This window comes from Anopheles stephensi, chromosome 2 (genome assembly GCF_013141755.1).
Source record: "Anopheles stephensi strain Indian chromosome 2, UCI_ANSTEP_V1.0, whole genome shotgun sequence".
Taxonomy (NCBI): domain Eukaryota; kingdom Metazoa; phylum Arthropoda; class Insecta; order Diptera; family Culicidae; genus Anopheles; species Anopheles stephensi.
The window spans coordinates 49,826,054-49,897,914 of record NC_050202.1 but is presented as its reverse complement, the minus strand read 5'-3'; the positions used below and the strand labels follow the sequence as shown (position 1 = coordinate 49,897,914).

The following is a 71,861-nucleotide window of genomic DNA, read 5'->3' as shown; positions in this document are numbered from 1 at the left end:
TAACACGCTACAATTAAAACATTGGTAAGGCCGATAAGACACAATATATTCTACTACGAAATTACAAAGTGTAAAACGCGGACCGCTTGTCCCGAGAACCGTTAGAGAACAGAACCCTTGTTGCACGCCAGGCTCCCGTTCATTGCCCCTGGCAACGTTACCCAGGCCTACCGCTCTCACAAACACATCAACACGCTGGCAGGATTGTCAGCGGTGAGTGACTGCAGTAATCCAGGGAACGGCAGGCCGGGTCACAACAATACATATCTTATACCTAGAGCTCTTCTAAGCTGAAGTTGTCATCTTTGTAGTTTATATTTTAGTTTTTTTATCCATGTAGGACGGCCGGGTATATCCTAGCTTATGTCCTACAAGCTATATCCTGGAAGACTTTGAATGTTCTGTAAAACTCCAGTATCAGCCACTACTATAAGAAATTGTAGCGAGTAAGTCTCTCCCTCTTCTTGGTCTAACAACCTCTTAGGTTATGCCTGTCCTTTACAGCTTTTAGACTTATAGATCCCATGTAGTTGGATAGTCCTCCATTACAGGAGTACGTTTCGATTGGGGTTTTAACCCCGATCCTGCCGTATGGAGTCTAATCAAGCAGGAAGTCTAATCAGGTTATAATAGGACCAGTTGGTTAATAACCCTCATATACATATTTCAACATTACAGTAATTGCCAATAATGGCAATGACTTGTGAGCCAAGATAAGTTATGTTTCAGATGACTTCAACCTTCCATGGATAACCCTTTGCCTCGTTAATTACTATCGAGAAGTTTTCGAACAATTCCTTCTATTTCTAAACATCTGGTCATATTCAAGGATTTTTTATGTTTGTAGAAGCTTTGGATCTGAGGTGATCCAGTGGTAGAGGTGCTAGCGGCATCAGTCACCACACGGCAAAACTTGGATTCAGTCTCTTTCGAATCGACTATGCAACTATGTGACGACAATTTGTCTAATAAGCCATTGATTGGCCTTTATCTACTAGCAGGTCTTTAATCCAAGAAGATAAAGATAGGCTTTCGATTTCCAGGGCCATTTTCATCTCTTTACGACCAAGGATAGTCAGTGATGGATATGCCAAATGGTCCCAAAAATTTACAAAGTATCATTACCGTCTTCAAGACTCTCAATGGACCTAAAACCCTGTCTCTTGTAATAAGATCCTGGACATTCCATTAAACCTTACAAGATTTTCCGAAATTCCAAGACATTTGACTGCGTCTCTTAAATTGTTTTTTAATATATTTCACTGAGCTAATGTATTGAACTAAGAACCTTCTCTTTAATTCCTCTTTTTTAAGTATGCTAGAACAAAATGTCTATCAAAAATTTAAAAATACCTTGTCTTGCGATCCATGACTGTTTCGACGGCTGCATCTTCGCCAAACGATTGCGCGATGCCAGCTACACCAACGCCATGACACAACTCGTCCTGATGCGTACGATTAACATCAATTCAAGATTGTTGCTACACGGATTTTCCGGCAACAAACATCCTACTACTTTCGAACCATTTGTTACCACTCTCGTTCTGATTCGATTAATCATGGTCGCTTAGATCGACAACCACCAGTATGCCGGCCCCGTACGAGACAACTAAATTCCATAATCGTATCCAACCATTCAAATCCATTCCTGGTTGCGCTACAAACAGCACAGGTCTTGTAGGAAGAACTGGCTAACTGGTTGGAGGGAGGTGGGGGGAGAGCGCAAGAAATTGGACCAGCTAAGCACAGCGTTCATACATATGTTTCGCACCACTGCATCGAAAAATCGCTTGCAAGCCCTGATTTATGGCCCTTCGTGTGCGCCTCCACTGTATGAGCAAAACCAAAAAAAAATCCGCATTCAAATTCCAACATAACGTACCTTTCGTTAACGGACGGTACGAACCGGACCAAATCCACTTCCCATCGCGATTTCACGATCGCAATCGGACAAACATCGAAGCCTAAACGCAATAACGCTCGTATGGGCAGGACACCTTCGCCAGACCCGGTGCAGAATCGGCATCGAGACGCAGCGTACCACCATAAGCCACCGGAGCTGGTCTAAACCTATGGACCAGCAAAACCATCGATCAACTTCATGGACGGGTCGGGTACAGGGATGCCGAGAAGGTAGCAAACGAGCGGGCGAATATCCTCGACACTGTACTGTCCAAGCGCTTAAGGCTACATGCGATAAAAAGGTTATTTATTTTCCAATAAGTGTGATTTGGATTGCATTTATTTTCAAATCATTATATCTTTACTCCCTCCTTTCTTTTCAGCGGGCACGTGCCGGTGTGGAAATATGCTGGTGCCTGTAAGGAGTGATGTCTTATGGAGAGATTAAGGAGAAAATGTACTAAATATAGTTACTGATCAATTATCTGTTTCAAAGGACTTTAACTCTACTAAAGACTTGTGATAACTCTTGATGATCGAGTCAAATGTATAGCTAAGTCTTAAACTTCAATGTTTGGAACATATTCAAACCAATAACAGTACAATGTTTCTACCAACGATGAATCTGAAATGAAATAAAAAACAAACGCAAGAAATATGCTCACATATTTGAGTCAATAATAACCGGCCATATATTTTGATATGCATCTCCATCAATAAATTTTATTCCACAATCTGCCTGAACCCCTCTACAACAGCTACGGCTGATCTATGGTGTGGTGAAGTGTGTTGCAATTCGCTGCCAATGACATAGTGCACATAGCTCCAACGGTAACTTCCCAGGCAATCGCTGCTGCTGCCTGTATCGATCAAAACCTTGCAGAAGGATTACGGCAATTGCTCGGCAACAGTACGCCCCGGCATTTCTATGCACGTGCGGCACAAACGAACGAACGAAACGAGTCCTCCCGTAATACACCACGCACTAGACGACGCGTGCAAAGGCATTGTTAGACACATCGCACTGTCGGGATTTGCCCGTGCAACGTGCGCTCACATGCAACACCTGCAGTGTGCTGGAAGCCCCCCCCACCAGCAAGTTCCAGCCAAGCCAGTGGACCGATCGGTGCACTGCATTGATCAAGTGTCAAAAACGAAACAATCCACGATCTTCCCGCACGCGCTCCCGTTTGCGTCGCGTTTCCGTTTCCCCTCCACGTTGACGGACATGAGCGTGGAATGCACGACCGATCCAAATAGGTTTTGGCCGAAGCGTGTAAAATGCTGCAGCCGCTGGGCATGCTGCCGGTGCAGCGCTGGTGGCAGTGATATATGGAAGCGCATTACGCGACGCAGGTATGCGCAAATTGAAATTACCAATTAAGACGGAGATATGCAACGGCGAGCGCTGTAGTCACTGCCGTCCGAGGCACCGAGGCAACCGAACCTCCCTGCAAGCAGAAAGTGAAGACAGACGGCGTAGGCAATATGGCGATGGCGTATCATCACTCTTCCAATGGATGGCGTGTCAGATCGCGCCTTACCCGGCCCTGTCCGGCAATGGTGAAGATCGCAATCGCAATCGGCCCCCCAAAAAGGGAGCGCATCGAGGGTTTTAGGTTATGGTCCGGATGACGGTTGCCGGTGGGGATTCGGAGCCAGCCTTTTTGTGCAATTTCACTCCGGTTTTCTTTTTGGCTCGGTATCGCTATCCCTATCGCGTTCGGAGCCCTTTTCTTTCGCCAAGATACGGATCGATTGTTTATGCCCAATGTTGGAGCAATTGGCAATATCGCGTTCGTTTTCGCAGAGTAGTGAAGAACGTGGGAAGAGTTTATCACAAACGCGAAGTTGACTGGATTTTTGTGAAGAAGGAAAAAAATCGTACACTCAATCAAATACGATCTTTTTGGTTTATTTATTTATTTGTCTGTATAACTTAGAGAATATTTTTGCACAACGAGGTTATCATTCCATCAATCAAGAAATGGAACCTTTTTCACATTCTGATGCAAACCAAAATATTCTTGAAAATACAAGGTACAAGGCACAAGGCAATATTCAGTACAACTGTTTGTATCTATTCAACTCGTGTTACCAAAGTAATGTTACGATGGTTAGCACTAACTATTGCATTATTAAAACGTTCTCAAGAAAAAGATCTCCTATTGAATTTGATTCCTAGGTTAGGCTAGGCGTTAAGTTACGTGTTGCCAAAGATTTACATATCTCATGTAGTATTATCGATTCTAGAATTTGAGGTTATATTGTGGACCCCATCACAACAATATTTAAGTTATAGAATATAATCAGTTCAACGTAAGGTTACGTGTATTTTGTTTTAACGTCCTCCAAGGTCCAGTGTTTCTGTGCATCTTTCTCATCTAAGTTGGTGCCTGACACTTGGTCTCGAGTCTCTCAAACATAGAAGAATTTCGGTACAGTTCATATTTTTTACTTCAACTCATGAATGATAATATTGAAGTTTCGTCGATTCTGGGAAATATTACCTTTCAGACTACTTCTAGAATATCCAAACCTAGGATATGTTTAAATTCTTCTTCTGCTACTTTAACGCTGCAGCTCTTAAAGGTCTCTGCCTGGCCATGTCTGGCTATCTGTAACTTGATTTTACCAGTAACTCGATAGTCATGTCCTGTGTACGGTGAAGCTGTGTGAGTGAGATTTTATCCGAAGGCTGTACCGAACCGTTCCCCCGTATTGAGGATTGTCTTTCCAGCTACTTAGGATAGACTTTCCAGCTACATTGCATCAATAAAGCTAGGAAGGCAAAAATTGCAGGCATTACCTAAGAAGTCGCTCTCGACAGTACCGGGGTTCAAATCTCATCCGAACCTGCCCCCCGTAGTGAGTGCTGGCTCCCCAACTACAAGCTATTAATAAGTTTAATAGACTAGAAATGGCAGAAATGACCTTAAAGGTTTTTTTTTTCGTTTATTTATAGAGGCTTTGGGTCTTTGAGATTTCATTCGCCTCTTTCCTGGCTATTGTTACATATGTGTGGTAAAAACTATGGCTTAACTTTTGCTTAACTATTATTCTTTTTGTAATATGGAAACTATTGTGCTATAAATTTATAGTTCTCGGTACAGGTTGCTGATGTGTAAAAATCGGATGAGGCGGTTCTGCTGTTGCTTGTCGGGAGATAGTATGATGGCTAGGTCGGTATTTAGTTGGCAGATGGTTTGGTGTGTAGTGTATCCATGGCAATCGGTAAGGATATGGCGGACGGTAATGTCGACCCCACAGAAGCTGCAAAGTGGAGGACTGGATCTGTCGAGAAGGTAGGAGTGGGTCAGGCGGGTTTGTCCAATGCGAAGCCGGGAAAGGACTCGTTGGATGTGGCTGGAATCGGGATCGTCCCAGGGTGTGGTGTTGTGCTTGATACAGCGGAGTTTTGTGGAGAGGTCTAGGTTGTGCCAGGTGGTGTTCCAGTGTTGAGCGACTATTGCGTTAGTGAAGCGGATGGCGTCACGGCGCAAAAGATTGCTGTGCGGTTCGGCCGGACGGAGCCGACCTTCGTTGGCAAGACGGTCGGCTTTCTCGTTTCCGTCGATTCCGGAATGACCCGGAATCCAACAGAGGACTATTTCAGGAGACCTTAAAGGTGATAAGACCAAGTCTGTGGCGGATCAACCTAGGAGCGGAAGGAGCGGTCGCTCGGGGTCTCGTCGGCGAGGGAAATCCTGTTGTTTATCTCTAATATCACAATTAGAGGGGTCACAACTGCCATTCCGCTCAGGACCTCCAACTATCTTGATCCACCGCTGGGCCTAGTAGAAGAAAAAGAATAAAATCTATTGATATTCGATTCATATCTGGACCCGACTCAAAATCATGTGAACAGTTTACAGGTAGATATGGGATAGCTGTTTGGGATCAAAGGTCAGTCCCGATAGCAACATTGATGGTGAGTTACGCGCAAGATTGCTGTCTTCAACCTGAGGAAACTGCTATACCCAATATATAACTTGGTGCAGCGAGTTTAACTCGTCAGATTCGGGTGGGCTGGTCATGTCATGAAAATGACACCGGACATCCTAGCTTGTAGAGTCCTATTAGATTGTCCACATATGCAAAGAAGACGTGACAAACGATGATCGATGGCAAAACGATGGTAGAAGTGTTGGCGTTAGTTAATTAGATGGTTTTCCATATTGTCGAAAGGTTATATCTATTATTAGTATCGAAAATAGCAGTTTCAAAAAACAGATAACAACGTAGAGTCTTAAATCGCTTTTTAAGCTTCTTGAAGCTGCAAACAAAAACAAAGCACCATTACCATACAACTCCATCACTCTGCTAAAGCACCATTAAACGATCAAATATCGATAAACAAATCGGATACCACCACCGCTCGGCCAGCTTGATTGATAAATAAATCAATGCTTAGCGCATGCTCACGCAGATCAGTATCAGCTTAACGTCCGCCACCAGCTTACCAGCCGGGCCCCGGTGCCGGGTCCATATGGGCCGCAAGCAAATGAAAACAACCCGCCACCGGTAATAGCCGATTTTTATCACCTTCAAACGGTAATTCTGGTATTTTGCTACCATGAAACGCTACGATCGAAATATATTTTCTCGTCCCCACAGCTCCGGCGGACCGGCACAGCGTGACGTCCCCGTTCCGGTGGACCCATCCTTCGGTGCCCATCTAACGCGACCTGCGACTCTATAAAAGCCTCATAAAAATGCGATTTCGTACCGTGGTGCTTAAAACAAATCAAACCCATATGTCGTCCAGGGTTTTGCGTTCCAGCTGCTGCTGTTGCTGGCCAGGCAAAAGGAAAGCAGCATTAAATGTCTGGCTCACCGGGCCCGAAACCGCCGAGGACGTCCCACAGTGCTCCCTCTAATCAGTATCCTCCGTTGGCTGATGACCGTTTGGCACACGACGACGCTCCAAACACCCTCGCGCGTCCGCTTTGATTTAGCTGTTTTACGAGCCAAATATTTTACGACAAATAGTTGTCCCGATCCGTCGCACGACAGGTGGCAAACACGGTCGGTCGGCATACTGTTGAGTACACGCTGAAGCATCTTCGACATTTGAGGTTCGGTCACGCTGTTAAATTAATTTATATGTTATGGAACAATATTCGCCCCTCATTGTCTTTCCGTCGGTATGCAATTTCTTTTGTTTCCCTCTCTCTCTCTCGATCATTCGACAATCGATCGATCTTGTCGATCGACATAACTTTGAATATAGACAGACAAAAGAGAAAAAAATGAAAAACCCCAGTAGCCCCGCTGAGATCGAATTCGTCTCGGATCAAACCGTGCACGGGGAGCAATGGGCGACCTGAACCCCAATTCCGCCCCGGAGGCTCGCTACTCCCAAGGCGTCGAGGCGATGATAGACTCCGGGGGGGAGCCATTGAAATATATGAAAACGGGTTTAAAAAAGTCTTCCACATGGGCCCGTTTTAGCGGGCAAGGTGTTGGTAGAATTATTAAATTTTGATTTGTCGATTCGGATGGCCCGTCGACTTTTTACGATCACCACTGGACCGGATTCGTCGTAAATGTCTGCCCGGGCCTGGATGCTGCCAGCAAAATTTACATTCCACCGGGCCAGTTTCCTATTGAATTATTTTGACTGCTGCACAATGGGCGAAAGCAAACAGAAATTAAAAATTATTGGATTACCGGGTGTTCCCCGCTGCTAGTGTTCGCCATTGTTCCGCGGACCGCATGTACGTTGTGTCACGCGACATCCTACCGGGGCGAAGGGTTTTTTTTTTGTTATTGCTTAGTATTCTGATGTTTGGTGTGGTGGTTTTTTTGCTTTGTTGCTTTGTGTTAAATGCTGTAAATCTTGGAAGTACACCTACAGATTTCTTACATGTCAGTTATTTATTGTTATATAAATTGCGGAATGCTGCTTTTAGTGCAAGATAACCGATTTAATCGTCGTAAAGGGTCGCAACATTATTTAATACATCACTAATCTCAGGTCCAACGCTTGGTGGCGATTGCATAAAAGTTGCCCAACAGATATCAAAGTCATTCAATGTCCAATAAAACTAATTTGCGGTTAATTCGTAAAATCGAGATCCAACTTTGTTTCATCAACACTGTTATTAAACTCATCGCATAATTTTATTGCCTAGCAGGACGCATCGCATTAATATCAGCACTCAGCACTTACCCCAAGACGATACGAATTCCATATGCCACCAAAAACAGTTACGTGATATATGAAATCGAACTGACAATGAAATCAATTTGCAACATTAGCAACCAGGTCCAGGTCCAAAGGTGTGATTGCTCGACACATTCGCATCCCAGAGAGGCCCTTAGCCCTTGCACACACAAAAAAAAAACCGTCGACAGTATCATCAATTAACACCAATCCTTCACACCAAAGGAAGGTGTTATTTATTGCCAACAAAGCTGCACAAACGATCGATTATCGGCCTAAACTGCAGCACAACCAGCGGTTGGAGAACTCGTCCACACGTCTGCTGCTGCCACTGGTGCCGATCGGTGGCCGACTGCATTTACTTCGGATCGGACGACAGCTCGAAACCGTAAACTACTGTAATAACTTAATAAAGCCATTAAATCGATTGCAATTATCGGCTGACAGTTGCTCATCAAACTTTTACAGCTCACTCTTTTTTTTTTTCTCTCTAACACATCACCAAACCAAGGGGAGTATGTGGAGTGGATGCTGTTGAATGAAAACTCTTCAAACCGCACGATGAAAATGCAGCATCGAGAACCCCACCACAGTAGGGAGTTTGGAAAATTAATAGCTCCATCATAAATAACTCAATAGGCAGCTCGACCGAGCATGGCCGATCGACACATTGGCAAAGCCAACCCGAAGATAGGAAACGAAGGTTCAATGGTGTCTGCAGACGCATCTTGCATCCGGGTCGCAGGAACGCAAACCGCCACATGATCATGATCGGTAATGCAATTGCAATGTGGGAAAATGCAATTAGTTTTATATTTGCTGCGGACCTACTGCTGCTGCTGCTCCCGGCGCAACAACGATGCTTTGGGTTGAAACTGTCGGCGGTGGTCGAAGGCAACCTGTTTGCTACTTCATTCATAAATAATTGAAAAGGAACACTGACAGTTTTGTTGCGCCAGCAAATGGTTACAATATCAATGCGATGGGAAAACGTAGCTGCCAGTTGGAGGATCGTTTCCAGGGCAGTAGTGTTGGGGTTTTTAATTAATTTTCCGTTTTGTACCACGCTCTGCAGTAGAGGGAAAGACCTTGCTGATGGTGTTTATGGCATTCAATCAGCATTCATTTAACGAGTTAATGTACGAAATTGAAAAATGGTTCAAACAAACACGGCTGAATTCGATGTCCATCGCAGGGTTTTCATGAATTCTGGATTCGGCTCGGGATTGGATGACTTATTCAATTACTTTCAATTTCCTGAACACAATACTAAACAGAGGATCTGCAATATGATAGTCTCCGTAGTGTCTATTTTTTATGTGTTCTTCAGTATCATATTCAGTATAACCAACAACAAACATCAATTGCTTTACTTCAAAGCTTTCTTCCGAACAAACATAACCTCTACTCAAGGGGCTAAACGATAGTCAACTCAAACTATATTATCAGGAGTATATAAAGAATTATTTTGTGTTGTGTATTGAACTTCAATCTACTATAATTAACTTCAAACTACTATCTGCAATGTACACTGTTGATTTCTTAAGTATAACGGACCTGGAAAACATTTAAATTTTGATATACAACTGGTCAGTGGGTCCTTCAGACAACCAGTTGCTTACAAATTTATACTAACTTATACCAGGCCGTTATTTATAAACATAAAAAATACCTATAACATGATCTCTCTATCAGTTGTTTGTAGTAATCAGTAAACGAAAACTTCTTCTACTTGGTCTGATCGAGATGAAGCACGTCTACAAGACACGGCCAGGTCGCCTATCCGTTTCCAGGAAACTCTTTCCAAGGCTGCACTCCTCCAATGATTGCTGCATCTGTTCTCCGACAGGCTAGACTTCACCTGACACAGTCCTAGATACACCTGATACGGGTTGCTGACGAGGATCTTCCTGGTGGAACATCAATCCAGCATCCTCATCACAAGTCCCAGCCATCAAATGGTTCCAGCACTGACCGCCGTTAGGATATATCAGCGCCTCTAAAACGCTCAGTTAGCTCATGGCTTATCTTCTTCATCTTCTTCCTTGGCACTGCAACCTCGAGAGGTCTCGGCCTGCCATTTCTGACTTTCTGTGACTCGATTTTACCCGTAGTAAAGTAGTCAGCCCTACGTACCGGGAGGCGGTCTGGATAGGATTTGAACCCCAGCCCTGCCTTGTGAAGACCGGCGCCGCTGTCGCCTCGGCCACCGGACCGCCCCCACATCTAGATAATGGCTTATCTAGATAATGAAATAAACGGCAACTTATTATCCAAGATAACCTAGGACCTTGGTTACGGAGCTTCCTGGTTCACATCTTAGCCCAAAAGAGTATTGTTATACGTCATACGATTATCAATTCTATGGTGACCTAGAAGGAATCAAAGGACTTATGGTTCGATATAATTCTGTTCAAGTATGGGTAAAAAGGTTCCAGTGGAGCTTGAGCAGATTCCAGTTCTTTCTCGTCATATCCCACTTCATCCTAAACAGAATCCAGACCTCAGCTCGAACTTTACTGGTTCTGCCTGCAAACCCTGTAAAACACTTTTTCCGCGTACATATTTGCATAAACATATTGGAAACCCAATGTACCCATTCGACAAAGGAACACTCATACACACAACAATCACACGATGAAATTTCTTAATCAAACCCGTCCGCAAAGCCGCTCCACAACGGAGGTGACTCAATATGTTCATCAACTTGTCACAGGTCTATGCTCGCAAATGAAGCGTGCGTAATCACGTAGCACCTTGCTACCTTGCTGCCCATATTGGAAGATCTGCCTCGAGACCGCACCATCTTCATGCAGCCATTTCGGGCTCTCACCCGATCACATCACAGGCCCGGACCAGAACCGTGAGAAAGCATAAAATTGCACCAAATAATGTTACAACCGGATCACCCGCTGGGTAGGCGATCCACACATTCCTCGGCCGGTTGGCACAACCTAATGCACTATGCCATCCAACCACCGGCATGTATTACACAGTTCAATGGAGCCCTCATCATCCGCCTTTGCAAGCCGCGTCTCATTTGACCAAATTCGGAGCCTTACCGCCTAGCCAACAGCGACCGCATAATCAACGCGATTTGACGCGAGAAGCCCGGCCAAGCTCGCTCATTACGGGCGTGTTGCAACGACCTTTGGGGCAGTCCGACACACCGGCCAGCCCTGCATACGGTTGGAACCGTTTAATATTCCTCATTACGCCATAAACAGAATATTTTTGTTAAAATATGCGCTCGCGGTTGAAATGGTTTTCTGGTATCGAAGCAGTTTTTTTTTCTCTTGTCTCATATAATTAGCACACACACACGCACAGAGACAAGGAGACAAAAACTTGTCAACGACATAAATGCGGCTAATTAAACACTCCAACGAAACCGGGCGTTGAACTAATTATTTACTATCCGGAACGAATCCGTGTATATAAATCGCTAATGTCTGCACCCAAGGCAAAACCCTGGTGAGTGGCTAGTGACGCCTTCGTCAGTCAACGAACGCGTTTTGGGAGATTCAGCTGCAAATTCATATAAAACCTTCTTCTTCTTTCACCCTTGATTCTATCCACCCTTGAAGTTGGTGCAAAGTGCATCGCCACGAAGACTCAGGATGGCCATAATTAAGAAGTCGTTAATACATACTTTAAAACTTCCACATCCCACACACTGTACACCGACTCGTTCGGGAGAAAGATTTGCTGGTTCGCCAAAGCAAACAACAACGCTTTTCGCGTGATCTACCGGAACCCACACCAACAGTCTGCCCACACCACCACAACCGCACATTAAAAAGAATTAATTTAGAGCATTTTTCTCTCTTCACGCCAAAAACGCGGGGCACACCAACCAACAGGCCAGGGTCATGGACCAACATGTCTGGTGCAGCGAAATTGGCGTTGTCGAGTGTTAATTGCTAACGCCTGTCTCGCGATCGAACGGGTCGATCGAACTACGGGCCTCGGTTGGGGCCTCGGGGGCCAGTCTCCAGTTGCAGCCGCCAAGCAGCGATATCGCGGGACGTCCTTCGGAAGGACATAAATTTTGTGGACGCAAAATTTCACGCTTTGCTATCCGCTGGCTCGGTGGGTGTGGGACTATGGTACAGTCTGCACATTAATTTGGGGCGTGCAGCTGAAAGGTGTCGTGCCGGCCAAACCGACCACTGGCTGGTTTGGTCCCGCCCAACGACGCATCGTTAGGAGCATTATACTTTCGTGAGCTTGAGTTTGAATGCTCGTGTTGGAATTCATGTAGGAGCAGTGTTGGTGAATATTTTTAAACTTTTTAATATGCTATTAATAAATCAATTATCAAACAATGAAACAAAAATTCATCTTTTGGACAGCCTCAAAGTTGAAGTGCAAAAAACAATGCTCCTCAATATCTCTTCTTCAACATTGATTCTCATCCCTCGCGTAAGAAGATGCATGCAAGCGGCGTAGAATACAAAAACCGAAATAAATTGTATCACATATGTATAGATTGCGATCATTTGTTTCTGTGTTTCTGCGTCTGCATCAATCTCATCCTCTGCCAACGAACAAGAAATGCAAGTAAACGATAGAAGAATGAACATTGATATCTTCCAGGAAGATTGGCTCTCCACGGTTTAAAGTTCTTTTTCTTTCAGCTCAGACCAAATCATCTGCATCAGATCTGCCGGGTGAAGTTGAGCATTTCGGTCGTAATGCTACAAACGATCTGGTACACGAATTGAGGATCGATCACTAGGGGCTGTTGGGTAAGGCTGGCCTGCGTTCAAGCTAGTGGTCGAACTCTCCAACTGCACATGCACATGTCGATCTTGTGCGATGATTTTAACCTGCTGTGAGGTGTTGCGATTGCTAGAACCAAACATCATTTTGCGATCGTGCGTAAATCACTGCGCTTCTTCCTTGATCTTGATGGGACGGGGACTATCTGCACGCTTTGTTATGGTTTTTGCTTAAAATGGTTTGCACTGCTACGAACATGATTGCATGTCATGTTCGAATCGAATTGAGACATGATTTATCTGTTTTTTAGTTTCGAAGTTCCCGGTACGCCAAATACAAACATTGCGAAAGTTTTGAATTGAGTGGCCATTTTTGGAATTAAAATCTTACTCACTAGAGTCAATAATTTAATACGACGAGGTACTACAAAGTCTCTGCTCCCATCTTCCCGTTGGGACAATCTTTATCACCTTCTCAACACAACTCCACGCACCTCGTTCGCCTGGTGCCTTCCCGTTTGCTCACGTGTTATTTATTTAATTTTACGAGCTCGTTAAGATTCCATTAGCACACCCAGAGGTTGGTACACATTTCTAATCATACCTGACACTAATTTTGCTTATCGATATTCATCGATTAATTGCAGGCAGCAGGACGCCAGACGATACCAATCGAACAGCATGCGCCAGCGCTCAATCTGGCTCAATCTGGTAAAGAGCGCACCACCGACCGGTGTTGATAACCTGCGCGTGAACCTGCCGTCGGGCTGCCACTGTAACCACCACATCCACATCGTCATCAGCGTCGTCATCACCACAGACGGGCACTCCCGGGATCAACGATCGATTGCTCAGCACTGCTCATGTCAAACGGTGTTATCGGTACGATCTCACCGCACCGTCAGACACGCTGTTAAAAACACTTTGTACTGCCCAGATTGGTCGCAGAAGATGATTAGCCGTCCAGGTGATTCTACGCACCGGGCAAAACCAGCGCCAACAGGTTGCAAACTCATTCTGAACAACCTGCACCACCAGCGCAAGATGGTCCGATAAGATGTGGAACTGAGCGCAACGATGCGAAGATCAATATTTATATGTTAATTAATGTTAGATAACCAACGACACATACGGAGTGAAGGGAAGATGAGGTGCCGTTGGTGCGCGTGGAAAAACTCCTTGCACCTTGGGACGTTCCTCTGAACAGGCGGTTCTCTTCTGCAACACCACTGGAGCTTTTACCGCATTAAAGCTACCCTGCTATATAAAATAAAACCGGACTACCACCGTCAGCCGGGTGTAGTTGGGCAAAGGTTTATCACCATCACCGGACAGTGATAATAATTTATTTTCAGTGAAAAACTGCTCCCGATTCTGCTACCTACCAAGCGGTGAAACAAGTTCCACTTCCTCCTGCCAGTTATCGGGCCAATAAGCGGCCGAGCCCGTGTGCGTACGGGGCACATTATAATCTGCTTATCGATGTGCTTTAATCTGAGACACCCGAGACACGTCTGCAATCGAGACGATCCCTCACCGCACAGAGCTCGGATGGAATGTAAATGCGATCGTTACAATGCGAACCAAAGTACCGCAGAGGATACCTCAGTGCACTCAGGACTACTCTTTAAGGATGTGTTCTGCGCAAGAAATGGATGACCACATAAGGACGCATTTAGTTAAAAAAGCTTCCTCAGGCTATCGACAAGAACGCTTGGGAGCGAGTCGATAACTTCAAACCGCGGCGCTAATAATAGGGCATTTGGGTGCAACCTAGCACGCCTGCTTCCAGTGGATAGAGAAAGCAGTTACCACCGAGGGCAACTGTCCGCTGTCAGATTCGGATGAAAAGTGTAGCAAATTTTTCATCTTAATGGGTGCTGTAATTAAATCATGCCACTCTGGTACCATCTTCAATTCGTACTGCTTCGGTCGTAGCTGTGCGAAGCTCGAGATGCAGAGGCTCGGTTCGATTTAACGACAATCAGCCTGCAACTGTCGTTTCGAGACCACTCGAGCGGTGGGAATGGTTCGGCAGCGTAAGGTGATAAAATATGCACCATTTAGCACTGTAAGCGCACGCGTCACAGGACACCGCATTTACGGCACACAATTCTTCCGAGCTTGCCGCGAAATGTATCACGCAGTCAATCGGTGGCACTGTCATTAAAATAAATCAGTTGCAGAAATGATCTTTAAAGCCAGAAGGGCCTGGTGATCTGTAAATCATTCCGCGAGGTTCGCGGTCGGAATGTTGGTAGCTTTCGCGTACTTGCTGGATCGGTCTAATGAAGTACCTAATGGTAGATAAACAGGAAGCTTTTAATTTATTGCAACACCGAGCCGAACCGAACCCATCCCAGGGCACCAGTTAAACGAACGGCGGTAAATTATAACCGGCACCGGTATGGCAAACAGGTGCTTCCAGCTAGCTAATTTATGCAACACAATTACAGTTCTTCATACATTCCACTATAGCTTGCCTGGTGTACCAGAATCGGAACTTTCGTTACTTCTCATCTAAATATTTGCCACTTGATGTTGCCATTGCTTTAATAACAGGTGGGTAGATACATTTTTGTCCTTATTCATAGATGGGGCTTTTAATTAAAATCTTATGATTTTTTTAGCTTCAACTATCGAAAGAAACGTGTATCAATTTGAAAAATGAGTGCTAGTCCTTGATCATCGGAGAGTAAAAATATGTTAAGCTTTATAAATCTTTCAAAATGACTTGATACTCCTTTATACTTTAAATACTTTTTACTGTAACTTATTCTCAAAAAATCGATTCCTTCTCTTATCTTAGTTATCCTACTCGAATGCCAATCGAATCTCTATCGAATCCCTATCGAATCCCTATCGAATCGCTATTGGATCCCAATCGCTGTCAAATTTCAATAGAACCCCGATCAAAATTCAATCAAAATCTGTTCGACTCGAAATCCAATTCCAATCAATTCCTGATCAAATTCCTGTCGCATCTCAAACGAATCTTAATCGTATCCCATAAAAATCAACGCCAAATTCGATTTGAATTCCAATACAATTTTGATCGATCCCAATTGAATTACAATCGAATTCCAATCAAATTTCAATCGACTCCTTATCAGATCCGAGTCAAATCCCTATCAAATCCCAATCGATTCCCGATCAAAACCCGATCGAATTTTAATCGAGTCTCTATCCAATTCCAATCGAATACTTTTCGAAGTCCTATCGAATCCCAAAAGACTCCCAATCGAATTCTGATCGAATCTCAATCGATGAATTATTGAATTATTATCGAATCTCTGTCGAATTCTTCTCAGATCCCTATCCCAATCCCAATCCCAATCGAATTCCTGTAGAATCATAATAGAATCCCAATCTAAGCCTGATCGAATCCTAATCGAATCCCTATTAAATTTCAATCGAAATCCAATCAACACTAATCAAATCCCAGACGAATCCCGCTCCAACCGAATCCAAATCCCAACCGTGTCTGAATCAGTTCGGATCTGACAATTAGGATCTAATCCGATTCGAACTTTACCAACGGTAAAATCCTCGAATCTAGCGATACGGAATCATGGAATAAAACCAGGAATCATGATTAAAATAAAAAAATATCATGGAAAAAAACACCTTCAATTCTTCCGTGTTCCGAAAATTCCTACACTAGGGAAGCCAGTGGTAGTATTATACATTATCCAGAATACTTGGTTTTTTATAGTCCCAGTTTATAGTCCCAGTACTCACATACGCCTCTGAGACATGGACTCTGTCCAAAACTGACGAAGCCCTCTTAGCCGCGTTCGAGAGGAAGATGCTCAGAAGGATTTTTGGCCCCGTATGTGTGGAAGGACAATGGAGGAGCCGCTACAACGACGAGCTCTACGAGCTGTACGATGATCTCACTATCGTACAGCGCATTAGACTCGCCAGGCTCCGGTGGGCTGGTCACGTCATGAGAATGACACCCGTCGACCCAGCCCGTAAAGTCCTTTTAGGCCGTCCACAAGGACAGAGGAGGCGTGGTAGGCCCAAATTGAGATGGAGTGATGGCATTGATGCCGTCCGCCAGAACGGCCGGGATAACGGATTGGCAGACGACGGCGCTAAACCGTGAGCGGTATCGAGGATTGTTGCAGCAGGCCAAGACCGCAAAGCGGTTGTAGCGCCTGATAAGTAGTAAGTAAGTAAGTAAGAATACTTGGTACAACATCCTATTTTTTCTTTGTAGGGTAATGTAGGAAAGAAAGTAAGCAAGCTTCAGAAACAACGTTCATTTCTCACGCCGTTCTTGACTTAAATAGTTTGATGGAAATGGCTTGGCGAGTGACTCTTATTAAACGAAGCGAGTGACTGAGTTATTAGTAATTGAAGCAAGTTCTGCTTGCACTTGTTCTTGGTCCTCAACAATCCATGTCAGCATCTCAGGACGTTTTAGGCCTTTATTGTCGATACCTGTAACCTTAGTTGATATCAACCTTTCTGTTGGAACTTTTCCCAACATTTTAAACCTTGAACTCGTAGATCAGCACCTTTATTCACATTTTATAATTGTCGATTGGTTTCAACTGTTATTTTGATTTTTTTTAAAAATCTTCTCGCACTCAACGATTACTTGCCTCAACATCGCCCATATTATGCACAATTCAGACCAACCCAAGAACCTAGTTTTTTCACTATAAGCTCCACCTTGGTCCACCTTATAAACGTTCTGGGTATATTGTCGTTACTTAGTTGCGGACCTAACAATTACCCTGCTTTGTGTTCGTTTTGTGCTGGTCCCGTCTTTCTGCGTGATCATCAAAACAATTCGCTCGTGTTAATCACAACAAACAACCACCAATTTAATTCGCGAACCAAAACACGGGCCAGCTAAGGGTGTCAGCATATGGCACCGTTCATTCAGTATCTGTACATTGGTGTGAAACGATTTAACGACTAATGGTGTCATAGCGTGTTTAACTGTCTGGTACCAGAGTAAATTTCACTTTTCCGAGTGCTAGTTAGTAATATTACTTCGCGTAATGCTGATCATGCGCCAACATAAAAGAAGCGGATGTTTAATTCTAGTTTAACCCTGATTTGTGAGACACGCACAAATGACACGTCAATCATTTCTCACACAAACGTGATAGTGCCGAAGGTACCGTATGATTAACGGCTGAACCGCCCTTGCCGTCACCCGGTTCGCACCAGGTTCAAAGTGCAAGTCAAATCAATGTCCCAGTGCAACACCGACAACGCCCGCAACCGGGCAAAAGAAACCGCGATGCCTGATCGCGTCTTCCATTTCGGTGTCCGCAAGAATGCAAACAATGCACTTTCGATGCACCCTTTTGCCACTGTGATCGCCACCGCGATTTCTCGTCTCGGCGATCCACCCAGTATGGACGGCCCGTTTGATCCGAGTGGCAAGTGGTGGACGAAGATTTGCAAGCGAAACGAAACGGAGTCGGTGGAATATCTGCAACGGCATTCTACGCACCCCATGTCCGGCGGCATTTCTTTCGCGATCGTATCGCTGCTGCGAAACGGTATGCGTGTTAAGGTGTTAAGTTTTGCTGGTTGCAACGTCATCCTTTACACCAGGCACCCCGTCCGATGACAACCGGATAATGTTCAAACCAGGCTTCAATCAACGCAGCTGATGGATGTCGGATGGAACATGAAGCCGGTAAAGATAAACACTGATACCGGGATTCGCCTCCACTCGGCGCGTGAAAGTGTCATTCGACACCGCGTTGTGGTGGCCAGTGAGCAAAGGCAGGTACAGGTACCGAAAACGGATACTTATTTTTCTGTCACGTCATTCTGGAGAGAATATGAATTTGAATAATTTAAACACGTTTGCTTCTTCCTTTCAGCGAACCGGAGGAACCGGGGAGGTTCAGTTACCGTCTTCTGATTTCAAATAACACCCTTTTACAATGTAATTTCGAGCTGGATTCATCACACATAAAACTGTTTGTATGTTCTTTTCGTCTCATTTCACTGCACCAGCAAGGACAATGTTCGTTCAACAAAGACTACGCCATTGCCAACATCAGTGAGTGGGCGATCCTGCCGAAAAATGAGGATGCATTAGCGTTCGCTGTGTGGAAGGTGGGTCCAATTCCGGTTAGCATCAATGCGGCTCCCAAATCGTTCCAGCTATACAGGTAAATTCTGCATCATTTTAATTACTACCGAGAGCTATGAGAGATTATACGACACTTGGATCTCTGAGTTACATGAGAAGAGCGCGTCCTATTCATATAAATATGGACGATGTAATACTAACGGCCTCTTTTTCTAATTAGTCCTCTTTCAAATATTCTCCAACAAACCCAAAGAATTCCCAATACATTTTTAAAGGCTTTGTTTTGAGTATACGATCTCTTTCTGTTTGGATTAACGATCTGCGTTCGATTGGTCTTGCCGGCCATCTGTTAGTTTACTAGATTTAATGATAGCACGTAGTTGGATAGTCAGTCTTCGCTACGAGAGAACGGACTGGATGGGTTCGATCACCAGTCCTGGATACCGGTGCCGCCATTACTCTCTTTATATTACTCCAAACATCTATGATTTCTTGGATAAAAGAAAATGTCCCGGGATATCCTCTTTGATATCCCCTCCACATTTAGGAATATGAGAGTTTTGCTTGTTAACATTACCGAATTGCCATGGTCAAGAATTGGTCAAGGAATTTCTTCTATGAACTTCAGATCCTGAGAACAAATAACCTCTCTACGAGAATATCAAGGATATGGCTAAGTCCTGGCATTGTCGTAATCAGTCAGGCTTATTCCTTTCACTACGATGCATCCACCACCGCAGCTAGGACTCATAAACGCATCTGGTTCTTAAGCCAGATCGCACCAGTACTAAAGTCAACCTCAACAAAAAACAAAGTCTTACTTCTTATCGTCCAAAACTAGGTCATTATCGCATTTTTCCGTCCAGGACTTATATTTGAATTTTGACAAAGCACATCCAGTTTTATTTGCTATGTCAAACTGAGCTTATCAAGCCTGGTGTGCCAGTTTAAGTTATCGTTGCTCTTCAGAATTTTGTGTCCTCGTCTAATGTGTATCATAAGTTTAATTTCTACATGGATTTACGACCCTATTCTAGTTCGGTTCACAGGCATTAATTAATTCCTTCGCTTATCGTTCTTGGTCAGATGAAGTAGGACTAAATGATACCATAGCACGATTTTTGGACCTAATTCCTTGAAGAGATTCCAAGAAACTCTTAGTGTCTAAATTTTCTTTACTAACAAAATGTGATCTCCCGGGGAAACTGATAGCAAATAACTATAAAATGATGTTAAAAACCTGTCAAAAATATTGAATGGTCCATTTTGATGCTATTTCGGTCATGTTATCCCGAAAAGTTAGCCTCAAATATTCATGTATACTGCATCGAACTTAATTAAGCAAATTGTCGTGAAACCATCATTTTTTCGTCTTCTTCTTTCCCTCACCACCTGATCAGCAACGGAATTTACGACGATGAAGCTTCGTGCGATAATTCGAAGGTAAACCATGCGATGCTCCTGCTCGGCTACACCAAGGACTACTGGATACTGAAGAACTGGTGGGGCAGCTGGGGTGAGGCCGGCTATATGCGGTTGGCCCGTGGAAAGAATCTGTGCGGCATCAGCAACTATGCCGGCTACGTTACGGTATGATGTCTGTTGCTGTACCGAGCTTTAGGTTAATAAAATCCCACATCAAAACGTATTTGCGTATTTCATAACTCCAAACGATCGAGCGGGACAGCGTTAATTGGAAAAAGATTCTCGCTAAATGAATTTCACCCAATATATTACCCTATTTCTCCAACCGATTAAGGGAAGGACCCATCCGAATCGATGCTTTTCCAATTTGTAATACAGTTTATGTAGCTTCATTTTTTAAAAGCGCTAACTGGATAAGCCGAGTTTAACGAGAGAGAGTGAGAAGCTAATGTATTCCTCCGACAGGATAGACGCGGTGTACAGGTTCAAAATTGGATTCCCCAAAAAAAAACACCCAAAAAACACCCAAAAACAGCCCGGAACAACACTTGTACCTTCTTTCGATCGAGACGTAAACAATCATGCATAAATTTAACTAATCTGATTTTGCTGTCGAGAGTGGGTAAAACAGACACCCCAAAAACTGCACCAGGAAACACGGTGCAATTGCTTGAGACGGCCCGCAGCCGTATGGGCAAAACCCCATTCAGGGAAATGAAGTGTGAAAATGTCTGTTTCTGGAGGGATGAGAAAGGCAGCAAGAAATGGATGATGACACCTTCCCGACCCGATGGCACTGCAGAAGTCACCAAGAGAATCGATCGAACCCACGGAATCCCCGACCAATTCAAACCAATTGCTTGTCTGCTGTTGTCTGCGGTTTCAGCGTTGAGGCGGCAATGAGCCTGCAGCATTTTGGAGACGCTCGAAGACGATCGTTTGCCAAATTGTGTGTGTGTGTGTGGGTTTGTGTTTGTGTGCCTGGGACTAAAGCCCGTGAATTATTCCAAATCAAAAAACATTTATTCGAGCACAATATACGATCAGCCGAGCGTTCGACGTTGGCAGTGTGGTGATGCTCACCGGAACGGAAGCGTTTCAGAAGCGACCAATGAATGCCGAAAAATTGACCAAAATGAGGACAGTTTCGGTTCGGTACGGAATCGAACGAAATATAAGCGACCAATATATGGGGACGGTAATTTTCTGTCGTTTACACAATTTTTTGTTGTTGTGAGATGTCCATTTAGAGGGTTAATGACGGTGGAGGTTGAGTTGTAGATAGTATTGAAATTCAAAATGACGGTTATTTTCTGGTTAAGTTTTATCCCTGATTATCCTTTTATCACGAGTACAAAATGTATGGTAAAGCTTCAACTGTACTGGGTTTTGAGGTTATTAAAAAATATTCAAAGTATTTCCCATTGTTAGCCAGCAGCTGATATAAATAATCTATTTTATTGTCCAAAGTAACAACACTCGGCCAAACTACACAATCTCCAACGATACTACAGTATAATGCAAAAGCTTGCCAAGAATCCAACTTCTAAAGCTCAACTCCTTTTTTTCACTCCAAGATCCGATCCCCGAGAGTCGCATTATCATTACTCAGGGTGGTATCTTTCGCCGGTCCCGCCGGCACGCTAACGCCTTTGAATTGCCTGCTAATTGACGATGAAATGCGCCCGATAAGAAACACCAGCCCCGAACGTGTGCACTTTTGACACCACACAAAGCCGCAAACCGCAGACTCCGGGGTGCGTGGTCATTGCCCAACCAAACTGCACCAGCGGGCTCATCATCACCTCAGAACCAACCCGACCAGAAACAGGTTACGTTCAATCCGCCCAACGGTTGGCCATTGTATTCGGTTGATTTCGCACGTCCGAATCGGAACGCTTCAAAGCCCATTGTTCAACATTTCTCTATCTTGTCGAAATGCATCAACAGGTAAAATAAATAAAGTGTGCACAAGACAGCAGCCCGAAACCATTCTGCCACGTTTGGCAGCCAAAGGATCTCGGAATACGCAAGCGGGATTTGGTTTACAAATGATCAACACTTGTAAACCGTCACCGTGGCAGAACGGATTGCATTTGCCCATCTGATGCATCTGATACGTTTGGGGAGGGGGAAGAAGGATTGCAGTTTTATTGCACCTGAACTGCGTAGTTGTTTACTTCGAAGGTGTGATCTGGCTGCTTACTGGGTCTCTAGACTTTTCGGTACTATGGCCGCGCTAACTTCGATAACGCAGGTCCAGAAATAAAAGAGAAATGGGGGAACCGGATCTCTCAAGAATTTAAGGATGGCTTATCAAAAAGTTTTCATAAAGTTTTCTTCTTCCGCTTTTGGCAGTACTCGTCGGAAGATTGTGGCCTTAAATTTGTGTCTCCATTAACTTGATATTAATCATAGCTGGGGAGTCAGAATTCGTATTGTTAACTTCCATGGTCTTTATTTACAACTACTTCCATCAACACTACATTTAAGTTTGTGCATCCCTATCTTTAATATCCCTAACAAGATACTCCATTATAAGATCGTTCTCGTTAGTGATCCGACATTTACGTTTCCTGTTGGATTATTCGTTTCCCTACTTTAGGATATTTATTCGGAATCCTCTGAGTCCTATAATATTGTGATGCAACTAGGTTCGCCCTATCCTAGAATGTGCGTGAATTGGCTAGTGCCCCCCACTAGTCCGGCTTGGAGCACAAGGCTGGATCCTGTTCGTTGTCGGTTACTCAGTTTGGACAATTCAAGATCGCCATTCATTTTCTCAAACACCGTTTACAGGAGGTTTGCTTCGAAACGAAATTGACTCGCTTACACTATTACACCAAAAATACAATTCCATTTTTAAGAACTTTTGGCTATTCCTGCGAGACGTACGATGCTAGGTTTTAGTGATCCACTAATGCAATGTTTTCATCCATTTAACAGTGTGTCCTACCTGTTTGATTTTACTCTTTCTTACCATTTTTTCCATCGAATCCCGTACAACTGTTTGAATCGTTAGTGTTATCGAAGTCCTAGCTCATACCCCTTGACTAACGCTTGTATCTGTAGTCACGAGACAGATATCTATAATCAGAAATTTTGTGAACCAAATTATTTTTTATTAAAATAATAAATAAAATCGGGGCTACTCGATGGTAGATGCGCCGGTATTCACGCCGGGGTTCAGGACCGTTCTCCCATGGTTAGGACCGACGATCCATCTATAAGGTTTAAATTTGGTCCCCAGCAGGTGTCACCTCTATGGATAGATTGGAGAGGGCACAACGGAAGTTTTCTAGAATCGCCGTAAGGCGCTTCCTAAACGACCCCAGTGCTGCTTCTCCTCCATACTCGGTACGGTGTCAGTTGCTGGGATTGGTTAGCTTAAAAGACCGACATTGTCAGACGCGCAGGCTATTTATTGCCAACATCCTTCTTGCCAACATTGACTCCCCTACACTCCTGGCAGTCATTCCCATCTATGTCCCATCCTACCGCTTGTGCGTTCGCCCTCCACTTCTCATCCCATTGCGACGCTCGCGGTTTGCCCAAAATGACCCTTGGATGTGCGCATTATCTGACTTCAATTCAGTAGGTGATTTGTTTGACCATAGCATGTCCTTTGCTTCATTCCTTTCCCTTGTATTGTCTTCTTTGTCCTAATCTGTTTCGTACCGTGCATGACGTTTTAGTTATAATAATAATAATAATAATAATAATTAGTCTAGTAAGCAAGAAATGGCAGGCATGACCTATAAGAGATTATTAGGCGAAGAAAGAAGAAGAAGAATAAATAAATAAAAAATGATTAAATACATATGTATAAATAAATAAATAAATAAAACAATTGAATATTAATTAAATAAATTAAGATTAGGATATCTTCTTCTTCCTTGGCACTACAACCTCGAGAGGTTTCGGCCTGCCATTTCTGTAACTTGATTTTACCCGTAGCAAAGTAGTCAGCTCTGCGTACGGTGAGTGAGGCAGTCTGGATGAGATTTGAACCCCGGTTCAGCCGTGTGAAGACCGGCGCCGCTGTCGCCTCGGCCACCGGACCGCCCCATTTTTTAATTTGATTACTCCCTTCCTTATTTTTCTACGCTTTTATGTTTGTTCTATTTTTAAATTGGACTTTAAAAGCTCAAAACCGGAGAGCATTTAATTATTTAAATTAAATTATTGGAAAGATAATTACGGATCGCATCAGAGGACGCGAGCTGTAATTTTAAGTCCACAGGATATAAAGTCTAACAGAACTCGTGAATAAGAAGAGTAAATATTTTTAGCGTATTTAATAGTTTTTAAAACTATCTTCTTCTTCTTCTTCTTTGACCTAACGACCTTTTTCATGTCATGTCTGCCATTTCTGCCAGTCCTCATTGCGGGGTAATGGTCCGGAAGGGATTCTCTACCACCGGGCTTCTCCCAAAAGCTATCAAAAACCTATTTAAAAAATTTAAATCAATTATTAAATTAAATTCACCCTCTTTGATTTTTTTCAAATCTCTCCCACAGCCCCAACGTCCGCCAAATGTATCTAAATGTTCTAAACATCGAGCCTTTAATTCTTGCGCTTCGGCTTAAAACTGATACTAAACCTACCTAATGGCCTGGCATCGCGTTTATAGTTGCTCGATATCATAAATCAACCAGCGCAACAAGCTCTGCCACACTCTGGGTGGTCGTAGCATGGCTGAATTAGGAACCACATTTTAAGCTTTCAACACCGGTGGTGTGTGATCTTCCACCGACGGTGGAAGCTGATTTAAAAAGGCTAAATTAAAGCTTCAGCAAATATGAGATAAATCATTCTCCCGGTATTGGAGAATAAATCAAACCTTGTTAGCAATGTGCCCATCTAAACGGGAGCCTATCGATAAGTTGTTGAAAAGAGGATATTAGCCAATAACGAAGCCTGTGTAAGAGATTTTTTGGGAACAAGCTGAGTAGAGAAAAGAACTCTAGGATTAGTTTGTTGATGGAGATTCCTACAGCTGAACTTCAGATGATTGTTTGTATTTCGATGCTCTAAAACTTCCAATGTTCTACTCCCTCAGAGTCCAGTTGCTCTAAATATTGGATTCCAGATATGGACTACTCTCGTTTTTAGAACACTCGTCTACACGTGCAAAATCAAATCCAATAACGCCAATCATGGTAGATTCAAGAAAAAAAAAAGAAAAACTTGCTTAGCGCACCTTTATGACCTCAATATTTACTCACCACACAACATCGCGCGTCATGCGTCATGTCGAAGTCTTCAAGGTTCGCCAAACCGTTCGCTTTTTTGGGCACGGGAAAGTGAAAAGCTTGATGGACGCACATGTATGCAATCCGTCAAAACCGTCGTCCCGGTTAGGGCGAACTTTAGGATGGATCCTATTTGGAAGGATCACACGCAAGATGAACTCATCTCGGAACGCCGACGCCGCTGTCTATCTTCGGCGAGTCGTCCCATGCCTTTGAGTAATCGAGTTAAATCAGCACTAATTGGTACACACGCAGACGGCTGTACATCATCGATTCCGGGGGCGCCTCAGCAAGGTTGTCTAAGCTGTGTTTTAGGCACGAGCCTTGTGATTGACAACGGGCTGGCTTTTGCACAAATATTGACGACTCCGAATAAACGGAGCGCTTGTTTTCTTTTTTTTTTAAATGACTTGGCATAGCCAGTAAAGATCACCGTCGATCTTCGTCGATGCATCTTCATTAGCTATTGTTTGCAAAAGGAAGCTTTACATTTACTTTGGCGGATGGATTGGCTTGTGGCCGTCGATCAAATTTGGTCTGCAATCATTTGATCTGTACTGCGTACTTTAACCGACCCCATGCTCGCCAGGTTATGTCGCACGATCTTCAAACATTTACGCACAGTTCCAAACAAAAACTTCGACCCGCTCGGTCTGCCCGGTCTGCTCATAATCAGTCTTTTCTTCCTTTTTCTTTCTTTCTGGCGTTTAGCTTGATTTATGGGACATGGTTTTAGCCACGCCGATTTCGACCATGACACGACCCCGCCGTCCAGCATTTTGGTGTCGTGCGATGCCGTTTCACTGCCATCGGCCACGAATTCGGCATTACGAAAAATTAGCCAGACGTATCGCCACTCGCAACAGTTTGGCACCAAAACCCCGCATACTGGTCACGTGCTAACATTCCATTGTTTTTGCCCACCCTCGGAAGGCCAACAGTGCGAAAGTGGTCGGCTTTCCCGTAGAATGGGTTGTGTCGATATGACTGATCGGTTGGTTCATTAGGACGGATTAGGTACGGGATTATCGGATCTTCCCAATCCCGAAAACCGAACGCGACCTTCAGAGAACGGATAAGATTAACACATTTTTCACCTATCATACGGACAGTCCGGTAATCTCATTCTCAATGCTGCTCCATCACTATACGCCGTGTGAGATCCCTCACCAGTTGCTATAAACCGGATGATGGTCGCCCACAGTTCCAGAAGACCGCAACGACGCATAACACTCATAACGTTTCGTACGAGTGTGCAAGATTAATCGACTTACCAATGGTACAGGCTTGTGATTAAAATCATCCCCAAAAAACCGGATGCTTGTAACGGAGGCTGGGAAGTTCATCGATACATTCAAGTTACATTCACCAAATGAGGTCTCACCGGAAAAAAGGGCTTCATAGTGTAATGCAGCTGGAGGGATATTGAAAAACACAAGACATTGAAACGCATCGAAGAAGACATTGAAGCGTAGATCAAACCTCGAGTCCTCAAGCGGTTCGCTAAAGAAAGCACAGTTTATCAATCATTGGAATGTTGCCATAAAAATGCTCGCCTTGGGGATGCTCAACAGAAAACAACACATTGCATACATTTAGGCGTAATTTTGGAATTTACATTTTTATAACAATGTTCGGCGATATCGTGTTTTTATGCTATTATTTCATCAAAAACTTCACTTGTTTGCTTATGTGTCGAAAACATATTTATTGTTTACAATTATTGTGCAATATTGGCGTCAAATTTCTAACTAAAATATGGTTCATTCTCAATTCGTTTTCAGAATCGATACACCTCCACCTGTCAACCCGGTGGCATAAACCAAACGCAAATCCGCCAGCTGTCAATCGCTGCTCAAACGTAAATAAACGTCCCTCGTTCGACGAAATCAGACACCATATGTCAAGATAGTGAAAAAGAGTACTTCGTTCGCGTACTGCCGTAGTGCAGAGTCGTTTTTCCCCATTTTCCGCGTCCAAAGTTAGTAGCAGCTAACTTTACTTCGCCACAATGAGTGACCTAGAATGTGTGAACGGTGCGCGTTTGAACGGGAATTCCTCCGACACGGTGAAAACTCCCTTCCTGATCGGTGTTGCTGGTGGAACGGCCAGCGGGAAGGTAAGTGTTCGCCACTGCCACCCATCGGGCGGAAGGGGGGAGGAGGGTACTTTTGGCCCGCAAAATTGCTGCGCAGTCTGCAGTGCAAATCCATCCAAACGCTGGCCCCGGCCTTGAAAACGATGCCAAATATAGACGGTCGTCATCTGCATGCAATTATTAAAAGCGCCCAGTCAGTCACCAATACAACACCACCGAATATCTGTTTCCTTCTTTGTCCCGCAGTCGACGGTATGCAAACGCATCATGGAGCAACTAGGCCAAGCTGATATGGACCATACGCAACGACAAGTGAGCAAACACAACAATGCGTCCCCCGCGACACGATTTACGTAATCAGCCGTTCGCTCACACACTGCACTGCATTTGCTTTTGTTTTTCCGTTTCTACCCCGGCCATAGGTCGTCACCATAAGTCAGGACAGCTTCTATCGCGAACTGTCCGAATCGGAGAAGGCACGTGCCGAGCGGGGTCTGTTTAACTTCGACCATCCGAGCGCCTTCAACGAGGAAGCGATGCTGCGCACGCTGGAAGAAATACTGCAGGGCAAGAAGGTAGAGATCAGCGAGTATGACTACCGCCGGAACTCGGTGTGTCCGGAGAAGAAAATCACCATCTACCCGGCGGACGTGGTGTTGTTCGAGGGCATACTGGTGTTCTATTTTCCCGCCATTCGCGACCTGTTTCACATGAAGTTGTTTGTCGATACTGATTCGGACACAAGATTGGCCCGAAGAGGTAATATTTTTTGTTTTTCGTTACCGTTTGTTGACACTGTTCGCCTGATGCTGATTTCAACCGTCTCACAAATGTATTTGTTCCAGTTCCACGTGACATTAACGAACGAGGACGAGACTTGGATCAGGTGCTGAACGCTTACATGAATTTCGTCAAACCCGCGTTTGAAGAGTTTTGCTCACCGGTATGATGTCACTGTTAGTGTCACAAACAAAACGAATCTCATCTCACCACTGACTCGTTCATTTCAGACGAAGAAATTTGCCGACGTCGTTATACCACGTGGTGCTGATAACACAGGTAAATAACCACTTTAATTTGCGAGGCTTTTCTGGACATTTTCTTGACCAACAACAAAAAAATCTTACTCGGTGCTCTGCTATACTTTTGACCAACTATGGGATTTTACTGATCGTGGTTAAACATTTCAATGAAGAATTTCTACTTTGTTTGCACTTTTTTTATTAGAACATTTCAATCGTTGATCCGTGTCTTTTAAGCACCTATTATTCTGTGTGAAGCTAATCAAAAGCAGTTTCTGATTTATTTTCACTTTGTTGTACTCTCTCACACTATTCCCATATTCTACAATAATCTTCGCAAGCGATTATGTTCACAACACCCTTATCTACACCTCGGAACCGGATCTATTCAAAATCACATATAACACTTCCTCAATCTTTCCAACAGTAATCATCAGTTAAAAAAGCGGTGTTTGGTTGTTTGGTGGTGCCTTACCGTGTTCATGTCGAAGCCATTTCACTCTATCATTTGGGCCGTACACATTCAAAACAAATCTCTACCAGTCCTTGGTTTCGTTTTTCACTTCATTCTACGGTTCAGTGTCCACTTTCGTTCCTAAAGATTTATGATGTCGTGTGTGTATAAACAAAGCAAAACATCCTCAACAAAAGGAGCGGCAATCACTGTGAATTGTGTCTACACGGATGTATCTCTTACACATTTCTTGCTCATTTTTTTCTAACCATTTTACAGTTGCGATCGATCTGATAGTACATCACATTAATGAGATCTTGCATCCGAGTGGCGGATTCAACCAGAACGGACATTAAAAACCGCGTGGGGTCGTGTAGGGTCATGTTGGTCCTCTGCAATGCAAGCAAAGTCCTGCAGCGATTATTCTACAAACTATAGGACCAGAACGCGCGCGCGCGCTTGTGTGTTCGTTGGTGCCACATAGAAAAACCGCTGCCTGGGAGGATTCAAACAATGATCATTACCAAAGCACACCACCATCACACAGAAACAAAGCCCAATGCGTGCGCAGCACCTCAAATACCCATCAACTGTGGTTGCTTCCGTAACGGGTAGCAAAGCGCTCCGCGTGGTCTTCTCTTTAGTTGTTAGAGGGTGGTTAAAAAACCTGTAGGCGTAACGGCAAGAAACCTCAGCAAAACGAAACGAAAAACAAACGCATGCCAAATCAATGTTCCAAGCTAACATAGTACTGCATGACAGCTATTTTGATACGGTTTTTTCACTGGGAATTTTACACCACGGCTTTTCATACAGAAAATTGTGCATTTAAATTCCTTACCAGCGTACATCCCATAGTCCCATTACGGTGGTAAAGCTTAACACTTAGACTTAACAATTTCGAAGGAATAAGCTTTTTCGCCGAAGTTTATTTCTTAATTCATACGAGAAGGTGTTTGTGGCGTTCCTCTATAAACCTAGAAACAAACACAATCGTTCACGGCCGTTGAATGATTTAGTCTTACATTATGTTCTAATAGCACTTGTTTTACAACATTAGCCTTTATAAGGCCTTCAGCCTCGCAGTGCCACATATTCTATTAAAAAAAGAAAAACCCGTGCATTTGGGCAGCTATACCGATCCAGTCCCCAATATGTTTGCATTGCATCGCATTACCCAACATTCCTCAGCTCAGTTTTGGAAATGTCCCCGGCCAATAACACATTCCCTCAGCCAAAAACCAATCTGTTTGCATCACTGCCAAAGTATAAAATTCAATTAATTAACCTCATCGACCTATTTCCTGTTTTTTTATCTAACACAATCTTTATCAGTAATTTGCTGAACTGCTACGCTATATCGTCTACGTGCAAACAAACAAACAAAGGAAAAGTATTCCGAAAACTACTCACGACTTTGACGAAGTGTCTGGTGCACACCTCCTTCGAGTGGGGCTATATGCTATCGGTTAGAATTAATTACAGGTGTTTTATCGTCCGGAGCGACACACGAGCAACCGGGAATAGCGTACGTGTGTGTAGTAATAGCATTTAAGAGTACAGCAAAATCAGGAAAACGTAAATGATAACACACAATCGAACCCGAATGATGATCACCATCACAACCCCCGATAAGACCAATAGACCCAAAACAGTAATCTGATAAGGCATGTTTTTTTTTCTTTTGTGTATGGCACAATAAAGAGGACATTTTTCGAATACGCATACACCGGTACAACTTATTTCATTTTTGTTTTCGTATTTTTGCTCATATAAGTACACTCATATCTGATTGGTGGGTCGCTCTTTCCACTTACCGCATCGCCGATTTTGTCAGGATTGATCCACGTCGTTTCATCTTCATCGCCCGTCGTTTTATTTGATTTGACAGTTGGTTTTTTCATGGGTCGTCCCGTCCGCCATTGCTCTTTTTTATCGCTTTATGATGGGCGGATGAAGTTCTCCAAAAACTACAACTACTACGTATTGAAAATCTTGTTAAATGTTGTTCATTAACATCAACCTTCCGTTTTGCTCTTTTCCCTCTTTCCAGTCGCAATCGATCTGATCGTCCAGCACATCCGCGAGTTTCTGAACAATCGCACGCGCAGTGATCATAGCCCGCATCTGGCTACATGCGGTACCAGCGCACTGAACCTAGCCAATGGTAGAGGTAAGCCATCATTTAACGATTCCGATCCGCACTATCGGCCTCACTGAGCAATGAGTGTGCAGGACAGCTGATGACAGCGGTTTGATGACCGCATTGGGAATACCCCGCTCTACCTTTCCCAAGTTGTTTTAGCTAAACCAGCCTGTTGTCCTTTCACCCTAATGACATCTGTATGACGTGTAGTCCTTTCGATACCAGAAAAAAAGCAAAATACACACAAAAACTGATATTTCGTTTACACCAACATTTTGCTAAGATCGAAGATGAGCATTGTAATAACCCGCCAGCCACTTTAAACTATCCTTAGATTGTTTTTTGTTTTTTGTTTTGTTATCTAACACTAACTATAATTCGTAAATATTGGAATAGAGTTGCCTTATACAGCACACACACAGACAAAAAACAGCTGGCAAAAAGGAGAACGATCACAATGATGGACAAAAAAGAAACAAGCGACTAATCTAAAAAGACACGCACACTAACACTTATCGCAAGTCGTTTAGATTCGGCGTGTAGAGTCCTTCCGAGCTATCGTTAATCGCTTATCTAAATACCTTGATTATTAATCGAATCAGGTTTTGAAACATTTTACATCATTAACTCGCACAGTTTTTTTTATTTAAATCTAAACAAAATAATGCAATATTCAAATTCGGTTGTTAGTAGACATAAATTTAATTGTTGCCCTGTCGATTCGGCTCGAACGCTAGTTTTTTACACACAGCGAACATACTTCATCATCATCATGACGTGTTATAGGCATTTTCAAAAAGCAATATCTGTTCCGGCGGCTTGTTTTAAGCGCTTGTTAGTAATATAACCCTGTGTGGTAAAACGGGTGAAATCGCTTGCATTTTTGCACACATGAATAGAAGCTCACACTAGAAAAAGGTATGAATATATTAACCATCTCGAGACGGGTACAAAACTGCAACAGGTCGTAAGCAAGTTAAGTCGTGTAGAACGTCGTGGAAAATTAAGTGCAGTAAAAGCAGAGCACGTAGAAAATGTATATTTTACATGCATTTAGTGCATTTAAGCGCTACACGAGGGCTAATAGCAGTAATCACTTGGTTTTGTTATGATATTTTGTTTTACATCATTTGTTCAGTTTATTTTATTAATGTTGTGCGACTAATATGTTTGTGTTTTCCGATGCTTGTTTTTATTTTATTTTTATATTATATAAAACATTTTTTCTGTTTTCTTCATATTTTTATGATTCTGTGCATTTTCTATTCATTTTTTCCGTATTCGGTAACATTATTAACTCTGTTTCGTTTTTCCTCTCTTTATACCGTGTCTGATATTTCTAGTCCGTTACTTCGTGTTCCACTAGAACGCATTACCATAGAGTAGATGCAACAAACAAAACGAACCTAAATCCTAAAATTTGCAAACGAAAACCATTTCTGCGGGTCAGAGAACCTTGTCCGAAAACTAGAGAACCATAACAAATATTTAGCGAAAGGGAAAACAAAATCTGCTCCATTAGTACGGCAAACAAACATTTAAAATAGTAAAGATTTGAGAAGGGACAGAAACAAAACTACACTTTGAAGTACGGCAATGGATCATTTACTCTTGTTGTAAAAATCTCACTAAACTCTACAAAATACAAACCCCACTCCCCCACGGGTACTAACGGTCGGTAGGGATCAAATGACTTGACTGTAAACTGTTATTTTTTCGAGTTATGATATATTTATGTTGATAGTTCAATGTTTTGCCCCTGTCCAATGCTGTTACCACCTGTGCTGCCGTGTGTAGCACAGTTTAATCGTCCAACTTGTTCGGGTAAACACGGGGTTACGGCCATACCACTGTGAGAAGTGCCATTTGTTCTTTTGTTTTTAGTTTATAATTTATCCTAACATATGTTGCATCACTATTTTACTGTTATAATTTGTTAGTTACAAGCTCACACCAAAAAACCGGATTGAAATAAAACAAGAAACCCCAGCTACTGACTGTTCTGTCTGACTGTACGTGTCGTTAGAGATCTGTTCTCGTTGGATTTAAAATTTCACAATGTTTTCCAAAAATCAAATATGGATTGTTAAACTTTAATACTAAATTTCCGCAACCTATGATTACCACCTGGCAGCACCAATTAGTTGTGAAACGTGTAAACTTTGACTTGCTCAACACTCATTGTTTCGTCCCTACCTTTACTGAAGTTTCACGGATAATAATAATTTTCAATTCTTACCTTTCTGTGTACCTGTCGCTTTGTATTATCCGCAGCCCAAGCTACTAGTATGCACTCGATATCTCCTTCCATGATTAATAGTCAGCTTTACGCGGTACTGTACGAGTACAGTTGAGCAGTTCGGGTGAGCGAGCGAATACTTGTATAGGACATATTTACGTTAACGTTTTGATCAATCGCACGCGGCATATGTCAACAAGTTTAAACCATTTCAACAAAAAGAAATCCACACCAAATCTCTGGACAGTAGTAGCAAATGAAAGCCACCGGTGAGAATAGAAAATTAAATGTGCAATGAAATGAAGTCCAGTGGGAAGACGACCCTGTAAGGGACCGGTACAATAAATCTTCAAGAGCAATATGTATATCTTTTGTCATTAGGATAATCGCTACTAGCGGAGTAGTGTAAGGTGGTAAATGATGATCTGCAACCGAGTGAGTGATGAGCGTCGTTTTGACGCAGGTGCGTCGCTATTTACTGTTACTGACATTTACTAGTAAGCTTTCACATAGACTTTTAGTGGCAAAGTGATGGCGACGAACTACAACACAGTAGCGATAACACGGTAATAATATCATTGTAACAGAAACAGAAAACAAACAAACAAACCAAAAATCTAAACAAACAAAAACAATTTTGTAATCCCCCCCCGTGTGTGTGTGTGATATCGTACAAACGGATAATGATTTTATCTGAGGTAAAAGAAATATTTAATTTGTTATTTAAAAGCAACTGCAATTGCTGCAAACACAACACAACCCACGGATCGTGCATCGTCGATCTTCAGAGTGCTTGCGTATGTTGAGAAAAATAAAACACGCATAATGGCATAATGAGCAAATGTACAAACGTTAAAACAAAACAGTTTTGCGTCAATGGGGGGAAGAAAAACAAAACGTTTTAGAAAAACAAACTGTATGTACAACAATAGGGTAAAACACCACCAAAAAAACGATATGTTTTATTTTATATCTTCTATTTGAAAATAAAGCTGTTTGAAACATTACAATTTCTCTTGTACTAGCGAATCCGTTCCCTTCATGGCGCGATGACTACTTGCGAAACAACTGTTTTCGTTTGAAAGTATTTGATTAATTATTTGACGAAATACGTTTAAATTATCCCGTCATTCATAAATGTAAAATAAATAAAATTTCCATTAAAGTATCATCGGTTAACATTTGAAAAGCAAAATTAAAATAAATTTCGCCCTTACCAGCAGTGTCCGTTAAAAAAAAATTAAAAAAAATGTTTTTAAATGTTTTAATGCTTTTAAGACATAACACACTATTTGAACATTTCAAAATATAAAATTGATACACTTGTTTTAAGGCTTGAGAATCACTCGAATCATAAATTTAATATGAATTAAGTGATATATAAATTAGTGATGGGCAAAACAAAGAAATCAGAATCGGTTTCGAGCTAACTGATCTAGTTTTAAATTGAAACAATCGTGCTTCCGAACCAACGACAACAGAGCTGCTGTTGAATTAATCACAAAAAAAACAAAAATCAGTTGAGTTTGGTGCTTTCTCCATGTACAAGAGCACCGTTGCGTGCGGCGGGATTTTTTAGTATTATGCTTAGTCATTATTTCCGCAGATTTAAATAATGTTTTTAGAATTTGTAGTTTTAATTTAAATTGAATTAAATTCAATCGTAAAAATAATTTTTCATACGATCAAGTACTTGTTAGTGTTTTTGAAGAAAGTTTTTTTTTTACTTCTAAATACTATAGTAAACTAGCTACAATTCCGACATATTAAGCTCAGCACTGTAAGCAATTCTAATATGTACCAGGAACCCGGAGTTTTCTAGGCTTTGTCTGATAAATTTGGTTTCGTCCCACAATGTTGAGAGATTCCCACAAATTGTTGGGGTTTTTCCGCGGTATGAGAGGCTTTTCGATGTATTTTTGTTTGCATTTCATAGCTTTTTTACCGTTTCCCAAGTATTATTTAATTGGTCTTCTTTTTACAATAAAATGACAATTTGAAAGAATGACTGAAGACCATATTCTAGTAATGTATTCTAGTAAAACGAATAGAATTAAACACCTGCCAGCTATTTTTGCATACATAGAACGAATAATTAGGAAGTATTTGGTTGCTTTCAACATAAAAACCTTTTATTTTTTTATTAAAAGACCTGACTCGACTTGATTAAAAACTCTCAAGGCATTGCTAAAAAGAATAGGAAAAGTTCAAACCAACTTCGAGATACCCATGGATTTATGCTCTCATGGTAGTACGTGTACTGAGAAACTTTGATCCTACTCAACATGACAAACGGAGTGAATTCGATACGCTAAACAGACCCAGTTCTGAGCCTTAAGGTAGAAGTCGGCTTCAGAGCCATTAGTTCATAACCAGTTTCGGACTGAAGTCGGAGCTAGCTCCGGGACCGTTGATTCATTCCGAAACGTCCATCACTAATGCTCTTTGAGAAGTTCCCTTCTTTATCAGGTCCAGCTCTGTGAAAGCTCAAAATAATGGACACGCACTTAAGGTTAAATTTAAAACCACATTTATTGACAAAGATTTATTAACCAAATGTGTAGTAGAATGCAGGGAATCAGGAAAAAAAAGTATTACCAAAAAGAAAGGAAATCACAATTTTCCAGATTTCCGAGCCTCTACTGTTGATTTCCACCTGTCCGCACAAACACACTGACGGTGCGCCTACGCACATATACCTGCAGTTTATAGCAACACGGTCGATGGGTGTGTGGCTGCAGCCCTATTAGCAACGGCCCTCTACATTTGTTTGGCCCTGACGTCCCATCGTGGCACTGCTGCGTGTTACTCGTGTTGTTGTGTTCAGTTGTATCAGTGTTGTTTAGAATTTTTCCGTCGAAATTGTTGTGTTGTTCCAAGCTAAGCGAACCATAAACAACGATCAATCTTGTGAGTAAGTGGCGAATGTGCGTAAGGCTCTTCGTAGTAGGCGGCGCGATCAGAGCATCCCACAGTGCGTGAGTGCGTGCCTGAGAGCCAACATTGCCGCCGCAACGCAACGCAGCACACCAACACACGTTCGGTGTGTATAGCGCTACACGACCATTAGCTGCCGTCGTCGTCGTCATTATTGTCTCGCCGTCCGTTGTCATGGTGTTTGGACGCAGAAGCATGGCTCCCATGTTGTAGTGTAGGCTGCCTGCTAATGCTCGATGCGTACCGCGGCGGTCAGTTGAGTTCGAAGTTTGGTCGCGTACGGACGGTCTGACTCCGTGCGCCCGGGAATAGAGCAACTGTTCGCGGTCGTCGGTAAAAGGGGGTTCGTGTCCACAGACGCGGAATTAGTGTTCTGTTCAGAAAATCCCCATGTAATGTGCAGTTTTTTGTGTAAAATTTGTGTCAAGTGTTGTAATTTTAACGCGTGAAGCAATAGTGCTACGAGATCAGTCATATACGCCCCCTTCTTCTAAACCCACGTGAATGAAAAAAATTGCATACATAGCTCCATACCATAAGAGGGGGAGTCGGTATCCATTCTCCCCATTCCGAAGGGTGTGTATTTGTGTGTACGATAGTGTGTGGTGAGCGTGTTTCCCAAGTGTTGATCGTTCTGTGTAGAAGAGAGATCCCCAAGTGATGATCGCCACGCGAAAAAAGATGCACCAAAAGGCACGTGAGAAAGGAAATTCACCACAATATTGTTGATCTTGCTTGTGTGAGCTTGGAGGTTGCTGATTTTGCCGCAGTTTGCAACACGAGCGAAATTTTACTTTCCCCATCCGAGGGAACATCACACCGATGCGAGTAGAAAGGAAGTACATGCGATCGTGCTCTGCGAAGAAGAAAAACCCGCCAGTAGCAGCATCGGCAGCATCAGCAACTGCAGTGCTCCAGACGCGACTCCACACACCACCATCACCGATGTATTACTAACAAAACGTCATCAAACGGCGTTAGTGAGGCGGTGCTTTATGTTGTTTTCGTGATATCTCCGTGCGTTGTGTGTCCGGTGGAAAATTGAATGTTTCGAGAGGGAGAGGAAAACAAGAGGCGCATTGTGTGGTGAATGTGAAGAAAAAAAAGATAAATTGGAAGCAAATCCAGCTAACCGTTCGTCGAGGGGGAGGGCTCACGGCCCAAACGCCCCGTGAAAGTGTGCGTCGTGCTGCGGAAAAAACGGAAAGAAATAGCCGCACAAGCTACGAACCCGCCAAACGATGAGGATCCGCAGTCGGGTGCTGGCACCGGTCACCACCCTGGGGGTGTTTATCATCGGTAAGTGTTTGTGTATTTAAAGCTAGGCGTTTGAATAACTTGAATCTCCACAACCAGTTCTACCTACGATAAATCTCCCCGGAGCTTAGAAATGCAAACATCGATTCCGGACGGTCGGTAGAATAGAGGGTGGGAAACGTGAGCGTCGTCTAGCCGCGTGTACTAAGCAAAATACTTCGCCAGCGTATATGAGTCATGCGCTGGAATTTTTAACACCGTCAGCGCCATTACAACCACCATCAGAGGCCCACCGTTGGGGTGGATTCAATTTCAGTCGCGCAACCACAACGACACCGACAACGCCGACAACCCCAGTTGTTGAATCTTGCAATTTCTATCCACCGTACGGGCGTTGGAGGCGTTGACGTTTGTGGCTGGTTTATTTTTTATTTTTTGCGCAATACATTTGGACATTTCTATGAAGTTTGGACTTCTCAAGTATACGAAATAGGGATAAGATAAATACAACAAAACTTATCTACTTTTGAAGATCGCTTTGCGTTCTTCAAAATTCAAAGCATGAAAGAGCATAACGACGATGAGACACACAAGCCAGGTGCCTGCCAAAGTTTGTACCCATACACATGAACCCGTGTCCCGCATCTACCTGTTCACACATAAACATAAAAGATCGTCTCTCTGACAACGCACCCTAACATTCCACCGGTTTCCCACCGACCCGTTCCTGCTCAAGGGAAGAAGGCAACATAAGAACGGACGCTTAAGAAAGTTCCAACCTGCCATACCTGAGGGGTGTGAGTGTGTGTGTGTGTTTGTGTGACTTAACTCACACACATTGTTCAAAAGGAACATAAGCTTTTTTTCTCGTTCGTCCATTCTTCTATGTCTCTTTGCTCAATGTGCGCTTCATGACGATGATGATGATGATAGTTAAAGACACAGCGGGCATAAAGCAAAAAACCAGAAATCATCAGCGTAAGCGGAACCTCACCGCAAAAGGAAAGAAAGAGAATAAAGAACATCTTTGCCGTGCGAGCAGCAGCAGCATGATGATCGAGAGACACACACACACAAAGAGAGAACGAACGTAAAGATCACCCCAAAAAGGAGCGGGCAGAAAACTACCGTAAAACCGAGCACTTGATCAGGGTTCGTCTTTTTCGTACCATTGAAATCTATCGTGCCGGTTCACCTTTCACTCTGACCCTTTGCGGAGTGAATTTCGGTTCTTGACTATAGGCCCGAGACTGCTCGTACGATCGGTCCAATTTTAAGGGCCAACACCAACTGTCCTTCCCTAATTGGTAGGATAGGCTGGATGGATCTCGGTTGCTATGAAACGTTGCTAGCTGGGAGAAGATCTTTCAGGAGTTCTCACAATGCTAAGTATATGCCTACGCAAATGGATTTTTCTATTCAAAAATTTTGAATTTTCTTCGGAGAGAGACATGGCAAACTAAAAGGCTACAGTAAAGCTACTTAGGGGCGATCACAACTACGATGAAGTCATAAAATTCTAATTTCAAACAACGACTCCCTGTGATGTCTTGGGAGCTTGCAGGTAACCAGCAAACATCGTTGGGAGAAATTGTGATGGGTAGAGCGTTGATGCCTCTTAACCCTGCTTATTTGGTAGGAATTTTTCATGAGAAGAACTTCTCGACTTTTAATATGATGTTGATGATTTTGGACAAAGGAAATTGCTGCTTCGGGAGAATCAGACTCGGGAGAATGAGAACAAAATCCGATTCTCGCTCTTAAGACTTCAATTTCAATAGCCCTTAGTTTTGAATACTTAACTTCAACTTTAATTCTGAACGAAGAAGATTTTTCTGTTTTAATTCCATGTTTCAAAATAGCATCTTGTTCTGAAACTATTATCTTGCATTTTTCCCCCTGTTCGTCTCTGATGGTTGCAAGTCTTGACCTTGAGGATAAAAAAAATCCCGCTGGATTAGAAGCTAAATATGGGTAAGGAAAAACGACCCGGCTCGTAAACGTGTTACCTGGGAAGAGAACACTCACGTTACACCGAACACGTCACACACTGAGGTCATTTTACGAATCGATACATTACCTGAACACTTCCGTCAGCCAGTCAGCCGACGATCGATACTCGTTCCGGGCAATACGAATGCTGCATAGCAAGAAAAAAAAGACCAATCGATGCTATTTACTGTAATGCAATTAGCACACAATAATACAATGGCACTTTTTATTCAACGTAATGGAAAACGTTTTCTCGGACGAAATAAAAAATGAGCTAACCATTTCCTCATGCTTGCCAGAGGAGATTAATGATCGAGAGCTAAAAATAAAGTCCCCCACCCGTGCTTCCTCTTGCTTTCTATTGATCTTCTTGTTGCAAGCAGCATCAGACCTCTCCACCCAGTGTTGGGTGCGACAAACTTTCGCAACATGGCGTAATCTTCGCGCCCGTATGCTTTCTTTCACACCTCATCGTAACCGGGAATAGTATGGGGAGTGTACGCGGTTCGTTCATCATACGAATGTGAATTTGCTTTCGTACGGCGACACCAACCACGGGCAACCATCTCAGCGGGCGAAGAAATGAGGCCACAGCCAAATCATCGACGGAAGCGCCCTTCACAGCACATTCTGGTGTGCCGCGAAGGATGGGCTAAAAGAGAGTGTTCGCGTCCGTCCGTAGCCAACCCAAAAACCGGATGGTTCGAGCAAACGGATGGGTGTGTAAGACGACCGGGACGACGTTCCTTTTTGTTCGGCTGTGCCGGTGACCGCATTGACGCGACGCGATGCTCCCGACGGCAAAACCGGGCCTCATCAGGAACATCTTGATCTGGGGCAAGTTGGTAGGCTTTACCGGCCCGAAAACAAGCCCGCTCAGAACGATCTGCTACATCGACTGGTGTTGGTGTACAAACTTGATTCGGGGATCGGTTTTCGGTGGTTCGAATTTCACTGCCAAGCGAACAGAACTATGGATGAGACCAGTCGGGAACTAAGGGGTACACGAGGGAGTGGAAAGCATTTTAAGGGCACAGAAAATTGATCAAATGATCATCTGCTTGATGATTCGTTTTTTATTTTGGAACGTTTGGAAGGCCTAAGAGGTTGGATGAGTTCACGTCATGAAGGCATGTTGTGGTTTTAAAATGCCTCGAAAGGAAATTGTGGTTTTAGAATTGCTGCTTTTTTGACAAGTTTTTTTTTACAAAATATTAAGTGATTCTTATGTAGAGATAGTCTTTATAATCTTAAACAAGGCGGTATACATGGAAGGCAACCCAGTAATAACTACGACCCATTCGTATGTTGCCTATCGCTTTACCATTACCACACACTGGCGTTGGCTCATAGCGGGTCGAGAATGGAACGCCATTGTTTCACAATTTCTCACCCACGCGAACCATTTAAAGCTCGCAGTAAACAGTAAGCTACCGAAACCACCCACTAATTAAGCCATTTCTGTAAACACACACACACAGCAGTTCACACCTTTGGGCCACAGGTTGTGCCTGTTTATTTGCATGTCGAATCGGGTTAATCGTCATGCCGACTTCGAACTCCTCATATGCGACTTACTTTCCAGCTTGAGATAAAGAATAGCTCGGTTTTGGGGTTCAAAGTGTTACTCCAAAATGGCCGAATGAAGTTGCCAATTTCATTGCATTTCCTTGGCTCAACTATGAAACATAAATTAGACTTATGACAGATATTTTTATTTAACCTAAGCGTTTAACGCGTGTAGTATAAAATAGAGGGATTTGAGGATGAGAATGCTTGACGGAACGACACAGTTGTAGTGCTGATATCTCTTTCTCTCTCTCTCTCATAATGACACCTTGCAGTTGGATGGTCAGTCATTACTACGGGTGTGACTTGAACCCCGGTCCTGTCGTGTGAAGACCGACGCCGTTGTCGCCTCGTGCACCCGACCGCCTCTGATTGATATAGGGTTCCAAAATTGAGACTATACACTATCCACTTTTTCGAGTGTCGGAATTTTTATGTCACAGTAGTTCCTTGTCGCATAGTGGAAAAGAAGCTGGTGTCTTGGTGAACAGATCTTGAGTTCTTTCTGAGTCCTGCCAATATTTTCTCGAAGACCAAGTAAAATCAACTGGCGGGAAGGTTTTAGTCCACAGGCCAGTCTTCGTCTAATTTTGGTCTTTAGAGTAAATGTCATGAGAGAATATCAGACCCTTGTCAAGCCAAATTCTAAGTCCTAAATCTGAAGTACTACTAAAGACTAGAACTTGGTCGAGAACAAACGGGTGATCATCCACAGTAGCTATGCATTAACCAAGCGACAGATATTTGATTCCTTTGACAGTTTGTTTTTACGTTACCATAGAAAGGTAAAGTAGTTTGACCAAATTCCTGTATTTTATGTCCGTACTAAGGTTGCTAGTCTGTAACTAGCTTCCAATAAACAGTCCTTACTGCTTACTGAAGAATCAATTACGATTTGCGCCATAGAATTCATTGAATAGCATTTTCACCGCCATCATTGTATTTATTTTGCTTGGGGCTTTAAAGTTATTTGTTTATGTTGCACGTAAAGTCCCTCCGGGCCAGTAGTCACCAAGGGAACATCGTATGCAAATGCACGTGACGTTTTATGTACGGTGACTAGGGCGAGCAGTCGACCAGCCAAAACAAGCAACGTGTTTTTTATCAAATACGTTTCATGTGAATGCTGAAAAAGAAAATCGTTAACCCTTCATATAACAGTTCATCGACGTTGTTTGTGTATGTGTTGTATGTGCATTTAAAAAAATATTAAAAAGAAATACTCAACACAACCTCTAATCAGGTGCACTTAAGTAACAATGCACCAAGCCCGGTCTATCTGGCCCGCTCGATGTCCACACGCTAACTCAACGCACCTTTCCCGGTGCGCCAAACCCAGATTTTTGAAACGGTTGTAAAACTACTATTTTCCCTATCTCATCAGGTGCTGGGTGGTTCGCTTCAATGAACCTTATGGTAATCGCTTTCCACACTCTGTTCCGCTGTGACGGGAAGTGGCTGACAAATTGCCACGCACCAGTGACATCGAACCAAACCCAACATCGCCACCTACCTTGGGCGCTTTTTTCTCTCTCTCTCTCTCCTCGCCTATACCGGCTCGATGATACAGGAGCTACTGCTTTAAGTGGATAATGTTGTGTGGAATGTCTGCTCCGCTGTTTCTAGTTAGGTTTTTTTTCATTCTCTTTGAACCTACCTATTGGCAGAGTTGGTAAGAACGTGGTCACTTTAAGTACTATGAGTAGTATCGATTATATCGCACTTCGACCTGCCCGTCGCATTACCTTGAACAAACGCAAATGTTCTGTTTGAAGTTCACTAAAATCGCTACGCTTATGGCGTGTGTAGGTTGGCAGTGAGTGGGGAAAAGGCTTTGTGTCCACCTGAAAGTACTTCAATCGATGTGTTTTACAGGGGTTTTGAGGTGCGCTGGCAATGTTTGTACTATTGCTGATTAAGTGGAAGTGGTTTGTAGGTAACAGTGGAATCTGTTTTCTCAATTCTGTTCAACTGAACCTTGATTCTTGTTGATAATTTCTAAGCTGAAACGATCGAAAACATTGGTGCTTAAACGAGGACAAGAATATTTCAGTCCAGAAATATCTGAGACAGATTCTAGAATAATTCAGAGTTCCAAACAGAAGTAGACACAGTGGAGAGTGAACCAGAGGCGAGTTTACTACCTATGGCTGAAGTCGATAGTTGTCAGGAAGCTCGTAGAAGAGCCCTTGTCCATTGAGTCTTCATCGAAAGCGGTCATTCAGGACTTCGTTCATTGAGGTGTATCAGAGGTTCTAAGAAGATCAGAGATTTAAAGAGCCCCCCGCGATCGCTAAGCATCATCCCAGCATGTCACCATGGGTTTCTGTGTCTGTTTCTGTTTCCTTCCCTTCTATAGTGCGCCTTAAGATAATGCCTGGAGACTGGAGACAAAATATAGAGGAAGAGCAATAGATTAAACAGAAGAAAAATCTAATTTATGCTTAACAAAACATAAAGATGGTTAAAACCCTGTAATTACATAGAATGCGGTTATCCGTGAGTACTCTATACTACACTTACTACCGTCCTTTACCCTGTTCCAGTTGTCTAGCTGTCCAGCTGGATTGGTCACGTGACCATTTCTTAACACCCTTTTTCCATGAGAACTTGTGCTAATTACCGTCTTTCCCTTCACAAAAGAATGTTCCACAAAAGTCGAAAGCCCAGCAAAGGCGTCGAGTTTTATTTAACGCGAAATTATTAACTAAACGTCCTTAGGGCGTACGCCCCCTTATGCGACAGTGCCCGAAATGAATTAAGTTTACCTCGACGCTGCAGTATTTCAGATCAAATTTCATTCGTTTCTCCAACCAGCGCAATGCCAGCACAGTATGCTAATGGCGGTGTTATGAGATTGGTAAGAAGGTGGTCATTTGTTTTGCCTGGTACGCTGCTTTTTCGACCAGCAATGTTGGCTTTTACTATTTCCAAAACCCCACACGAAACTAGCAGGCATGCAGGTGTGATTTCTTCGATAAGCAAACGACCACCGTTCGCACGTGGCGCAAAAGCGAACGAGATTGGGTGGCAAACCGTTTCACCGTAATGTTTAACGATCATGCGGTCAAGAGCGGTTAAGTGAATTTTGATTGCAACATACCCTAAACGGTTCTGCAGTAGCAATTGTTTACTTAAGTTGGGGTTTGACTTTTTGTACGGGTCATTTGTGATTGTTAATCAAGATATGAGAATAATTTTCTTTCCAACAAATAACATTATTGGACCATTTCTACCTGTAGTTGTACTCCTTCGAGGTTTCGATCTCTGTAGAGATCCCTCAACAGAACACGCGTAGAAACAACTCGACATCGACGTAATCTGATCGATTGCCATCGTATCTGTTCCACCTGGCCTGAAGTGACGTACCGCGACAGATTTCCATAGCAAAAAGCAAAGACCGCCAGACGGACGGGCAATATTTGTGGAAAATGCTGCGGAAGCGTTCAACACGAAAATCGTACGTCAACTCTGATTGTTCAGCTTAAGTGAGTTAGGTGAACCATTTTTTTTTGTTGTTGCTCTTTCGATCATTACATAACTGTTACGATCGGCATGGTAGCTGCACGGTTTCATGCAGTAGTAGATCATGGCTATGAGCCGAGTGGAAAATGCTGCCCCATAATACACGTCCGATTGATCTGTTAGGGATCGCAGCTGTGACGATCGAATCGGATTGGTGATTTACCCGGCGGAGTGTCTGTGGTTGATCGCTCGAACATCTCGCTCGAAGTACAGGAGACTTTCACTATATAATGCCTGTTAATCGCATTTCTTAACTATTACACCGACTTTTCAATACTCAATTATTGTGCGTGGATCACCTTAGATCTATCGGGGGCTCAACCTTATTGAGTAATAGCGTATTCGCTACTAGTATTGGCTGGATAGATGGGTGATTTAATCAATGCTTAAGAAAGATGCTGATGCACTGCTTAAACACCTTCTGAGGAAGACTTTGATACAAAAAAAATGACACAACTTCTCTTTATAGCTTGAGGCCTAGGGAAATGCCCAATTGAACTCTCTCGCTCTTCACCTATCGTGATCAGCTATTCTTCCCACATCGAAACATCAAAACATACAGTTTCACGGAACGAAAACAACGTGCCTTACCGTAAGTGACTACGGTTTAACAACAAAAACACATCGACACATCCCAAAGCAAGGGAAGCGATCATTTGTTTACAAACCTCTTAAGCAGCCCGCACTTACTGCTCAACGATTTAGCAAAACATGCGTACCAACCACTGTCTTCCGCCTGTTTATGCTTCTCCGGTTCCAGCCATCGTACCGAACCATCGAAACCATAGCCTGCGCTCATTACGAACGACGCGTCGTTTCCATTAGTGACTTTTAATGACTTCCTCTCTGCGACCCGTACAGGCGCAACTTGATCAATGATGAGTGCAAAGCATACGAACGCAGGGGCAACATTGTTGTGGGCCAGCTTTTGCACGACAGAATAATGTATACTCACCGGTTTTGGGGCGATGGTTCGGGATTCTAAATTCCGAGCCACATTCGTCTATGTGCTTTTCATTTCAAACTCGTGTCGGACGAACGGTAATCGTTCAATCTACTTGCCAACGAGGATGGGGCAATTTATTTTGCCACCGTTCGGTGTGAATGAATCAACTAACAAATCATGATGCGGTCGTGAGATTAGATTTGTGCATGAACTCATTAGCGTACTAGGGGGTTTTCTTGGGGAGGGATTCACGATCAAGTATCTCACGACCTGGACTATTGGCCGCACTGTTTGGAGGTTGAAGAAAGTCTCACAGTAATTGATGTCCGGGATAAATCGATGATCGTTCGGACGTGGTCGGAGCTCTTGATTGAATGTGTATCAAATGAATTGGACTCATAATCACCATCATTAGTCGACCGCCAATCGGCTAGAGAGAGAGAGAGAGAGAGAGAGAGAGAGAGTCCTCGTTTGTCGGCATGTATGCTTCCCGGGGTGTTATCCATGCCGCCAAGAACCTAGAATCTCTTGGCATCAATCTAGCGAACGTTGAACCTTTGAGGGAAACGAACAAACACCTCTCAACCCATTATACCTTCCAGTTTCGTCCGGAGGGTTTAACTATTTGCACGGACCGTTCACGGACACGGTGAGAAACGGTGATGTAAAAGATGGTTACGCATCGCGGGACTTTCTGTCAAGTGGGTTTTATTTCTCTTAACTTTTTGATTCACTTTTTGCCATTTTTTATTTCGTTTTCATTCAACCGCCCGCAACACGCAATGCAATATACGCAACAGACATACACACACGCACGTGGCGGGTTGGCTTTGGGCGACATTTGTTTTGGTTCACGGGGCACGTAATTATGCTGCAAGACGGGCTTAAAAACGAACGCACGTAGGCTCACCCATACTGGCGGGAGGCTAGAGTACGTTACCGAAGATTTAGTAGCACTCGCTTTGGTAGCGACTCGAATTCGTGTCGGCTGTGAATTCGTTCAACGCCTCGCCCGCTGACTGTGTGGCGTAAGACGGATAGCTTTGAATGATCTTAATTTAGCTTTTTACTTAAGATCAGTAAGAAAACCTGCGTAGCAAACTTTATCTGATACGGTTGCAAACAAATTGCTAAAAGTTTATCCCTGCAAAATACACCTCATCTAAATGACTTTCTAACGTATACATTAAAAAATCTAGATCTACTTCAGACAATAATCAAAGCAAAACAACAACAGCTAATCCTTTATCAAAGAAGCTTTCTTTTAAAAAAGCTTCAGCATGGTGTTTCAGAATTTCGCTAACTCCTTTGCCGTAATCTTAATAAAAATAACCTTGGAGATCAGTTCACTTCAGAATATAAATAGGAGAATGAGATCTCAAAGATCCAAAGCCTCTATAAATATTTTAAAAAAATCTGGATATCTTGATAAACTCCTCCGACTGAGGTTAGCCGAAAATTTTTACCGGTGTCATGCTGAGGCCAGCTGAGAACCTCTTCGATCGACGATCCATAAGGATAGTTTCCATGAGTGGTACTAGAGGTACTAGAGACCTCTCGAGGTTCTAGTGGCAGGAAAGAAGAAGAAGACTAGAGGCTCATTCCTAATAATTGTCCCATGGATCTTTGTCTAAACCCATCTGACGCAGCATTTTTTTACTCTGTTTTCCATCTTTTCTATCTGTACGGATGTTTAGATACCTGGACCCTCATATCTCATATCTATAAAGCCACCAGCCATATCGTCTAGATCTCCTCTTCTTTTTGACTTCAACGACCGCTTAGGTCATGACAGCAATTTTCGGCTTACTAGACTAGACTAGTTGGATAATCAAGTCCTTGCTACTGGAGGACGGTTCGGATGGGATTTGAATCCCGGCCATGCCGTTGTAGCCAATATCGTCCCGGTAGTCCCTCCATCCATCTTTTTATTCTGATGTCCATCTTTTCTATCTGTACTGATTATGAAAGACAGGGATTCAAGTCTCATATCTGTAAAGCCACCAGCCATACTGTCCAGATAAAGCCTCGATTTTCGTGGTCACTTTCTGGTGCAAGTCCCCTTGCTAGTCATTTTTATCTTTCTCCTGCAGTGAGAACCTGTTGTATAACTCGATGCTAATACAACCGGTTGTCAGAGCACTGCAGTATTATGGCCTAGAGTCTGTCGAAATCTTCTTGGTTTGTACTCAGGTTTAACACTTGAGTTTACTCCTGAACAATTGCTAGATCTTGCTTGGATTCCTATTCTGTATTTGATTTGCCGATTTCTCATCATTAGTTAAGACATAGAATTATCGATTTTTCATGGATTCCTTATCAGGATTCAAATCGCTGTCAAAATTAGTATATTCCAGAGACAAACCACAAAAGAAACGCGGCTTAAGCGCTTAAAAAATAAACCCCAAATCAGGCAAGCAAAATCAAAGCCAAAGCAATGAGCAATTACAAGCAGTGATTATCTCGCGCCTTCTGATAAGCAACCGAACAACGGCACGTACAAAGTAGGGTGGGTTTGCAATGTTGTGTTTTTTTCTTCATAGCTATGTCACCCCCACTTCAATACACTATCTCTGCGCTCGCTTTATGACCATTATCTTGAGCGTTGGTGGGTGGTGAAATATGAAGATACGAATCGATGCCTATGTCAACCTTGCAGTGACCATACGTGGGGAGAATGTCCCCACACGTGTGCTTCTTTCCGTATCATTTGCGGCACATTTTTCGATTCAGCGTGACAGCTTTGTGGTTGTATTGACCGTGAGAAAAGCATTTCTCTTTTCAATTCCACAAGGACGCAAAAGCTTAAATGAAGCTTAAAATTCTTACTCTTGCGCTTGTTGAATTTCACTGAAAGGAAACTTGTTTTTCCCAAAATCATTTGCACAAGGTCAGATCTTGCTTGGAAACCTCGCACGGGCCGGTGCTTTAGCCACAACATTTTCACTCTTTCATTTCACTTTCATTGTACCAAACCTTCACGTAACCTCTCGCACTGTGATGTAGCTATTTTGCTTTCCATTATCGCTTACTTCCACCTACCATCACAACCATCCCTGGCTGCAGTGGCGGTAGTGATACAAAATCTGATTTTTCGGAGTAAAGAAGAAAAAGAAGTAGTACAGTTTTCCGAATCACCTTCTCCCAAATCGCCACACGTACGGAGAGTGGTAAACTCGAGTACAAAACACGGTCATTAACCCCCACCCGGGAACTACGGAGCGGGTTCCATAGGCTGGCAAATTATCCTATTTTTACAAGACCAATTCGCGGTTTTTCTCTCTCTCTCTCTTGTCCATCTCGGTCTTCGATCGTGTGGCGAAAATTAGTGTTTCCATTGGGGATTGGATTGAACCAAAAAAAAGGGAAACACAACTCAGAATGCAGCGATTTCGATGTGCTTACCTTTCTCTCAATTAACTTCATCTCTATCAGCCATTAATGATAAATGAATCTGAGGAAATAAATTGTAATGTTATTATCGCTTTTCGCACCACCAGTCAATTGTTGCTGTGTATTGTTTTATTTCGTTTTTATTTTGTGCGATTTAAGTTCAAACGAGTCGGATCTATTAATTAACTGAACGGAGTTTGGCGCGTCTGTGGCGCGTGTGATGACCTTACGTATCATTTTTCACTCCCTGACCCTGTGTTCGCTTTCTTACTTGCCATAACTCACTCATTTACTCGAGATGGGCTTGTTTCTCTTGGGCTCATGTAAAGTGAAGGGGATGCGATACCCTTGGAGATTTTAGTGTGTGTCGGTGGACAGGAACGTGTTTTCCGACATTTTGCTGCACGGCCCAAGAACTTCGACACGGTCAATGTCGATCGAGCGGGGGCAGATTGGCGCGAGCTAACTGCCAGAAGCAATGAAATGGTGTCATCAGATATTTTCTACGAGTGAGCTGTGCACTCTTTAACGATCCATGGTACGGAGTGCGTTAGGCAAGAGAATGTGGTCCATTAGGGCAGAGTCACGTGTTTAGAAGTTGGCATGATGCGCACATTGGATAAGCATGTGTGAGCTTAGAAGTAGATGATCTGCGACTCATGACTCTCCCGATCGTATGAGCCACATAAAGCTACAGAAAAAAGACTTTATTTTATTTCTCCATAATTTTGTTACGTTAAATCATTTAATGATAACTTCATTATCCGAAGGAGAATTAGTTTTTCACATTCCTTCTCGCTAGTTTCACTCTCCTAACCATCCCTAGACGGATGATGATCACAATCTCCTGACATATGAATCATCGCTCTTCGCACGCTGGAAAACAATGCCCATGCATAATTAATATCCATTAACGGAAGCACTTTGTTTGTTTACCTCAGCAAAAGACAATTTCAAGCCCGACGCTCTTTGTTCCCGCAAAAGATCGTCCAATTTCGAATCAAGAAAGCGAACCCATGTTAATGACAGTTCCTCGTTGAATCATTCTAGATGGCATAGTGTGATGGCACACGAAAGCCTTCACCTTATAAGTACACGCGGCGTTCGCTGTCGCCATCCCGAAGGGACGTAAAGGTAGACGTCACTATTGTTCTACCGATTGTCACGGGGACGCAACTGTACGTGTACACACGCTTAATTAAACTATCAATCACTTACAAATGCAAACCGCATAAAGGAATGCATCAAACGGCTCTTTGCTGATCGGACATCGTTGGCTTTCCGAGTCGCTGCTTAATAATAATATTCCTTCCGTTTGCAGTAGTAGAATGGATGTTGTACCGCAGAGTAGTCACTCTTGACCAATGAGAATGCGTTACCGATGCTAACAAATTCACTGCACCATAACCACCACCACCGCCACCACGGTAATGACCCCAAAACCCTCCCGAACCCTACTCACAAACAACACAATGCTAAAGCTTATTCTCCAAACTTCGAGACCACAACATAGATAAATGGTTTCGCCGTGATCATCGAACGATCGAAACGAGCCACCCACCCATGCCTGCGATCGGTGTAGCTTTATAGCGCCGTATTAAGACAGGCAACATGACACCCGTGAATCAGCATAGAAAATATGCGAAAGGAATGTGTTCGTTGTACTGAGGTGAGGCGGACGGACATTGACCATCGCGAATGGTGTATTTGAATACCATTCTGAGACGTATGGTATTAAGCCGATTTGTCGTGGAATGGAAGGTTTTGGGCTGTTACAATTTGATTTGCAGTCACGTTTGGTATTTGCAGAAACTGGAGCACACGAACTTACTCTGACACGAAGTTTGAAATCTTCACGATGTGTTTAAAATCATGAAGCATACGATCGAACATGGGATCAAGTAGGTGATATGTTCTATTAATTAAGGATCGGTCTTCTCTTGGTGTGAAGAATTTGATGTACTTATTAAAAAAATCCCACATTATTCATTGGGTAATATTTACTTAATTATAAAAAAGGTAAAACTACGGTATTGGGGGTCTTGTTCTGCTGCAGAATCCTTTAATCCGATCATGGTCGATTATCGTTTTTTGCTTTTTTTTAATATCCTGGCTATTCTGGCATATCAACACCATCACTGAAATTCAATTCGGGCCTATTACATCTTCTCTTTTGGTCTGGATTGTCCAGATCCATTCTCATGACATTACCTGGTCGCCGGAGACTGAAGTGTCTAATTTACTGCAAAAAAAGGGAATCATCATCACATCTCACAGTGATCGTTATTGTACATCACACCTAGAGGTCTTAAATCGCTTTCTCTTCTTGAAAGCGCCTAAGAAGAAGTCGTCAAATCTTGACAGAATCCATGGCTCCTTGGCTTGTATAATCACTGGATCTATCTACATTTTGTCAAATGTCAAAAACAGGTATTTTGAGTGGAGAAGTTTCCTCGTGATGCAGAACGACCAGCTAAATCAGCCAGCACCCTTGCACGTATCTCAACATCTATGTTGGTTTGTACTGATTGCCGTCCAGAGGCGAATCAAGCTCTTTGAAGGCTCAAAGTGGAATGGAAGTTGGAGACCCATATCACATATTATTTGCTGATTCGGAAAACGTTCTTTGTGATCCTGAGCGAGCGAGCGAAAGAGCGAGGATATATATAAGACCCTGAAACCAGCGAAGTCTATGTCATCGAACTGTGTCCAGACCCTGATATAAACTTTGAGAAAATGGTTTTCAGAGCTACCCCCTTTGACTTGACAACGAGTGATCCTCTATAGCGTTAGGCTCTGTACAAGAATCATTGTCAGTTGACAAGCTCAAATTATGGTAAATTATTATTTTAAATGATTCTTCCAATGGCACGCTTCAGAATGCGTAGGACTGTAGAAAAAAGTGAGATTGATTAGCAGATTACGGACGAAGCTCAAGATAGAATTTGGTCCCTATATCACATCTTGAAAACTTTTTGCAGTGGAGTAAGAGGCGACAGCAAAATATTCATTCGAATTCCGATTTAAGCGATCTCAGAGTCTTCAAAACGATCATATCATGACGCCCAACATATAGTCCTCCTAACAAGCCAGGCGTGAGGAAATCTCTCAAGTGAACGCTAATTAAACTCTCCCTCATCGCCACTTCCTAACCCCCTTCTGCCAGCTGACAAATGTCGACCGGATTTTTTTTCTCACGATCACTAACACTAAGCGCCGTTTGTTTGCCCGCAGCACGACGGCTATTGCCGGAAAAATATCCGGCCATACTACTGTTGTTTTCACTTTTCCCGCACACGACAACTTTCATCGTCGTCGTTCATCAAATCGAACCGATGGTGCACCATGCGGTGAAATTGTCTTTAATCCAAGCACGCTGTGCATTTATGCTGCAGAATAATATTCATACCGCAAGTCCGCTACCGACAGCTGCCGAAAGGGAGTGGACGGACGGTATCAAAGGAGCAACTTTTAGCATTCACGGGCAGCATGTTAATGAAATTATCTTCACCTGCTACGGTATGGCGTGCCTGTGAGGTCGCCGCAGCATCGCAGCAGGTGGGAAAACATGGCCGGTTCATCAACATTAAAAACTGCCTCCATCTGACTAGTGGCCGGATGAAGCGAATATTGGCCGTGGTGGCGCTTGGGAAAGCCGGTGCGTACTGAGAAAGCTACGCAGAAACAATGCGCGTTTGTATAAGATGGTGACGCGTAAGAGCGCCAGACGCCATGCCACCGTTATGATGATGGAGAACGATCACGCGATATCCGTATGGCGACAAACTTCGTCACAAAAATGCTCTCAAGCCTGTGATGCTGTGCTGCCGCAACCGTGAGGGAGAAATTATGTGAATTTCTAGCGGATTTTGATGAACCACTGAATGGGTTAATCTATCGCCATGTGTGTGTGTGTGGTTTCGTTGTGATTGTGGTTGAGGCAATGGAAATCGGGGACAAAAAATACCTCACATGCCAATTCTATTGGGAACGTTGGGAGGTTTTTTGCTTTTCGTCACCTCCCTATTCGTGTCTTTGCCACTTTGAGGGGCCACGAGTACCATGAGAAGTATTTTAAATAGTGGATCGAAGCGAGGCTTTTTTTCACTCACATTGGTTCTTGAAGCATTTAACGTTTTATGCAATGTCATGACATCAATTTATGTAACGGGACTACACGTGTTTTTTTTATCACACGTTCGAATATACAGATTTGAGTGAAATGTTTGAGGATGCGAATTAGATAGGAATAACTGTCCGTTTATTGTAGTGTCAAAATGCCACCCGGTATGAGCTGAGTGGGTTCGTCTTATTCGTGTTCTTCGTGAAAATATGGAATTAGAATAAAATTCATTTTGAAATTAAGTAGATACATACTGTGTTAACAATTTGTATCTATTAATTTAAACAAGATCATGAACAAGCAATCAAAAAATAGCCTGATTGAACGATTTTTCATTCGAATACTCTTTGTTCTAGCGATCCACCCAACTCCCAATTGCGGATCAAGCCTCTTAGAGGCCCTAAGCAGAATGGGGGCGGTCCGGTGGCAAAGGCGACAGCGGCACCAGTCTTCACACCGCAGGGCCGAGATTCAAATCCCATCCGGACCGCTTCCCCGTGCGCAAGGCTGACTCTCTTGCTACTGGTAAAATCAAGTCACAGAAAGCCAGAAATGGCAGACCGAGACCTCTCGAAGTTGTAGTGTCAAGGAAAAAGAAGAAGAAGAAGCAGAATGAATTTTAGAGGCCTCCCTTACACAGCGAATCTGCTGACTGGGGCAAGGCCAGAGGCCAAGCACAGCCACTACACGAAGCCTCTTATTTAGTTCGGGATTCTGTAAAGGAACGAAGCTTCCAGGATCACACAGCCTGTCTATAGGAAGCCTGTGTTGTAAAGGATAGGAAAGCTCCCTTTGAATGCTCAGGGTTTCAAATATCTGTTTAGTTAGCTTATACTATGATCCGCCTCTATGCACATATGGAGATATTTTTCCAACAAAATTGAAGTTCTGTTAGCTCTATCGTCGAGCTATAAAGTGAGGCGCTTTCTGACTACAGGACCTATCCAATTCGACTTTTACATCCCAATATTATCTTAACTGGCCTGGTCCTAGCGTCCTGGCAGTCTGTGCGATGATGATATGCATCAGAAGCTAACAATCCCTAACTAAAACATCACTGACAAGATCAGTATTTTTATACAAAATTCCCAGTCGAAGTCATTCGAAGTTTTAGCAGTTGCTCGAAATGTGTAGCTAGGGTCTGTATTTCTCAAACTCACTAGATCACTTCGGTTAGCTGATCGAGGAGATCGAGGTAGCCTAGTAGCTTAAGGCATAACACTCACAGTTATGTTTCGTGACGATCGTTCTTGAAGCGCACTTTGCTAAATTAGATGAAAGCCTTTCGATATCGCTTCTTCAATATTTTCTCACTACGAATAAATACTTCCTGAACGATTGATTTTAAGCTAGTTTCGAGTATACTAAGCCTTAGTATCCAGTAATGGCAGGACCTCTGGAGGTTGTAGAGGAACTTTACCAATTTTTTTTACACAATTAGGACGAATTTAGCTACAATGTCTCTCCTAAACTAATTATATTTTTAACTAAGCAAATAAATCCTATTTATAGTAATAATATCATTAAATTCTATAAACTTCTATCCACCAAGCCATAAAAAGTATCAAACCAACTGTTAACTCTACTCAGAATGATCGAGTTATAAAAGACGTACAACAAGAAAGAACCTGCAAAAAGAAGCTACCAAACATTCCGTTAATGTATTGCTGCTGATTCCACAATAAATTGCATCTCAAATAGATTGTTTTAATTTAACGTTTCGTTTGTGCTTTTTTTCTCTTCTGTTTTGCAGTGATGATCCTTCAGTGTTCGGTACCGACCGTGACGGCGATACAGACGGAAAAGGAAGCCTACTTCAATGGATCTGCCTACCTGAGGTTAAAAACGCCAATGACCCTATGGAGCTATTCGGCGATTAGTTTCAAGTCGTGCCGAGGTAAGTCAGTAGAAACCGCGTCCGCCAGTAGAAGGTTTTCCACCAACAGTCTTCATGGTTGCAAGAACGTACCAAGCCAGCGTGCCAGGTTTGTTCACGAAACAACGGTGCTGTAGCCAGCTACCGCCGCCAGTGGTCATTTTCAAGTTCATGGGAAAGGGTTTCCTTCGCGAAACTTGGGTGGCAAATGGGTGAAACATTCTCCTTGCTGGGGCGTTTTTCTTTTGTTAAGAAAGGAGTTGTTTTGCCAACGATATGATACTACAAGGGGAAAAAAACTCGGCTAGAACAAGCAGCACCTCGAACATCCACGGTCAGTTGACGCTGGTCGTTACGCTTCGCGGATCATCGAAAAACTGTATCTCCATCAACTGGCCTTCCCCTCTGCTACTTCTCCTCCTGCCTCCTCCCATTTACAACTGACCACAAACTCGAATGGACTTGGGCAACGTTCCACCGCAGAGCGCGCTGGGTGGCAATAATGAAAAATCATAATAAAATTGAACCAAAAGACGACCGTTCGCCTCGATCACGGCGGACAATCGGTAGGTTTTGATGTGCAATGATGTGTGCTTCTGCGGCAGTTCATTACGAGGAAGCAACCCGAGGGCTAGTGGCCGGCCAGAATGATGCAACGCGAGCACGTGGAGCGTACCGTTGCCATACCATAGCGCCATTTAGCATAGTTGGAAGTTGGTAACGGTAGCGTAATCGAACCGCAGCACACTGCTATAAAAGCTAGGCGCAAAGTAAACTAAACGCAAAAAAACAGCACACACCCCGGAGCGGAGCGGTTTTAATTTAGCGATAGGATAAATAAAAATTCCTTCCATGAACAAGAAAAGCACATAGGCCTTTCTCGCTTCTTCATGCTGAATGGATGGATGATCATCACGAAATCCACAGATCGTCAGAATGAAATGGTACGATCGAAGTTGCTGAATGAGAATGAAGTGGATCTATTCATAATGAAACACTCATTGAGTCTCCGATAGACAAGCAGCAGAAGGAAAGTTGGTTGAAGTTTAATCTAAAGCGCTGCAAACAAAATGCCTCTCAATGGTTGAAATAATATGGCTTAACAAGTGGTACCTCATATCTACAGTTTCACAAGCATAAGGCGAGGTGCGATATGGAGGTTTCGACGGTTCTCTTCTTTAAACATTTTCCCATCCAAGTCAGTTTCAAACGAACATAAATCTTCCAACAATGGAACGGTGGCGACTGGCTCTAACAGCGTATTGTTCGCACGATCTTCACACCACGATCACGTTGGTGTGGAATGTTTTTGCATCCCGATATGTACGTCGATAGCTCAGTAACGAAGCAGTCCGATGGGAAAATGGCCAAAAATGAACAATGACAGCTTTGGAAAATAATTGAAACATTCTCTGTTCCAAAAATGCCTTCTTAAAAAAACGTTTAAGCCCTAAACAACACTTTCACTATCCTTCACTCTCTCACACACGGCTCGAGTGGAACGAAACGGTTTTAGGGAAATGTAAAACCACCTCAAAAAAACAATTGTACACCACATCACTTTCCATCACTTTATCGACGAACAATGAAATGCACGAAAATTTAATAGACCGGAAAAGCGTCACCACGTCTGCGTGTATCGACGGGCGTGTTCGTGCGTTGTAGTGCAAGGTGTTTGCGTCTCAGTACAACACTTCCCAAAAAAACGGGGGCCACCCCTGCCCGAAGCCTGCTGGTGAGAGATTCTGTTTGCCTCAACCCATGCTGAAAATCGGAGATCAAAATTTCTCTTTCACTGGCCGACGCACGAAACCACTAATCAGTGCAGCAGCGCTGTGTGAAGTTACAAGTTAGTAAGAGAAAAGCAACGTCGATTTTCCCCCTTACGAGCGTTCCTATGCTGTTAATCGCAAGCTAATTGGTATGTGCCGTAGAGTGAGTTGTGGTTGAGGTGAGGTGTGGAGGTTTTTGTTTTCATGCTGATTGTACAGATGGATGCAAGTATAGACATTAATTTAGGGGGTTTTTTGTGAGGTTAGTCTACAACAATGCAGCTGTTGCTGTTGTGGGTTACGCTGGGTTGGATATATCAGTGGGAAAGACTAGTATAGTTCTTTATACTTATACAAGAGTATAGAGAGTTTATAAATTTTCGGAGATTTGAAAGCTTATATAGTTGAAATGAAATATCTCAGACGATTTTAAGTACACGGTTTTGGAACTTGGAAGTCAAGCAAGGTCTAATGCCCAATGCAAAGACGATCACCATCACTTTTCATAGGATCAGCTCCTATTCTAATATCAGTTGATCTAGTGATCTTGGATATTTAGATACCTCGACTTGGACTGATGATAATCTCAGATTCAGATTTCTGATTTTGAAAGATCATAGAAAGACCAGAACTGATCTATGGCCAAAGCAGTGGAGAAATTTTTGATTATGTTAGATTTTTTTCCCTGAGCAAAGACGTGGGAAATAGAAATGGACATTCTGATCAGCGGCTATAACAGTTTTTGCTTCATTTTCTTACATCTAAACGTCTAAAACTGGACATTCATCGGCAACCTTCAAGCAGAAATTCAAAGTAGAAGAGGATAATCAAGACTAATTCGTCAATAGATCTTAAATTTGTGAATCATTGATCCAGAAATCATACCATCCCGTCCAAACGACGAAGATTGTGGAAGAATGTCCTGGATTATATGGACCTCTCTAAGGCCATGCCTACCATTTCTGGTTTACTAGTCTTATTGATACCGCGTAATTGCATAGTCAGTCTCACTATCGCCTCAGATGGTATTTGAAACCCAGTCCTGTCGTGTGAAGACCGGCGCCGTTGTCGCATCTACCACAGAACCTAAAGAATATATTCACATGTTGTAAAAAATGAGTCGTCCATGTTTGAGATGAAGTTCACAATTAGAAGAATATAATGCTTGTCTAAGCGCGTTTTAGTAAACGCGTCGTTGATCGATGAGGCTCACAACTAACCTCAGCAGTGATCAGCAGAATTATTTGGTCGAAACTCTGTCGGAGGACATCATCCAATTATTCTACAGCCATAGCCATAGGTCACAGACGAAACTGTTCCTAAGCTCCGCATATAGCTGACAATCTTCAACGTCCACGACATCTTGTCTGGATTTTTCTCCATCCGATTATCACTTTTTTGGGTCAAAATTGAGTAATAGTACTCAAAATAAGATCGTTAATTTGTTTATGTTGGATATCATAGAACTGCTACTCTTAAAAGTTTGTGTTGATTTTCAATACTTCCTTTTTCCTTATATTTCATCATGTTAATCCTTAAAACAAAATTGTAACTTCCACAAACAAGTGTCATAGTAATTTCAATGGATCCTATCGATTTAACGAATGTTATCCAACATTCCTGCCAAAAGTCGACTATCTTTAGCCTTACTTGTGTGAAGCTTATAAGAATTCTCCTTCCATCTCCAAAAGTTACCTCTCGATGCAGCAGTGGCACACATATTTAACACAAGCAGCACGTTGTTGAGTCATGCGCCATGTTTGTCTTTTTTTCCCCTTGTCTTGCGGTATGAGCGGTTCACGCACAACTGCATCGCTGCACAACTGCACCGCAGCTCGAGCACAAGTTACTCCACCGCCCGATTGTGTGTGTGTGTGCATTAGTACTTCCAAAAGCGCATGTACATATCGCAAACGTAGACAGCTGCGCATGCCTGCAAACGCCACATTGTACTTCAATTTTTCGCCTTACTTCTATGTTTCCAATTTAAGCTAAAACAAGCGATATCTCGTTTCGACCGAACAACACTTCGGGCAGACACGCACAGCGAGTAGTTTTGTGGCGCTTGAGCCCAGCTGGCGTTGAGTCATCGGTATGCAACCCTTAAGCCTTAAGCCAAACTTTGATCCCTCGCTCCATTTGCGTGCCGGGCGATGAAACCGGATTTTCGGGCGCAAACTTCCCGAGTCAGCACAACCTATCTCACGAAATAGGCCATACGGGAGAGAAAAAGCGTTACCGTCTGTAGGAAGTAGGTTCTTCTCGAAGTGTCGCACGGTAAGTAAATTTCGTACAGTGTCTCGTGACGGTAAATTAGGCCACCACACGATCGTTAGCTCGATCACACACGTGCATGCACTGCGGGTTCCCGGTTCCGGTAACATCAGCCAGTCTGTGACCCTGTTCCGCGGGTTCGCAACCGGTGTGGAACCGTTCGTTCTTTTGGCCAGCGGAAACTCGGCCGGTAATCTAGTTCCAGTTTTCCCGTCATAACCCGCACCACAACTGGCCGGGTCGGGATGCAGTTATTTGTGTTTTGTTTGTTTTGTTTGCCGGAAACCCCGTTAGAGTGGTCGTTTTTCGTTTCTTTTTTTGTTGCTGGCTTAGTAAGGTTGTAAACAGTGTCCGAGGTGCGAAGTGCGAACGATGTGACAGTTTTGAGTAAAAGCAATGACGGCGCTTTTTCGAGCTGTTTGGCTGGCTTCCCTTCCGCTAGAAAACGGTTGCTTCACTGGCAATGTTTTCATCCACTCACAGGCACAACATAGGTGTGACCGAGTGCTTAAAACGGTTCATTAAAACCGACAAATAACCGAGTGACAACGCGACGACCGACAAACGCTGACCATGCCGGAGACACCGCGGTGGTTCAAGTTTTCCTGTCGTTGGACTGTGAAAAAATACTCATTTTCATTTTTCTGTGCTGTTCCACTCCAACCGTAGTTCCTTTTTCCGGAGGTGACAAATTGGGCTTTGCGTCCGTAACTGTGTCAGCACACACGGTGGGTTTGTTATAAGCGCTTCCTGCAAAATGGTCCACTGAGACTTCTATTGGAAGAGATCAGTAATTACACGCTGCGCAGGGCAATAGGGGAAAACATCATTTCACAAGTGTATTGAGTTTGAAATTTTGAGTCCACCCATTGTCTTCTCTAAACGACTCGTAAAATCCGAATATTGAGATCACCTGCGATGCCATAAATTCCGTTGTTTCTAAGCCAAGCTACAACTCAATCTGATCCAATCCAAGCATCTCACTTGTAAGTTCGTTTCTCATTTCCTCGGGGCTTCGGACAAGTGGCAACAAACTCCCGACGATACCTTTAACTCTCGGCAATGTGATCTAGTTTCGGTCGGCAACTGTATTCAAATATGTGGAAGTCCAACACAAAGTTGCATATGGCGAAAGCTACCGTTCCGTAACGATCAAGCATTTGGGGAATTGTTTCTAAGGACCAATCTTTTCTCCATACACCGATTCACAATCATTTACTGGGTCAGTCGTTCTGAGCCAGGTCTTCTGATTTCCATACAATACAAACGGCTCGTACCATTCGTCTCCGCTCAAACGGTCTGTTGCATCCTATTTCGTTGTCCTCCCAGCGTAGATCATAGATCAACCAACCTGCTGCCACCAATAATCAGCCTCATCCGTATCCGATCTCGTACTTTGCAGGTGGAGAAATTCTCTCCCAACGCTATTCAGGTCACGCCCTACTGGTGTCCGTCCTGCCGGACTGGGTGTCCATCGTGCTGTCCACGCCCGCCCAGCAACCGATCGAGGCGCGCGTGACCGGCCGTCTGCTGGACAACAAATGGCACACGCTCGAGTTCATCTACCAGGCCGGCACGCTGTACTGCGTGATCGACAAACAGTCGACCCCGATCGCGAACCAGAGCTACAACGCACCGCTGATACTCGATCAGGAGATCAAAAACGAGGCGGCCGTGCTGATACTGGGCAAGCAGTTCTCGGGCTGCCTGCTGCACGGTCCCGGCCTGGTGTTCAACTCGAGCGCCATGAACGCGGAAGCGGTCGTATTCGGACCGTGTCCGTTGGCCGCCGGTCCGTGCTCGGATCATGACGTGCTGGAGGGCATCCCGGTCGACTACTGCTCGCACGATCCGTGCATGCAGCACGGGACGTGCATTTCGCGATCGGACTCGTACGAGTGTCACTGTACGGCACGGTTCAAGGGCAAGAACTGTGAGATCGATATGGGTCCTCCGTGTCAGTCGTACCCTTGCCAGCACGGTGGCTCCTGCAGCGAGGACAGCAAGGGCGAGTACAGATGCACGTGCGCACCGGGCTACACGGGCGCGGTTTGCGAGACGGAACTGAGCGTCCATCCGCTGTGTGAGAAGAATCCGTGCGTTAACAATGGGACGTGCAGAGTGGCACCCGGCACCAGCAATGTCGAGTGCGACTGTCTCAAGGGTTTCATCGGGATGCGTTGCGAGATCAACTGGGACGATTGTAAGTCGAACGTGTGTCTTAACGGCGGCCGGTGCATTGACGGCGTGGATGCGTTCACCTGCGACTGCAAAGGTACGGGCTATGGCGGTACGCTCTGTCAGAACAACATCGACGAATGTCTGACCAACCCGTGCCTGAACGGTGGCACCTGCTTCGATACGTACGGGTCGTTCCTGTGCGATTGTCCGTCCGGTTTTACCGGACCCAAGTGTCAGATGAGCGTGAACGAGTGCAAATCACAACCGTGCCAGAATGGAGGAACGTGTATTGATACGCGGGAAGGATTCGAATGTCGCTGCATTCCCGGTTACAGTGGGGCGCTGTGTGAGCTGGAACCTGGCTGTGGACAGTGTCCACCGGATTCGGAGTGTGTCGCTGGACGATGCGTTTGTAAACCGGGTACCACAGGTAGGCAAAGTAGTTCCCAATTATTTAGACTTCAAATCACTCCCAAAGTAGCCCAAAGCTGTCCAATGTCCTCAGGGACATCACCATGATCACGAAAGCACCTGTAGACATAGCTCATACATCCATCCCAACATTTTGTAGTCCGATAAGCACTTCAAAATTCAAAATTTCTCAAAAACACTTTTTTACCACTGGCCACCATTTTTCTTCTTTCCGTTTTTACACCCCACCCCACCCCGTTCTTTCCGCTCCAATTGTAGGGATGGTAGGGCTTTGTGTAGAGCAAGTCACTGCCGCCGCCATCGCTACGATCACGACCAACGTCAATGCCGCCGGCACAAGTGCACAGAAATCCCAGGCCCTCACTAATGCATGCGCTAGCTATTGCTACAATGGCGCCAGCTGCGTCCCGGCCGGAACTGCCGCCGGCTTCGGTCAAAATTTAACCTGTATTTGTGCTAGCGGATACACAGGTTGGCTTATTATGTATACCTTAATGCTCATCGTTTGCAAGCACTCGTCGGTGTTTACTGCACGCTAGGCATGCACAGGTCTAGCCTGTTTGGTTTTGGGGATCAACATTGGGAAGGAAATACCAAAATGGCCACTAACGTTCCAGAGCATCAGAAGCTTGGTAGCCATTTTGATGTTCATTTCCATCCCAAGATCCTCGGATCACTTTCGATGATCATTTTCTAATATCTCTTCTCTTCGCATGCCATCACCTCAGGATCTCGCTGTGAATCGCCCATCGCCCTACCGTACTCCGACGAATGTAACTGCCTTAACGGTGGAAGCTGTGCATCGAATGGATCGACCTGTCTTTGTCCCCCGGGTTACGAAGGTATACGCTGCGAACAAACGATCGGCAACAACATTTGCAACCCATCGAACTGTGCCGAACCGTACCGGTGCATCGGTGGTAAATGTCAGTGTCCGGAAAACATGAACTGCGACAATCCGTGTGCGTCTTCGCCGTGTCTACACAACGGGTCCTGCTATCAGCAGGGTCAGAGTTTTGCCTGCAAGTGTACGTCTGGGTTTGAAGGAAAGCGGTGCGAGAACGACATCGACGAGTGCAAGAACGATGGTATCTGCGGGAATGGAATCTGTCAGAATACGCCCGGCTCGTTCCGGTGTTTCTGTACGCCCGGGTATACGGGGCTGAACTGCGATGTGGATGTGGACGAATGCTTAAGCCATCCGTGCAAGAACAATGCCGAGTGTCAGAATAAGCAGAACGACTACGAGTGTATCTGCCCGGCGGGATATACGGGCAAGGATTGTAGTGTGGACATCGATGAGTGCGAGAGTAACCCGTGCTCTAAGGGCTCGAGCTGTGTCGATCAGGTGGCCAACTTTACGTGCATGTGTGTCCCGGGCATGACGGGACGGTTGTGCGAGATCGATATTGACGACTGTGAGGTAAGGATGAAGGAGTAAACATAAAAACCGGTTTACTAATGTCCACGCTTTCTGTTCACAGAGTCAACCATGTCAGAACGGAGGACGGTGCATCGATCAGTTGGGTGGATTCCAGTGCGACTGTAATGCTACCGGCTATTCGGGTATCTACTGCCAGACGAACATCAACGAGTGTGAATCGAACCCGTGCACCAACGGGGCCGAATGTGTGGACAAGATCAACGACTATCAGTGCAACTGCTTCCCGGGATACACGGGCAAGAACTGTGAGGAGGACATTGACGAGTGTGAGAGTGTGCCCTGCCTGTACGGAGGCACGTGCTTGCAGCGCTCCAACTACACCCTGTATCAACCACTGCCGATCGTTGGAGCGAAGGGTCTACCGGTCCACTTTGCTCAACCGTTCTCCTACTCGATTGCGGCCGGGTACGAGTGTATCTGTGTGCCCGGTACGATGGGCTCGAACTGTGAGACGAACATCAACGAGTGCGAGAGTAATCCTTGCAAGAATGGAGGCTGTGTGGATGGTGTCGGCAACTATACGTGCGAGTGCGATCCTGGCTTCGAGGGTTCTCACTGCGAAACGGATATTGATGAGTGTCTGAAGTATAGGCCGTGCGTGCACGGAACGTGTATGGATGGGCGTAACAACTACATCTGCGACTGTGACGGGCTTTGGGGTGGCAAGAACTGCTCGGTACAGCTGACGGGTTGCGTGAAGGAACCGTGCCTGAACGGTGGCACCTGTGTGCCGTATCTGGAGAACGAAACACAGCACAAGTTCAACTGCTCGTGCCATCAAGGGTTCCAGGGTAAGACGTGCGACACGGTGACGACAATGTCGCTGGTGGCCAGCAGTCTGCTCGTGGTGAACACAACCCGCGACGAAGGATATGACATTCAGCTGCGCTTCAAGACAACCCTGCCGAACGGAATACTCGCCTTCGGGAATGGTGCCACTTCGTACATACTTGTGCTGAACAATGGTCGGCTGAATCTACATTCGGCCCTGCTGAATCGCTGGGACGGTGTGTTTATTGGCTCGGAGCTGAACAACAGCAAATGGCAGAAAGTGTTTGTGGCGATCAACTCCTCCCATCTGGTCCTTTCGGCTAACGATGAGCAGACGATCTACCCCATCAACTCGTACGAAGGAACCAACGGAAGCAATACGTCCTTCCCGATCACGTACCTCGGCGGCACAATCCCATCGTTAGCGCAACCCTACCTAAAGCACATCGCACGCGCCGTCTCGAGCTTCGTAGGCTGCATGGAGGATGTCGTTATCAACGGGCAATGGGTGCTGCCAGGGCAGGAGCAAGAATTCACCACCCTGCACAACATCGACACCGGCTGCCCACGAACGCCGCAGTGTGATCCTAACCCGTGCCACTCGAACGGTCACTGTACCGATCTGTGGCATACGTTCTCGTGCAGCTGCCAACGACCACACCTGGGACACACGTGCAAGTACAACATCACCGCGGCAACGTTCGGGCACGAAAACACTACCAACTCCGCCGTCAAGGTGACGGTAAGCGATGTGGCCCGCCGAGCGATCCGATCCGTGCTAGATATCTCCATGTTTATCCGTACGCGCAAACCCTCCGGTCAGGTGTTCTATCTCGGTTCCGACCCGGACAATCAAAACGCCAACGCGAACCAATCGCCTAGCGATGATTCGTACGTTGCCGCTTTCCTGTCCAAAGGCGAGCTGTTGGTGCGCATGATCTTCAACGACACACCGGAAGGATATACGGTCGGTGGCAACAAGCTCGACAACGGCTATCTGCATCTGATCGAAGTGATCCGCAACTCGACGCTCATTCAGGTGAAGCTGAATGGAACGGAATACTTCCGCAAAACGCTCTCCACGTCGGGTCAGCTGAATGCTCAAGTACTGTATCTTGGCGGACCACCACCAAACGCTGACACAATCAACAGCTTGTACAAGGACGACTCCGAGAAGCAGTACTTCAAGGGTATCATCCAGGACGTGCAGGTGTCGAATGGATCGCATGCAATGATCGTGGAGCTGTATCCGCTCGGCAACGAAACGGAGGGACTGGAACTGCCGGCACCATTCGGGCAGGTTACGATTGATCGCAACTCTGTGCTGGAGGGTATTGTGTCGGATGATCTATGCCGCAGTCAACCGTGCTATCACGACGCGTACTGCGAAAACACCTGGAACGATTTCATGTAAGCACTAACGATAAGAAACCTGCTCCGCAAAGCTATTAACCAAGGATCCGCTTCAAGCTATTTAGAATAATTACCGGTGAAGATCGTGAAACATGATCCACTAATCGAACGATCTGCGCTACTCCATAGCTATTAACATGCGACTGGCATTTCTCTCTATTTGACTCTCCATTCACATTAACATGCTCCGTCGGTACATTCTTACATTCGCTCGACTGTCAGGACAGTCGGTGCAAGTGGTTAAGCTTTGTGGAATCGTTAGCGGATATGAAAAGATTCTGGAACAAGCTATCCATAGCTAGGTAAAGGATATCCCCCCTCTGAATTACCTGTTGGCTAGTCTTCCCGTCTAGAGTTGATCGTCATCCCTCTTAAATGATCACTTTATAGGATGTTTGACGCACGTTTACTAACTTCTAACCCATGGCTTTTCCCCCGTTTACACAGCTGTACATGTCCCCGTGGCTACAAGGGCAAATACTGTCAGGACATTCAGTTCTGCGAGCTGCAAAAGTGTCCGATGAATGCGACCTGCCAGAATCTCGACGCCGGCTACGAGTGTATCTCCAACATGACGTTCCACGACGATAAGGAACCGCTCGTGTTCACGTTCGACGAACCGGACCGGAAGGACATCAGCATGGACACGATCGAAATTTCCTACCGCACCAAGTTCGGTGGCACACTGCTGTACGTGCACGATGGCGATATGTACTTCGAGATCTCGACCATCCGCCAGCTGGTCACGATCTCCTGGCTGCTGTCCGGCGATCTGCCCGAAACGCATCGCTTCGAGCGGGAGCTAGCAGGGGACGACGATAGCTACGATTGGCACACGCTGCTCGTGAAGGTTAGCCAGGGCGGTAAGCTGGAGGCCGGCTGGAAGGGTTGGGAAACGGCAATCGATCCACAGCCGAGTCTAACGGCCGACATCGACTACTTCGCGTTCCGGCATTTGTTCTCCGGCCGGCAGCAGATCTACATCGGCGGTATGCCCGAGATGGCACACATCGAGAACAATTCCGTTGTAAGCGGTGGCATTGACAAGGGTTCGTCGTTCAAGGGATGTCTCGGGGAGACGCGTGTCGGTGGATTTTTGCTGCCGTACTTCCCGCACGAGCTGATCTATCCGGATACGTTCAATCTGACGCAGGGGCACTTTAAGCTTAACTCAACCCAACCGGAGCAGGGCTGCATTTTGTGCTTCCAGCAGTCGTGCAAAAATGGAGGCATTTGCAGCAATCCGTCGGAACAGTACGCGTGTGAGTGTCCGGCTGGGTATGAGAGTGACGATTGCTCGCAAAACATTGACGAATGTCTGTCGGCGAACTGTATGAATGGAGCGACCTGTGTGGATGGTGTGGCAAGCTTCACCTGCCAGTGTCTGGAGGGATACGAGGGTCAGCTGTGTGAGATCGAGATCAACGAGTGTGACTCTAACCCGTGCCACAATGGGGGTGTGTGTCAGGATCTGTTGGCAGGGTTCGCGTGCACCTGCACGGAAGAGTATGCTGGACCGCAGTGCGATGTGTTCCGGCTGGTGACGTGCGACAATATGCCCTGTCGCAATGGATCTCGTTGTGTCGATGGATACAGTAAGTGGAATGTCCTCGATTCACGTTGAACACCTCTAGTAACTTGGCCCACTTTGTCTTCAACAGATATGACGACCGGAAACAACTTCACCTGCACGTGCACCGCTGGCTTTGCTGGTCCGCTGTGTGACAAACCGTTCTGTCAGGAGGTACCGTGCCAGCATGGCACATGCGACACAGAAGCCGCGGTAAGGATCGCTATATAAATGCTTCGAGACCGACATATCTGTAACAGAGCTCCTGATCACTTTTCCAGATTCCGAAGTGTAGCTGTGAGCTCGGGTACGTCGGGATGTACTGTGAGACGGAAGTGAACGAGTGTGAATCGGCACCCTGTCTGAATGGTGGCCAGTGCATCGACTTTGTGAACGAGTATCGCTGCAACTGTACCGGCACCGGGTTCGATGGGAAGCACTGCGAGCACGATATCAACGAATGTCTGCAGGAAAGGATCAGTTGCGGTGGTCGCGGTCACTGCATCAATACGGAAGGTTCCTTTAGGTAGGTGTGCCATACGCCATCGGTGGCTCCAATGTCCTAATGTACCTCGATTTTAGGTGCCACTGTGAGGAGGGCATGTGTGGGAAGGATTGTGCCCAGTCCGATCCCTGCCAGGTGAATCCCAACGTTTGTCTCAATGGAGGCGTCTGCGTGGAGGATTGTGATCGTGAGCGAAGGTACTACTGCAACTGCACCGGTGGCTACACGGGCGTCAACTGTTCTGAGCAGGTAAGTCTGATAGGCCTCAGCTGATAGTGTGTTACACTTTCTAACACACACGCCCTCCATCGGGCTTTTCGGTGCTGCATAACTCATCCGGCGATCATTAAACAGATCCTAGATCCTCCAGGCGAGGTCGCACCATCACTTCATGCTCACCACCACCATTTTCTTCTCTCCTATCCTACAGGCCGATAACAGTCTCAATGAAATCAGCTATCTGGACACGGTTTACTACTATGTTCATAACTTTGTGGGGAGTGTTCTATTCTTACTCTAATCAACTCTTTACGCACGCATGGCCGAGATTTGTGCTACTCCCTCTCTCTCTCTGTACATGGTTTTATGTTCATTTGCTTTAAAAAAAACTTTTATAAAACTAACCCTTCGTGTGTGAGTAGAATGTGTTCTAACAAAACTGATCTGTTTGTATAATTTTAAGGGTTTTGGTAATTGCACTACTGTTTTACTAACGCATGCATTTAACAGACAATCTAACGATGGTGATAAATAAGCAACTACAAATTTGGTTTCAATTCCTACGTTCGTGAAGTCTTTGTCTACGTGTTTGTCGATCAGCTGTTCCTCTACTACGAACATTCTAATGCTGAAGATCCTCGATTTAAGATTCAGAATTTCTCTCTAGCGTCATCTGCTCCATAGTCTTCCTGATATAACGAAATGTGGTCAGAATCGTTCAAAACACCTGATCCTACTTCGTTTCATTACTCTCGATGTTGAATTCTTCTTGATGTGTGCCATTTCCTTGGTCGCCGAGGTTTCAGCAGTACTCTGTGTTTCCTCACGATATGATCAGGCTTCTAATGCCATCCGGATCGTCTCTCACTGCTGTCTATCCACCTGCGACTAGCATCAAAACATGGAAGCCAGTCTTCCTCGTAAGGTTGTATAGAGCCAGTAGAAGAGATGTATTTCCAAGATCCCAAGAAAAGAAGAGCACAGAATGACTCTCTTCGGGAACTTGATATGAGAGACAGACTAGACGTCCTATCATTTGTAGAAATTTCCTCGAAGCTTAAGACAAAAGGTTAGGACGCCTCATGTTCGCACTCACAACGAGAAAGATCACAGCCAGGAACTAATCTAAGACTCCGATCTTTATCTACGATTTGACTACTTCTGACGGTTTCAAAATGTCTCTCAACGTCCAATATCTTCAGCTATGCCATGATTTTATTTAACATCACTATTTACTTCATTCAGTTGTTCCAATTTACTATCAATAGTGCCTACTAGACTTCTCATTTTTATTTTTCAACCACGATCACCTTTCACTAACCACCCAACTCTAATAGATCACCTAACCTAACCTATTCAACATTTAAACATAATCAACAACAACACTTGTCACCTAACCGATCACGATCCCGCTGATAGATCTTTAGACCTAACAGACTTCCTGAAATACCTTCTTCGCATGCTTTAAACCATCAGCATCACATAGAACTAATTTCTTGTAGTTAAACAGCATGAGCTGCGGACGCTCGTACAGTACAGTTGCAATAACGAAGGTCCCATCTCCCACTTGCAGGCCACGCTGGAAGCGGAAGAAGCGTCCGGTGCGGACATTGCGCTCATTGTAGTGCCGGTGGTGATCGGCATCCTGACGATAGCCGGCGCACTGATCGGTACGTTCCTGGTGATGGCCCGCAACAAGCGTGCAACGCGCGGAACCTACAGCCCTAGTGCGCAGGAGTACTGCAACCCAAGACTGGAGATGGACAACGTGCTTAAACCACCGCCGGAGGAGCGACTGATATAGTTCTGTGGTAGCCCCCCCCGGTTAACTGTGGAATGCTTTATACGGGGTAGTTTTCTTAGTTTGTCTCTCACTTCCGTCCACACGCTGAAGGTCCTCGTCGCCAGCCACTACTCCTCCTCCTCCTCCTGGTCGAGATGGTTTCTCCCATTCCATGTAATGTTGTCCCATATGGCGCTATGGGAATAGGAACTACACTCACCCCTTACTTAATCCCCAAAAGAATCCGGCCAAACCAAGGGTTCTGATTGTAAAAAGTTAGCATTAAGGTATTCCGAGCTATGGCGATTCGATTGAGAAACGCTTCCACGGCGCTAGGCAAATAATAAAACTGCGACCAACCGATTAAAAACTCAACACACACACACTCACGCAAGGCACCGGCCAGAACGCCACACGGTGCTTTGCTGATGATGCGTTTTATATAAATTTTAATGCACAGTGTTAGTGTTTTGTTTGTTTTGTTTTAACAAGTGTCTGATAACAATGTGATATCCACCAAGATTGGCTCACACCGGCTGCCTGTAACGCGTAACCAGCAGCTAGTTGACGTTGAGCTAGCTAGCTAGAAACAATTGAGGAACGTTGACTGAATCTTAAGACAATCAGACTGCCGTGAAATCACGATATTTCGCTATCCTCTCCCGTTGGTCTTAGCAAAATTGCGACCATTGCCTAAACTGTTTTGTGCCTACAAAATTACGAAGAGAAAAGACGGTGAGCCCAGCCTTTTGATATCCTCACACTCAACATCAACAAAAAACACGCTCAGGACAAAGGTTTTCCGTGCAGGTTGAATTAGAGGTAACTTTTAAAAAAATGCTTAGATAGTATAGTTTTACTCACGGTTGCGTGCTACCGCACTGGGCGTAGGTAATATGAGACAGCGAAACACGGCACAGGATATGCTACAAATCCTATGAATCTTTCAAATCGAAAACAGACCACTGTTAGCTACTTAAAACGAGTTAGTGCGTGCAAGACTCACCACGGTACGGTACAGTAACGCGTATCAACGCGGGTTGATAATTATTGTGTAAAGCAGCACTGTTGTGCAGCCGGTTCTAAATTCGACAGTGTTCAGAACTGTTCGCCGAAAAGTTACTGAATGGCAAGGAAGAGATGGGAAACCCGCGGACCCTAGATGGGGCCTAGAATAAGACTAAACTAAAAAAGTGAATAGCCAGAGTGGTGCGATGCGTTAATAAAGTTCGAACGATCCGAGTGTAGAGCTTGGAGAAGTGTATTTCATCATCAGGCTGTTTTGAGTGCAGTGATCAAAGAAAGAAACAATCGTTAAGTGAGGGAAGAGATCGTCAAGAAAAATGAAGATAGTCAAGAGAAAATGGCAGTCACAGCTTCATTGCTTACCAAGTCTTCGTTGTATTTTGAAGCGACTCATGGAAGCTTAGCCATAGTAAAAAATAATAAAAAGGTAAAGAAATATCGGAAATTTCCTTGCGTCAAGAGATGTTCCTGTCCATCTCCTCTTCAACGTGGCGCTATACAGGGCGACCCATAACTCGGTGACGGAAACTTTGGGAACCATCTTCAATAAGTAAATGCACAGTTTGTCACATAAGTACATTTGAAGCTTTCATGAGAGGCTCACTTTTCATATAAACACATTTGAGGTCCAAGAGGCCTAGTCCAAGCGGCCTGCTCCAAGGGGCCTATTCCAGTGGATCTAATCTAAGAGGCTTGCTTCAAGGGGCCCGCCCTAAGAGTCGGGCCAAGGCCAAAGAGCCTAGTTCAAGAACCTTATTCCTAGGGCCTTATTCCCAGTTCACTTGGCCTAGTCGAGGAGGCTTGCTCTAAAGGGCCAAATCCAAGAGGTCTAGTCTAAGGGAACTGCTCAAAGGGGCCTTTTTCCAAGAGGCTTGCTTTAAGGGGCCCGCCCTAAGAGGCTTAGCTCAAGAGTCCTGCTCTAATTGGCCTAGTACAAAGGGCCTTCTTCAGGAGAAAAAGTCCAAGCGGTTTAGTCTAATTTTCCATTCCATTCGATCTAGTCCAAAGGACTCGTCAAATTGGCTTAACCCAAGGGTCCTGCACTTAGTGGACTAGTCCAATGAACCTGCTCTAAGGGACCTAGTCTAAGAGTCCTAGTCCGAGAGGCCTAGTCGAATGAGCTTCACGGGGCCAAATCCAAGGGGCTTAATTGGCCTGCTTCAAGGGACCGGCCCCAAAAGGCCTAGTTCAAAGCAGCCTGCTCCAAGTGGCCTATTCCAATGAATCTAGTCCAAGGGGCTTGCCTAATCCAAGGGACCTTGTGCAAGAGGTTTAGTCCAAGGGGCCAGCACCTAGGGGCTTAGGCAAAGCGTCCTCGTTCAAAGGGCCTGCTCTAAGTAGCCTA

The 71,861-nt window shown here is 44.3% G+C and overlaps 3 protein-coding genes across 9 annotated transcripts; all 3 read left to right on the top strand.

The window, feature by feature from the left end:
• Positions 1-17,517: 17,517 nt before the first annotated feature.
• On the top strand, positions 17,518-20,518 carry LOC118502532 (cathepsin K-like). Of its 2 annotated transcripts, XM_036034802.1 has the most exons (4): positions 17,518-17,758; positions 18,379-18,562; positions 18,790-18,947; positions 20,269-20,518. In XM_036034802.1, the coding sequence occupies exons 2-4, from the start codon at positions 18,437-18,439 to the stop codon at positions 20,462-20,464; spliced, it is 480 nt and encodes a 159-aa protein (XP_035890695.1). In that variant the 5' UTR covers positions 17,518-17,758; positions 18,379-18,436; the 3' UTR covers positions 20,465-20,518. The 2 variants fall into 2 exon arrangements, with proteins under 2 accessions (XP_035890695.1, XP_035890696.1); XM_036034803.1 differs by having other exon boundaries at positions 17,519-18,556.
• Positions 20,519-27,417: 6,899 nt separating this feature from the next.
• LOC118502531 (uridine-cytidine kinase) lies at positions 27,418-34,515 on the top strand. 3 transcript variants are annotated; one of them, XM_036034798.1, is made up of 7 exons: positions 27,432-27,668; positions 27,894-27,959; positions 28,070-28,406; positions 28,493-28,590; positions 28,658-28,706; positions 31,177-31,296; positions 33,544-34,515. In XM_036034798.1, exons 1-7 carry the CDS (start codon positions 27,561-27,563, stop codon positions 33,621-33,623), a joined length of 858 nt encoding a protein of 285 aa, XP_035890691.1. In that variant the 5' UTR covers positions 27,432-27,560; the 3' UTR covers positions 33,624-34,515. The 3 variants fall into 3 exon arrangements, with proteins under 3 accessions (XP_035890694.1, XP_035890691.1, XP_035890692.1); XM_036034799.1 differs by having other exon boundaries at positions 32,613-34,515; XM_036034801.1 differs by lacking the exons at positions 31,177-31,296; positions 33,544-34,515 and adding an exon at positions 29,403-30,850 and having other exon boundaries at positions 27,418-27,668.
• Positions 34,516-36,257: 1,742 nt separating this feature from the next.
• LOC118502530 (protein crumbs) lies at positions 36,258-70,759 on the top strand. Of its 4 annotated transcripts, none has more exons than XR_004905052.1 (12): positions 36,258-37,744; positions 55,004-55,147; positions 60,575-61,783; positions 62,044-62,256; positions 62,514-63,208; positions 63,270-65,410; positions 65,861-67,008; positions 67,075-67,196; positions 67,265-67,509; positions 67,566-67,737; positions 67,919-68,061; positions 69,281-69,417. XR_004905052.1 is itself a non-coding variant. In XM_036034795.1 (12 exons), the coding sequence occupies exons 1-12, from the start codon at positions 37,687-37,689 to the stop codon at positions 69,509-69,511; spliced, it is 6,444 nt and encodes a 2,147-aa protein (XP_035890688.1). In that variant the 5' UTR covers positions 36,258-37,686; the 3' UTR covers positions 69,512-70,759. The 4 variants fall into 4 exon arrangements, 3 of the variants coding, with proteins under 3 accessions (XP_035890688.1, XP_035890690.1, XP_035890689.1); XM_036034795.1 differs by having other exon boundaries at positions 67,919-67,984; positions 69,281-70,759; XM_036034797.1 differs by lacking the exon at positions 62,044-62,256 and having other exon boundaries at positions 67,919-67,984; positions 69,281-70,759.
• Positions 70,760-71,861: the final 1,102 nt, after the last annotated feature.

Coding starts and splice junctions, on each gene's coding strand:
- LOC118502532 (XM_036034802.1), top strand. CDS start 18,437: ATGGATGTCGGATGGAACATGAAGCCGGTAAAGATAAACACTGATACC. Junction 18,563..18,789: donor GTGAGCAAAGGCAGGTACAG/GTACCGAAAACG, acceptor TCACTGCACCAG/CAAGGACAATGTTCGTTCAA. Junction 18,948..20,268: donor AAATCGTTCCAGCTATACAG/GTAAATTCTGCA, acceptor CCACCTGATCAG/CAACGGAATTTACGACGATG.
- LOC118502531 (XM_036034798.1), top strand. CDS start 27,561: ATGAGTGACCTAGAATGTGTGAACGGTGCGCGTTTGAACGGGAATTCC. Junction 27,669..27,893: donor GTGGAACGGCCAGCGGGAAG/GTAAGTGTTCGC, acceptor TTTGTCCCGCAG/TCGACGGTATGCAAACGCAT. Junction 31,297..33,543: donor GAACCTAGCCAATGGTAGAG/GTAAGCCATCAT, acceptor TATTATCCGCAG/CCCAAGCTACTAGTATGCAC.
- LOC118502530 (XM_036034795.1), top strand. CDS start 37,687: ATGAGGATCCGCAGTCGGGTGCTGGCACCGGTCACCACCCTGGGGGTG. Junction 55,148..60,574: donor TAGTTTCAAGTCGTGCCGAG/GTAAGTCAGTAG, acceptor CGTACTTTGCAG/GTGGAGAAATTCTCTCCCAA. Junction 61,784..62,043: donor TTGTAAACCGGGTACCACAG/GTAGGCAAAGTA, acceptor CTCCAATTGTAG/GGATGGTAGGGCTTTGTGTA.